Consider the following 72089-nt stretch of genomic DNA (forward strand, 5'->3'; position numbering starts at 1 on the left):
GCTTCTAAAATGTGAGATTTGGGTTTTCATAAGGTTAGGGCTATGCTCAATCAGTGGCCCGCCCCTGTGAAGGGACATGGGCTATAAAACTTTTCAAACATGCCCTCCTTTCCCTTCCTATATAAAGCCTTGACGACAATGTAACCTCCTGTTCCGAGGATGTGAGGACGACGGTCCAATGTCAGAATGGTTCAGATAATAACTACAGAACGAAGCCAACATCAGCGTGAGCTTTGGAAGCGAATGGTATGAACATTGAACTCTTATTACTACAGAAGTGATACCTCCTAGCCGTTGAGTTAGCAACAGCAGCTGCAAATGCAGGTTAGGAAGGAACAGACAGAGTATCCCATCTACCACACACGTTACTACAACGTATCCAATTTACCAGCAGAGACATTCTTCAAAGGACAAAGGACTCGGTTGGGCAACACGGCCTTCCATCTACCACCAACCTACCGAAGCGCAGCTCAGAGTAAATATTTATTGCATTTTCCTCTTCCAAATGGGCGGTAATTTAGAATGCATAAGATTCTGTATTCACAGCTTCGCCCTTTGTTCCTCAGTATTCCCGCTCTTTCACTCAAACTCAGCCCTTTTCTTTTGTGTAACCAGCTGTCATATCTGTTCTGCCCGCTAGGGACGTTTTCCTTTATGACGTAATTTGTAATCAAGTTATGATTGAATTATGTGTATGTGTAATTCTGTGTGATTAGTTAGGTATTTAGTAAATAAATAATTAAACCCAATTTTGTATTGCTGATTCAACTTGTTAGCCAGGGTTCGTGCAGATGAGACTGAATTAAGATGATGATTAGTATTGACTGCTATTGATGTAAAATATTACTAGTTCTTTAAGAGGTTATTCGGAAGATAACAGCTCTATAAATATTATTTTGTGGTGCCCCGACTCTCTAGTTAATTACATTTACATGATTAGCTCAATCAGGTAATATTAATTACGGAGAAATTGTCATATCACTTAATCCAGCATAGCCAAAGACACGGCAACGGAGTGTAAAAATCATTAGGAACACCTCCTCTTTCCATATCATATCACCAGGTTAATCCAGGTTAATCCAGGTGACAGCTATGATCCCTTTTTGATGTCACTTGTTAAATCCACTTAAAATCTGTGTAGATGAAGGGGAGGAGACAGGGTAAAAGAAGGATTTTACAATTGAGACATGGATTGTGTATGTGTGGTGAATGGGCAAGACAAAAGATTGAAGTGCCTTTGAACGAGGTATGGTAGTAGGTGCAGGGCACACCGGTTTGAGTGTCAAGAACTGCAACACTGCTGGTTTTTCATGCTCAACAGTTTCCCATGTGTTTCAATAATGGTCCACCGCCCAAAGGAAATCCAGCCAACTTGACACAGCTGTGGGAAGCATTGGAGTCAACATGGGCCAGCATCCCTGTGGGATGCTTTCGACACCTTGTAGAATCCATGCCTCAACTAATTGAGGCTGCTCTGAAAGCAAAAGGGGTGCAAGGAAAGTGGTCCTCGTGTTTTCTATAGTCAGTGTATAATATGCCTACCAAAGGAGGTTGGTGACACCTTAATTGGGGGGGATGGGCTCCTGGTAATGCCTGGACCAGAATCAGTGGAATGGTATCAAATAGCTGATGCCATTCAAATAGCTGATGCCATTCCAAACAGCTGATTCCATTCCAAACAGATGATGCCATTCCAAATAGCTGATGCCATTCCAAATAGCTGATTCCATTCCAAACAGATGATGCCATTCCAAATAGCTGATTCCATTCCAAATAGCTGATTCCATTCCAAATAGCTGATGCCATTCCATTCGCTCTGTTCTAGACATTATTATGAGCCATCCTGGTGTCCGCCCTCTCCAGGTAGCAGAAGAAGGTCAGCTTGGCTACGTTGTTCTGGCTTTCAGCAAGCTGGCAGACCCCAACTATGGTGGGCCCTCTCTGTCCTCCTCTGCAGAGGGACCTCTGGTGCCTGTCTCTCATGGCTGCTGGGCGTCTTGTCTGATCTGAAGAGAGGAAATACAGACTGTCAGACATGCATGCAGGCTATGTTACTCCTGGCAAGAGATGTTGATATACATTTGGATAATGGAGAAAATGAGAAATGATTTATTCCATCCGTCACCTGTTCCATGGCATCTATGTTTGTAAAACTGAAGTGGCTTAATTGATTTATCGACTGTAGCCCAGAAGCCCACTATCTACAGACCATAAACTACAAATCCCATAATGCTTCAAATAAATTCTGACCCCGTCCTAGGCAGACAGAAATGGCTCACATGCTGCAAGTGAACACAAATCTTAAGTGATCTTTTTTATTTTTTAAACTGCTATAATAAATGTAAAATATTATATTTTTATAAAGTGTCGGTGTTATGGTCACGTGGTGAGGTCAAGTTTAGCGGGAAAGAAAACATGGCGAGCGAAGTAGCAGGTAGCGTTGCGGAGCCAGTACAATGTCCCGTTTGTTTTAAGGAATTCGCGGCGTCAGAAATCAATTTCCATCTGGACAGATGTTTGTTAAACAATGACAGTTGTCCGACATCAACCAGTAAAGACATGAACGGACCACCTCTCAAGAAACCTCGCATTTCTAGCGAAGCGTCTAGTCCAACAGTCAGCACGACAGACTCGTCGGAGGCGAGGAAAAGTACCGCGCCGCCCTCTCCGATTTTCAGGATGTTTCAGACTAACATAAATAAGGGTCCAGTTCAAAGTGAACGAAATACATTTTTATCGAATAAACCGATTGCCAGCACTGCTGTCAGCAAAGGAACGAAACGTCATTCACCGGACGAGATGGGGGCAGGTAAAGCGATGGGACAGTTTTGCATCGACCACCCTGCATCGAACACACTGATAAAGACCCCGCGTGATACTACACCTGTGCGCGCACTGCTGAATATCGATAAGCCGCTGGCGGAGAAACTGCGACCAACCACGCTAGAGGAATATTTCGGCCAAAACAAAGTAGTAGGAGAACACACCCTTCTCAGGTCGCTGTTGGACTCTCAGGAGATACCGTCATTGATCCTATGGGGACCACCTGGATGTGGGAAGGTGTGGTTTTCTACTTTGTAAACATATACATATAATCTAGATTGTATTTCCATGTTGTAAACGAAAGTAACACGTGAGTGATGATGAAGTTTGTGACTGACGAGCAGAAGATATCAAATGCTGAGGCAGTGAAGAAAGTAAAGGAAGATGGGTCAAGGGGGAGGGATCCTGAGAGGTGTGGTGTGAGTAGTAGATCTGTACCAGTACGGAGGGATAACCAAGTGATATGTTTCAGTAAGACTGTAATTCTGGCATTTATAACAATGGTTATCAACTGTCCTGCAGGGATGGAACATAAATAGCAGAAAATAGAGGTTGTGGTGGCAGCTGCAGAGAGGTAATTGGGTGTGCAAGGTTTGATGTCAGAAGAGGTACAGGTTGTGTTAAGTGGTGGCTGTTGGCCTGAAGTAGGACTAAATAGATTTAACCCTTGTGTGGTGTTCATGTTTTTGTTATTCACCCAATGTTCACGGGTCTGATGGACCCAAAACATTATTGGGTTTTTAAACAATACAGCCATAACAATTTATGTAAAATTACTTAATACTTAGATGTTGACTTGCATCAATTACAAGCAATACACCTTCATTATAAATTAGAATTTGTTCTTAACTGACTTGCCTAGTTAAAGGTTAAATGTAAAAATATTGACAGCATAGTTAATATTTGCCATTTACCTCTGCTAGGTAAAATGTATCAATTAAAGCGCTATCATTATTTTAAAAATAAAATGTGATTTAAAAAAAACACAAATTAAGGCTGGTCTACACACCACATGAGGGACAGAGTTTTGCTGTGTGTGTGTGTGTGTTGCAAATGTATTTCTTGCACTTGATGCATGTGTACTGTGTCTTCCTGTCTTTGGGTCCACGCGCATCACAGCGCTTCTTCATGTTGCTACCGGCTGCAATCTAGAATGATGAAAACACTTAGTTCAGGAATTTTACTAACATCTCACTCGCATATATAGTTACAGCAGGCCAAGGTAGAAGAGTCAGACACACATCAAATCAAATTTTATTTGTCACATACACATGGTTAGCAGATGTTAATGCAAATGTAGCGAAATGCTTGTGCTTCTAGTTCTGACCATGCAGTAATATCTAACCTCTAACAATTTCACAACAACTACCTTATACACACAAGTGTAAAGGAATGTATAAGAATATGTACATAAAAAATATATTTGATTGCGTGATGGGCGAACGGCATAGGCAAGATGCAGTAGATGGTATAGAGTACAGTATATACATATGAGATGAGTAAAATAGGGTATGTAAACATTATATAAAGTGGCATTGTTTAAAGTGGCTAGTGATACATTTATTACATAAATTTTTCCATTATTATAGTGGCTAGAGTTGATGGCAGCAGTATGTTGGCAGCAGCCACTCAATGTTAGTGATGGCTGTTTAACAGTCTGATGGCCTTGAGATAGAAGCTGTTTTTCAGTCTCTTGGTCCCCGCTTTGATGCTCCTGTACTGACCTCGCCTTCTGGATGATAGCGGGGTGAACAGGCAGTGGCTTGGGTGGTTGTTGTCCTTGATCTTTTTGGCCTTCCTGTGACATCGGGTGGTGTAGGTGTCCTGGAGGGTAGGTAGTTTGCCCCCAGTGATGCGTTGTGCAGACCTCACTACCCTCTAGAGAGCCTTGCGGTTATGGGCGGAGCAGTTGTTGTACCAGGCGGTGACAAAGCCTGACAGGATGCTCTCGATTGTGCATCTGTAGAAGTTTGTGAGTGTTTTTGGTGACAAGCCAAATTTCTTCAGCCTCCTGAAGTTGAAGAGGCACCGCTGCGCCTTCTTCACCACGCTGTCTGTGTGGGTGGACCATTTCAGTTTGTCTGTGATGTGTACGCCGAGGAACTTAAAACTTTTCACCCTCTCCACTACTGTCCCGTCAATGTGAATAGGGGGCTGCTCCCTCTGCTGTTTCCTGAAGTCCACGATCATCTCCTTTGTTTTGTTGACGTTGTGTGAGGTTATTTTCCTGACACCACACTCCGAGGGCCCTCACCTCCTTCCTGTAGGCCGTTTCGTCGTTGTTGGTAATCAAGCCTACCATTAGTGTCGGCTGCAAACTTGATGATTGAGTTGGAGGCGTGCATGGCCACGCAGTCGTGGGTGAACAGGGAGTACAGGAGAGGGCTGAGAACGCACCCTTGTGGGGCCCCAGTGTTGAGGATCAGCGGGGTGGAGATGTTGTTACCTACCCTCACCACCTGGGGGCAGCCAGTCAGGAAGTACAGGTCCCAGTTGCACAGGGCGGGGTCGAGACCCAGGGTCTCGAGCTTAATGACAAGTTTGTAGGGTACTATGGCATTAAATGCTGAGCTGTAATCGATGAACAGCATTCTTACTAGAAGTCGACCAATTATGATTTTTCAACGCCGATACCGATTATTGGAGGACCAAAAAAACTATACCGATTAATCAGACATTTTTGATTTTTTAAAAATGTGTAATAATGACAATTACAACAATACTGAATGAACACTTATTTTAACTTAATATAATACATCAATCAAATCATTTTAGCTTCAAATAAATAATGAAACATGTTCAATTTGGTTTAAATAATTCAAAAACAAAGTGTTGGAGAAGAAAGTAAAAGTGCAATATGTGCCATGTAAAAAAGCTAACATTTAAGTTCCTTGCTCAGAACATGAGAACATATGAAAGCTGGTGGTTCCTTTTAACATGAGTCTTCAATATTCCCATGTAAGAAGTTTTAGGTTGTAGTTATTATAGAAATTATAAGACTATGTCTCTATACCATTTATATTTCATATACCTTTGACTATTGGATGTTCTTATAGGCACTTTAGTATTGCCAGTGTAACAGTATAGCTTCCGTCCCTCTCCTCGCCCCTACCTGGGCTCGAACAAGGAACACATCGACAACAGCCACCCTCGAAGTGTTACCCATCGCTCCACAAAAGCTGTGGCTCTTGCAGAGCAAGTGGAACAACTACTTCAAGGTCTCAGAGTGAGTGACATCAAATGTATTTATATAGCCCTTCTTTCATCAGCTGATATATCAAAGTGCTGTACAGAAACCCAGCCTAAATCCCCAAACAGCAAGCAATGCAGGTGTAGAAGCACGGTGGCTAGGAAAAACTCCCTAGAAAGGCCAAAACCTAGGAAGAAACCTAGAGAGGAACCAGGCTATGAGGGGTGGCCAGTCCTCTTCTGGCTGTGCCGGGTGGAGATTATAACAGAACATGGCCAAAATGTTCATAAATGACCAGCATGGTCAAATAATAATAATCACAGTAGTTGTCGAGGGTGCAGAAATACTCTAGATATCGACTCTTTTCTTTATATATATCAATTATGTTGCTCTTGCTGCGGGCGATTCGCTGATCCACCTCTACGCAGACGACACCATTCTGTATACTTCTGGCCCTTCCTTGGACACTGTGCTATCTAACCTCCAAACGAGCTTCAACACTCCTTCCGTGGCCTCTAACTGCTCTTAAACGCTAGTAAAACCAAATGCATGCTTTTCAACCGTTCACTGCCTGCACCCACACGCCCGACTAGCATCACCACCCTGGATGGTTCCGACCTAGAATATGTGGACATCTATAAGTACCTAGGCGTCTGGCTAGACTGTAAACTCTCCTTCCAGACTCATATCAAATCTCCAATCTAAAATCAAATCTAGAGTCGGCTTTCTATTCCGCAACAAAGCCTCCTTCACTCACGCCGCCAAACTTACCCTAGTAAAACTGACTATCCTACCAATCATCGACTTCGGCGATGTCATCTACAAAATAGCTTCCAATACTCTACTCCGCAAACTGGATGCAGTTTATCACAGTGCCATCCGTTTTGTTACTAAAGCACCTTATACCACCCACCACTGCGACCTGTATGCTCTAGTCGTCTGGTCCTCGCTACATATTAGTCGCCAGACCCACTGGCTCCAGGTCATCTACAAGTCCATGCTAGGTAAAGCTCTGCCTTTTCTCAGTTCACTGGTCACGATGGCAACACCCACCCGTAGCACGCGCTCCAGCAGGTGTATCTCACTGATCATCCCTAAAGCCAACACCTAATTTGGCCGCCTTTCCTTCCAGTTCTCTGCTGCCTGTGACTGGAACGATTTGCAAAAATATATATATATAACAGTCTGACCCTAGCCCCCCGACGCATAAATATTGGAGGCTGAGACAGGAGGGGTCAGGAGACACTGTGGCTCCATCTGATGATACCCCCGGACAGGGCCAAACAGGCAGGATTTAGCCCAACCTACTTTGCAAAAGCACAGCCCCCACACCACCAGAGGGAAAACTTCAACCACCAACTTACCATCCTGAGACAAGGCCGAGTATAGCCCACAAAGATCTCTGCCACGGCACAACCCAATTGGGGCGCCAACCCAGACAGGAAGGCCACGTCAGTGACTCAACCCACTCAAGTGACACACATACATGTATCTTAAACCATTTTAAAGGTAATCTTGTTGTTAATCCCACCAAAGTGTCTGATTTCAAATAGACTTTACAGCGAAAGCACCAGAAACAATTATGTTAGGTCAGAGCCAAGCCACAGAAAAACACAGCCATTTTTCCAGCCAACGATTAGAGTCACAAAAAGCAGAAGAGATACATTAGAGAGAAAATTAATCACTAACCTTTGATCTTCATCAGATGACACTCATAGGACTTCATGTTACACAATACATGTATGTTTTGTTCGATAAAGTGCATATTTATATAAAAAAATCTCAGTATACATTGGCGCGTTATGTTCACTAGTTCCAAAAACATCCGGTGATATTGCAGAGAGCCACATAATTTGACAGAAATACTCATTATAAATGTCGATAAATACAATTGTTAGACATGGAAATATAGATACACTTTTCCTTAATGCAACCGCTATGTCAGATTTCAAAAAAGCTTTACGGAAAAAGCAAACCATGCAATAATGTGAGAACGGCGCTCAGAAAACAAATAGAGATATCCGCCATGTTGGAGTCAACAGAAATCAGAAATAACATTATAAATATTCACTTACCTTTGATGATCTTCATAAGAATGCACTCCCAGGAATCCCAGTACCACACAAATGTTTGATTTGTTCGATAATGTCCATCATTTTTGTCCAAAGAGCTACTTTTGTTAGCATGTTTGGTAAACAAATCCAAAGTCATGAAGCGCGTTCCCTAGTTGCAGGCGAAATGTTAAAAAGTTCCGTAACTGTCCGTAGAAACATATCAAACGATGTATGGAATCAATCTTTAGGACGTTTTTAACATAAAACTTCAATAATATTCCAACCGGAGAATTCCTTTGTCTTCAGAAAAGCAAAGGAATGCAGCTACCTCTCAAGTGAAATGCGTGTGACCAGCGCGTGACTGCTGGCAGACCTCTGACTCATTCCTCTCTCATTCGGTCCCACTTGACAGTAGAATCCTCAAACAAGTTTATAAAGACAGTTGACATCTAGTTGAAGCCTTAGGAAGTGCAACAAGCAATATCCCACTGTGTATTCCATAGGGGCTGGGTTGAAAATCGACCAACCTCAGATTTCCCACTTCCTGTTTGAATTTCTGCTCAGGTTTTTGCCTGGCATATGAGTTCTGTTATACTCACAGACATCATTCTAACAGTTTTAGAAACTTCAGAGTGTTTTCTATCCAATACTACTAATAATATGCATATATTAGCAACTGGGACTGAGGAGCGGGCAGTTTACTCTAGGCACCTCTGGGCACCTTTCATCCAAGCTACTCAATACTGCCCCTGCAGCCATAAGAAGTTAACAGGAAGCCAGTGTAGGGAGGCTAGCACTGGAGTAATATGATCAAAGTTTTTGGTTCTAGTCAGGATTCTAGCAGCCGTATTTAGCACTAATTGGAGTTTATTTAATGCTTTATCCGGGTAGCCGGAAAGTAGAGCATTGCAGTAGTCTAACCTAGAAGTAACAAAAGCATGGATTCATTTTTCTGCATAATTTTTGGACAGAAAGTTTCTGATTTTTGCAATGTTACGTAGATGGGGAAAAAAGCTCTCCTTGAAACAGTCTTGATATGTTCAGAAGAGAGATCAGGGTCCAGAGTAACGCCAAGGTCCTTCACAGTTTTATTTGAGACGACTGTACAACCATTAAGATTAATTGTCAGATTCAACAGAATATCTCTTTGTTTCTTGGGACCTAGAACAAGCATCTCTGTTTTGTCCGAGTTTAAAAGTAGAAATTTTGCAGCCATCCACTTCCTTATGTCTGAAACACAGGCTTCTAGCGAGGGCAATTTTGGGGCTTCACCATGTTTCATTGAAATGTACAGCTGTGTGTCATCCGCATAGCAGTGAAAGTTAACATTATTTTTTCGAATGACATCCCCAAGAGGTAAAATATATATAGTGAAAACAATAGTGGTCCTAAAACTGAACCTTGAGGAACACCGAAATTTACAGTTGATTTGTCAGAGGACAAACCATTCACAGAGACAAACTGATATCTTTCCGGCAGATAAGCTCTAAACCAGGCCAGAACTTGTCCGTGTAGGCCAATTTGTGGTTCTAATCTCTCCAAAAGAATGGTGATCAATGGTATCAAAAGCAGCACTAAGGTCTAGGAGCACGAGGACAGATGCAGAGCCTTGGTCTGACGCCATTAAAAGGTCATTTATCACCTTCACAAGTGCAGTCTCAGTGCTATGAAGGGGTCTAAAACCAGACTGAAGCATTTCGTATACATTGTTTGTCTTCTGGAAGGCAGTGAGTTGCTGCGCAATAGATTTTCCAACATTTTTGGAGAGGAATGGTAGATGTGATATAGGCTGATAGTTTTTTATATTTTCTGGGTCAAGGTTTGGCTTTTTCAATAGAGGTTTTATTACTGCCACTTTTAGTGAGTTTGGTACACATCCGGTGGATAGAGAGCCGTTTATTATGTTCAACATAGGAGGGCTAAGCACAGGAAGCAGCTCTTTCAGTAGTTTAGTTGGAATAGGGTCCAGTATGCAGCTTGAAGGTTTAGAGGCCATGATGATTTTCAACATTGTGTCAAGAGATATAGTACTAAAACACTTTGAGTGTCTCCCTTGATCCTAGGTCCTAGTAGAGTTGTGCAGACTCAGGACAACTGAGCTTTGGAGGAATACGCAGAATTAAAGAGGAGTCTGTAATTTGCTTTCTAATGATCATGATCTTTTCCTCAAAGAAGTTGAATTTATTACTGCTGAAATGAAAGCCATCCTCTCTTGGGGAATGCTGCTTTTTAGTTAGCTTTTCGACAGTATCAAAAATACATTTCAGATTGTTCTTATTTTCCTCAATTAAGTTGGAAAAATAGGATGATCAAGCAGCAGTGAGGGCTCTTCGATACTGCACGGTACTGTCTAGCTTTCCAAGCTAGTCGGAAGACTTCCAGTTTAGTGTGGCGCCATTTCCGTTCCAATTTTCTGGAAGCTTGCTTTAGAGCTCAGGTGTTTTCTGTATACCAGGGAGCTAGTTTCTTATGACAAATGTTTTTAGGGGTGCAACTGCTTCTAGGGTATTGCGCAAGGTTAAATTGAGTTACTCAGTTAGGTGGTTAACTGATTTTTGTCCTCTGACGTCCTTGGGTAGGCAGAGGGAGTCTGGAAGGGCATCAAGGAATCTTTGGCTTGCCTGAGAATTTATAGCACGACTTTTGATGCTCCTTGGTTGGGGTCTGAGCAGATTATTTGTTGCGATTGCAAACGTAATACAATGGTGGTCCCGATAGTCCAGGATTATGAGGAAAAACATTAAGATCTACAACATTTATTCCATGGGACAAAACTAGGTCCAGAGTGTGACTTCGGCAGTGGGAAGGCAGAGACATGTTGGACAAAACCCACTGAGTCGATGATGGCTCCGAAAGCCTTTTGGAGTGGGTCTGTGGACTTTTCCATGTGAATATTAAAGTCACCAAAAATTAGAATATTATCTGCAATGACTACAAGGTCCGATAGGAATTCAGGGAACTCAGTGAGGAACGCTGTATATGGCCCAGGAGGCCTGTGAACCGTAGCTATAAAAAGTGATTGAGTAGGCTGCATAGATTTCATGACTAGAAGCTCAAAAGACGAACACTGTTTTTTTTTGTTTTGTAAATGGACATTTGCTATCGTAAATGTTAGTAATACCTCCGCCTTTGCGGGATGCATGGGGGATATGGTCACTAGTGTAACCAGGAGGTGAGACCTCATTTAACACAGTAAATTCATCAGGCTTAAGCCGTGTTTCAGTCAGGCCAATCACATCAACATTATGATCAGTCAGCATTATAGTTCATTGACTATAACTGCCTTTGAAGTGAGGGATCTAACACTAAGTAGCCCTATTTTGAGATGTGAGGTATCACACGCTCTTTCAATAATGGCAGGAATGGAGGAGGTCTTTATTTTAGTGAGGAGATTGCTAAGGCAAACACCGCCATGTTAAGTTTTGCCCAACCTAGGTCGAGGCACAGACACGGTCTCAATGGGGATAGCTGAGCTGACTACACTGACTGTGCTAGTGGCAGACTCCACTAAGCTAGCAGGCTGGCTAACAGCCTGCTGCCTGGCCTGCACCCTATTTCATTGTGGAGCTAGGGGAGTTAGAACCCTGTCTATGTTCGTAGATAAGATGAGAGCACCCCTCCAGCTAGGATGGAGTCTGTCACTACTCAACAGGCCAGGCTTGGTCCTGTTTGTGGGTGAGTCCCAGAAAGAGGGCCCATTATCTACAAATTCTATCTTTTGGCAGGGGCAGAAAACAGTTTTCAACCAGCGATTGAGTTGTGAGACTGCTGTAGAGCTCATCACTCCCCCTAACTGGGAAAGGGCCAGAGACAATTACTCAAGGCTCGGCCTCTGACTCGCTGCTTACTGGGGAGAACCGGTTGAAAGTTTCTGTCGGCTGAATGAGCGACACCGGTTGAGCATTCCTACAGCATTTCCCTCCAGAAGCTATGAGAAAGTTGTCCGGCTTCGGGGACCGTGCAAGGGGATTTATACTAACGTTACTATCTGTACTTACTGGTGGCACAGATGCTGTACTTACTGGTGGCACACTGAAATTACCCTTGCCTAACGATTGCATCTGAAGCTGGACTTGCAGCACAGCTATCCTCGCCATAAGGTGATCATTCTCCTGTTTATTATGAGTACAGCGACTGCAATTAGAAGGCATCATGTTAATGTTACTACTTAGCTTCGGCTGTTGGAAGTCCTGATGAACCATGTCCAGATAAAACGTCCGGAGTGAAAAAGTTGAACGGGAAAAAAGTTGAGTGAGGGAAAAATAAAAAATATAAACGTTAATTAAAAAGTAAAAACCGTAAAGTTCTCAGGTAGCAAAGTAAGGTTGGCAACAGACTGCATAGCAGCACGTAAACAAGTCTGCAAGTTGTGACCGGAAATGACGCTATGACGCTCCCTGTCTACAGCCACCTGTTTCCATCACCGATTGAAACGCTATCAGCGCGCACCCCACTAACTAGCTAGCCATTTCACATCGGTTACACCAGCCTAATCTTGGGAGTTGATAGGCTTGAAGTCATAAACAGCTCAATGCTTGAAGCACAGCAAAGAGCTGCTGGCAAACGCACGAAAGTGCTGTTTGACTGAATGCTTTCGAGCCTGCTGCTGCCTACCACCGTTCAGTCAGACAAATCATAGACTTAATTATAACATAATAACACACAGAAATACGAGACTTAGGTCATTAATATGGTCAAATCCGGAAACTATAATTTCGAAAACAAAACGTTTATTCTTTCAGTGAAATACGGAACCGTTCTGTATTTTATCTAATGGGTGGCATGCCTAAATCTAAATATTGCTGTAACATTGTACAACCTTCATGTTAATTCTGGCAAATTAATTACGGTCTTTGTTAGGAATAAATGGTCTTCACACAGTTAGCAACGAGCCAGGCGGCCCAAACTGCTGCATATACCCCGACTGCTTGCACGGAACGCAAGAGAAGTGACGATTTCCCAAGTTAAAATAAATTCATGTTAGCAGGCAATATTAACTAAATATGCAGGTTTAAAAATATATACACTTGTGTATTGATTTTAAGAAAGGCATTGATGTTTATGGTTAGGTACACATTGGTGCAAAGACAGTGCTTTGTTCACGAATGCGCTTGTTAAATCATCACCCGTTTGGCAAAGTAGGCCTCGATTCGATGAGAAATTAACAGGCACCGCATCGATTATATGCAACGCAGGACACGCTAGATAAACTAGTAATATCATCAACCATGTGTAGTTAACTAGTGATTATGTTAAGATTGATTGTTTTTTATAAGATAAGTTTAATGCTAGCTAGCATCTTACCTTGGCTTCTTGCTGCACTCTCGTAACAGGTAGTCAGCCTGCCACACAGGCTCCTCGTGGAGTGCAATGTAAGGCAGGTGGTTAGAGCGTTGGACTAGTAACTGGAAGGTTGCAAGATCAAATCCCCGAGCTGACAAGGAACAAATCTGTCGTTCTGCCCCTGAACAGGCAGTTAACCCACCATTCCTAGGCCGCCATTGAAAATAAGAATTTGTTCTTAACTGACTTGCCTAGTTAAATAAAGGTAAAAAAATTAAAATAAATTATGTTGAAGAATACCCGTAGGCGGCTACATTGCGCAAGTGTTCAACTGATGCTCCCAGAGAGATTCTCGCGTAAAATACAGAGGTAGCCATTACTCCAATCGGTCCTAATGAAAAATGAATTGTCCCGATGGATATATTATCGAATAGATTTTTGAAAAACACCTTGAGGATTGATTATAAACCATGTTTGCCATGTTTCTGTCGATATTATGGAGCAAATTTGGAATATTCTTCGCAGTTTTCGTGACTGCAATTTCCGGGCGATTTCTCAGCCAAACGTGAAGAACAAACAGAGCTATTTCGCCTACAAAAATAATATTTTTGGAAAAAAGGAACATTTGCTATCGAACTGGGAGTCTCGTGAGTGAAAACATCCGAAGCTCATCAAAGGTAAACGATTTAATTTGATTGCTTTTCTGATTTCCGTGACCAAGTTACCTGCTGCTAGCTGGACAAAATGCTATGCTAGGCTATCGATAAACTTACACAAATGCTTGTCTAGCTTTGGCTGTAAAGCATATTTTGAAAATCTGAGATGACAGGGTGATTAACAAAAGGCTAAGCTGTGTCTCAATATATTTCACTTGTGATTTTCATGAATAGGAATATTTTCTAGTAATATTTATGTCCGTTGCGTTATGCTAATTAGTGTCAGATGATGACAACGGTCCCGTTCACGGGATGGGGTGTCCCTAGAGGTTAAAATAAGTGTTAATTCAGTATTGTTGTAATTGTCATTATTACAAAAAATATATATATATCGGCCGATTAATCGGTATCGGCCTTTTTGGTCCTCCAATAATCGGTATCGGCGTTGAAAAATCATAATCGGTCGACCTCTAATCTATATCCACAGTAAAACGAGTCCTATATCGACATAACCTGAAAGGCCGCTCAGCAAGGAAGAAGCCACTGCTCCAAAACCGCCATAAAAAAGCCTACCGTTGCACATGGGGACAAAGATTATACTTTTTGGAGAAATGTCCTCTGGTCTGATGAAACAAAAATAGAACTGTTTGGCTATAATGACCATTGTTATGTTTGGAGGAAAACGGGGGAGACTTGCAAGCCAAAGAACACCATCCCAACCATGAAGCATGGGGGTGGCAGCATCATGTTGTGGGGGTGCTTTGCTGCAGGAGGGACTGGTGCACTTCACAAAATAGATGGCATCATGAGGCAAGAAAATTATGTGGATATATTGAAGCAACATCTCAAGACATCAGTCAGGAAGTTAAAGCTTGGAAGCAAATGGGTCTTCCAAATGGACAATTACCCCAAGCATATTTCCAAAGTTGTTGGCTTAAGGACAACAAAGTCAAGGTATTGGAGTGGCCATCACAACGCCCTGACCTCAAGCCTATAGAAAACTTGTGAGCAGAACTGAAAAAGCATGTGAGAGCAAGGAGGCCAACAAACCTGACTCACCAGCTCTGTCATGAGGAATTGGCCAAAATTCACCCAACTTGGAAGGCTACCCAAAACGTTTTACCCAAGTTAAACTATTTAAAGTCAATGCTAACAAATACTAATTGATTGTATGTAAACCTCTGACCCACTGGGAATGTGGGGGTGGCTTATTGTCAGTCTCATCCTCTTCATCCAACTCCCTGTCAGACTCCGAATTGACAGGGACAAAATTCATGATTTTCCAAAGTGGAAGATGCTTCTTTCACACTAGCTTCTCTCTCTGCTAAAAAATTTCTAAGGCCCTCTGAGCAGAGATAATTTTTGCCACACTGATTGATTGTGTTAAGTAGCCACATATGCAAAGCTATTTATTTGTTGTGTCCCTCCCCCAATTTGCACCTGGTTGGGGTAGAGTGTGGGGAAATAATATTTACAATGTATTAAAATTATATATTGTAATAACATTGTGCATGTTCTCACAAGACATTGTGTAGTTTCACACACTACAAAGGGTAAAGAGTGAGAAAAGAGGGCGACTGGCAGGGAAACAGACAGGTTCTTGGTGCTATGTTGAAACAGCAGGCCCAGGGAGGAGGAAAACAGATTGAAGGCACACAGCAAACATTTTTGTTTAATTTTTACTTGTTTTCACCCACACACACACTTTCCCACACTTTTATTACCCTCAGGTCCAGTGGACCTGAACACCACATATGTAATATTAATGTGTAGGGGAGTGCACAGTGTGAAAATGTGTTATTTTACATGTTCTTCACCGAAGATTTGCCAAGGTCAATGAGTCTCAGTTTGAAAAAAGTATTAATTGTATCATTTTTATTTTAGTAAACATTGAAAATGGGCCCACAGACCCAAACACCACACAGGGGTTAAATAGTGGAGTATGATATATATATATTTTTTTGTTTTTGTGAGTGTTGTGTTAGATGGTAGGGTATTTTAAAAATATGCTTTTTTCAGCAAAGTATTATGGAGTTGTATTCCAGTCTGGTAGGTGACGGGAATGCAACATTTATTGGATGCCAACCACAGGTGAAATTCATCGAAGAAGAAGTGGGACTGACAACAGCAGCAACAGCAACTTCTCATATCAGCATCAGTGCCATTTTTTTTTTTTTTAGACCAGACCAATTAGTGTTGCTCAGTTGCAGCTTGTTAGAAAAATAATCTATAAAGCAGACAAATATTGATTTCAACCAACCATCCCCCTGAGGTCGTCGTTGCTCAAGAACACGAGACCCCTGTGGGCAGGGAAGACCTTGCAGCAGCCTTGGAATGTAACAATAGGGCATATGCCCAGTGCCTACATAACGTTCAGCCTAAAGATAAGGCCATTTCTGCAGTTTTTTGATGATGATTGACTGAGTTCATGTGATTATTGCAATGCCCACGGATGGCAGTCACATAATTGGAACTGCTTGAAATTCTCCCATTAGGCCTAGATACTGTATAGTGACTGGCTGGAGTCTTGCGTTATCTGCACTGTTAACGCCATAATAGGCCAGCTACCTCTGACTTGACTGGCAACCATAACAGCATGCCTCTTAACACTTTCCCTTTCTCGCTGACTCTCTTTGTCAGCCCCCCTGGTGTCATGGGTCAGTTTTCATGAGATTTATGGAGCTGGACCCCAGGATTTACAGTGGAGGCTAGATTTATGAATCTGTCTTCAGGGTCTTCTAGGCAGGGACCAGGGGACTTGGTTCCATCTGTGGATTATAGGGACTGGAAAATGCATTATAGGCCTATAAAATACAGATGGAAATGCTGTGACAGTGGCACGCAGCGGGATCAGTAGATGCATGATTTTAGGTGCCTGCCTGCATTCCCAAGGATTTAATGAAGAAAAATAAGTTTCACATAGGGCCCCACACATAAGAGGGAATCATATTATGTATCTATCTTCATCATTAGTAGTAATCATATTTTGAACGAGACAAGTATTCACAGGTACTCGCTTTCTTCAGATGGATAAGAATTCTAAGAATTAGATATGGTGTCACTATGAACTCTTACGTTTATGTATCTCTGTCCTTCCTTCCAGACCACCCTGGCCCACATCATAGCCAGCGGCAATAAGAAGAGGGGCACGGCCCGCTTCGTTTCTCTCTCTGCCACCAGCACATCCACCAATGAGGTGCGAGAGGTCATTAAGCAGGCCCAGAATGAGTTAAAACTGATGAAGAGGAAGACCATCCTCTTTATAGATGAGATCCATCGCTTCAACAAGTCACAACAGGTAATAACCAAAGTGCTCCAGCCAATAAGAAGAATTGGGCTCAGGTTTCAGCCAATATTAATGACAAAGGGTGATGACATTTATTTTTATGAAAATGTGTAGGTCTAATTTCACTCATCTTATGTCTTATCACATTTTTCATAATGAGTAGTGTACTCCATGGAGTTGTAGGCCAAATTATTTAGTTGCCCTTGCCTACCTACAGCCACACATTTGTCAGAAATCTCTGTACACTTATGATTGGCTATCATGCTAGTCTGTCTGCGCGGTCTCAACCACACTAGTATAGGAATGTCCATCCCATGATCCCAAAATAAAGACTTAATTCCCTCAAACAATACCCATTATCCACCCTCTTTGTATCTACCACAGATTCTTGGAAAGATTCATAGATTTTTAGAGTAGCATCTCAATCAGATTCCCTGAAGCCATTTGAGAGAGAGGTTGTTTGCATAATTCTACTATTAGAATATGGTATCACATCACCTAACTAGCCAAGATAACGCCTCAGATTTATGTTGAATGTTAGTGGCCATTCTTTTCTTTCACAACTCCACACCATTGTGTAACAGTACCCACACACCATTGTAGTAACATGGTGTGTACTTAATCTGCATCTGTGGTCCACATCCCTGACCAGTACATATCGACTAAAACATATTTAGTTCTAAATGTAACATAATGGACTAGTGCTGAATGATTAACTGAAATTTCTGTTTTTTTGTTTGTTTTTTTGACAACTAATTTACCAACTTTGGTTCAAATATATGAATTCCATTTCGTTCTGTTTTTCAAGAGATAAATCAGATCCAGCCTGAACTGTCCGATGTAGTTGTAGTTTCCAACAGGCCAATATTCTACATAGTTTAGCACTGAAAACATGGTAATTAACTACAATGAGCATAATGCATTGAGCCAACTACTTGTCCGGTCTGTATGTGGCAGACACAGAGACGGAGAGAAGAGACATAAGAGCGCTCGATCAAGAGCGATTGAGAGTAGTTGCTTCGCAAGGTATCTCTACTTCTCAATATATGATCTAAGTGATTTATATTATTGGTATTTAGCAGTCAAAAGTATACCTTTAGTAAGAACTACTGAGATAGTGATTTTGTCAGACAGCGTAGGCATCAGCTCTGTAGAGATGAGATGATGACTTGGAATGAAAAAGTCATCAAATGTATTATACACAACTGAAATATTTTATTAAAGTAATGTGAGTAAATGATGGTTAGTAAGTGATAAGCAGTAAGAGCAGTGACTACCATCATGGGGCTTTTATTAATAATCTTATTCTTATTCTGTGTTACAGCATTCAACCCACATAATGCATGGTGCAGTTAATGTCTTTAAAAAAAAAGATATAATCGAACCGAAACCGAACCAACCTCATAAAGAACTAATCGCTCAGCACTATAATGGACAGATGGGTTTTGATAGAAAATCCGATCTGAAATAATTGCTTCGTACAGCATGCCACAATTGTTTTAATATACCTACAAAGTTTAACAAACTATAGTAACAATAACATAGTAAACAAGTATCACTCTGGAAATAGCAATAAATATCCTTATCAGTTACTGTCTTCATTTTGTGTAGTGTAATATGAAGGACTCACTGTGGCACAGGACGACCCTTTTATAGGGGAGGCAGGGTAGCCAGAGCGTTGGACTAGTAACCGGAAGGTTGCAAGTGCAAATCCCCGAGCTGACAAGGTACAAATCTGTCGCTCTGCCCCTGATCAGACAGTTAACCCACAATTCCTAGGCCGTCATTGAAAATAAGAATATGTTCTTAACTGACTTGCCTGGTTAAATAAAGGTAAAATAAATATTGTGTTTGTGTAAATTCTGATAACAATTAACAGGCAGTTAGAGCCAGGGCCGAATCTCTACACCATGCTCGGGCTAAAGCGGTGCTAAGAGGGAAAACTTAGCCATCATAGCGCATGCGTGAGATAGATTTGTATTTTAACCATGTACCCTATAATGCTTTTACACAGCTACCCTATTAAACCAATGTACAGTGAGGTATAGTGCAAATGGTATTTCATGCACAGGTAATCAAAGCCCTTGATTTTGAACCACTTTTGGGATGCTCAACACCTTCTCTTTTCTTCCCATGTCTCTCTTCACTCTCTTTCTATGTCTCTTGTTGTCTGCCTGTATGTAGGATACCTTCCTCCCTCATGTGGAGTGTGGGACAGTGACTCTGATCGGGGCAACCACGGAGAACCCTTCGTTCCAGGTGAACGCGGCTCTGCTTAGCAGGTGCAGGGTCCTGGTTCTGGACAAGCTGTCTGTGGAGGCAATGGGGTTGATCCTGCTCAGGGCCGTCGCTACGCTGGGGATCAGTGTACTGGGAGAAGATCTCAGCGACCGCATAGATCAAAACGAGTTAGACCCAACCGAGCTCAGATCAGAGTAAGTAGCTGATACCCCTTCCTCTCGGAATGAGCGCCTTGTTATCACGGAACGTGCCGTGTAGACACGTCATCCTTAAGTCTGGGATTCCTGAACCCTGATTGGTCGAGGGGGATGTCCTCTCTACTCTGCCCACCTTAAAATGTTTTCCTTTAGGTCATTTATAGCCTGGCAGGCCTGACTATAGGCAGACAGCCCTGGCAGTTGTGTTCTCTCTCTCTCTCTCCTTATTCTCCTCCCTCTCTCTCTCCTCCCTCTTTCTCTTTTTCTCTCTCCTTTCTCTCCTCTCTCTCACTCACTCGCTCGCTATCCTTTCTCTCTCTTTCTCTCTTGGAGAAAATATCCTTTCTATTTTATTCAGCTTTGTTCAATTGTATTCTTCATATTCTAAAATAATATTGTCACGCCCTGGTCTTAGTATTTTGTGTTTTCTATTTATTTGGTCAGGCCAGGGTGTGACATGGGTTTATTTTGTGTTGTGTTTTTGTATTGGGGTTTTAGTAGGTATTGGGATTGTGGCTGAGTAGGGGTGTCTAGCATAGTCTATGGCTGCCTGAGGCGGTTCTCAATCAGTCAGGTGATTCTCGTTGTCTCTGATTGGGAACCATATTTAGGTAGCCTGGGTTTCACTGTGGGTTTTGTGGGTGATTGTTCCTGTCTCTGTGTTAGTTGTCACCAGACAGGCTGTATTAGGTTTTCACGTCCCGTTTCTTGTTTTTGTATTGATCGTGTTTTGTCTTTTTTAAACATGTATCGAACTAACCACGCTGCGTTTTGGTCCGACTCTCCTTCGACGGAAGAAAGCCGTAACAAATATACTATAATGCCATGGAATTCTAAGCAAATCTTGTCTGCTAAATTAACTAGTAACCTCTCGCTCGCGCTCTCCCTTTTCTCTTTTTCTCTCTCTCCTTTCTCTCCTCTATCTATTTCTCTCTCTGTTGACAGAGGTGGAGGGGAGTGTGTCGGTATAGCCTAGCCTGTTTAAGTGAGACAGCTGTTAACTGCTGGCAGCAGATGAGGGCTCAGTTTTAACAGTGTACCAGATTCATGGCAGAAAGCCTTCATGGTCAACATGGGTGTGATTGAGTGGTGGTGGTGATTGAGCTAACATTAGATGTTATATTTGTGTTTAAAGATCTTGGTACAGATGCAAGCCATGGAGTGAGATGCTCTTCGGTTGTGTACAGATCTTTACGCTCAGGTGGACCAACCCTTTCTATTACATCACATCTTTACATCCTATCTTGTTCTGTCAAATTTATCAACCTATACATTTGTTCCAAGGAACCTTTTAAACCAGACATTTTCCACACTGCATCAGCAAAAAATGGTCTCAGCCCTCTCTCACCCCTATCAAATTAAAAAGGGGCTATCATCTTGTCTGGAGTCCAAGCGAAGGGAGGAGACAGGCATGTTTGGCTGTATGTTTCACAGGAAGGTCCCACTGGGACAGCTAGATGAGACTAGTTTAGTATGTGCCCTCCCTTATCACCCTCCTCACATCATTTAATTGTATGCCAAAAGTCATGAATAGAATTGAAAGGTTTGTAGGATATCCAATGAGCTGTTGGTGTCACATAGCTATGGCATGCGGTTCAGATGTCACACTTAGTGGCTTAAATGTCAACATTTAAACAGTATATTTTATTAATCTACCCGCAGGTATTTACTATATAGATCTATTGTTTCATTTAGGCTCATGGATCAGAATCAGCACACTGGTACCTAGGGCTGTGGCGGTCACAACATTTTGTCAGTCTGTGATTGTCAAGCAAATAACTGCCAGGTACCAGTATGGATTCCACATGTAGCCTACAAGCCGCTGATGCAGAACTTTGAAACCTCTACATTTTTAAAAGTCTAATAAATCCATGCCTACACCTTTACAATATAACCATTTTTTATTTTATTTTAGACAGGTCTAAAGAAACATGTAGTCTATTTCAGAAGAACGGAATAAGATACTCAGAGATGTCCTTATGTTAGGTCCTGATCTGGCCATGCCATATGGCTGTGGGCTACACTAGTTCATTTAGCAGACAATATTTGCTTTGAATTTCGTGGCATTATTTTAGATTTTATAGTATGATGAATGCAATTGAACAAAGCTGTATAAAATAGAAACGATTTGAGGGAGTGCACACATACGGCTATTCTGTGTTGTGGTTATCAAAGAAATAGGTTCTCCTATATGCTTAATTTAGAGGTATTAATGTAACTTTAGTTGTTCTACAAACATTGGGTTATATGTTTAGATTTGCAATACATTCTAAGACTGCATGATGTGACTAATGATGATATGAAAAAAGTTGCTTGAAAGGCTTGAGCTCTGCTTAGTTTTTTGCACCGGCTGTACACTTCATCAGTCTCTCATTCACAATTTGACAAGCACTTGATAATGCCTCAAATTTCCTGGCGGCATCCCCTTTGTGTGGATGTAAAAAATCCCATGGCTTTTGCGGCCAGTGGCTGTTGTGCCTTTGGGCTGAATATAATACTTATAATTCCCTTCTCCCTGAGTGCTGTGTGCTCCGAAGCACCTCACTCACATGGCTCTCCATCACCTGATCGGGTCTTTCCCACAAGCTAAAAGTGAAGACCGACACATCGGGACGCAACTGCGCGTGTCCTTATCCAATTCCGAGGTGTCCACATTTACTGTCCACATTTACTTTTCGTCAGCCAACAAGATGAGTATGCCTAACGAACAGAAAAAGCACTAGCCTATGTCAATCTACTATCCCCCATAGTCCTAAAGTTGATCTATTCTGTGCAATAAATAATTATTCCAAACATAGTCTGGGACAGTTGTGGGACGTGATTGATCCCAAATTAATACAACCATTAGCATTAAAAAAAAAAAAATTACGCAATGAGGCTGATGCCACAGATCAGAACATTTAGCTTAAAATGTTGATAAACTATTAGGCTATTTCTTCACATTCTAATCGCAGCAATGTGCACACGGCAGTAGGCTGTAAGAGCGAATGTTCTATTAGCGGGAAAACACCATTGTCAAAAGTGACCGCAAATGCAATTATGCATGTTTCTTGCCTCACGCTAGGCATCATTCAAAAGTGATAATATGTCATTCACAAGTGATTGGCTAATATTGTCACCCATCAGACAATACTTTATTTAATCTTGTCTTTACATAAACCAAATAATATATGTGTGATATTTGTTTTGATTTAGAATGGACCATTATCATGTCTCGAGATAGATGCACTTAATAATACGGTCACCGTAACGGTAACCCTACCGGTACCTCAAATGATTAGAAAGATGAACTTCATAAATCAACTTGATAGATGATTACACATGTCGACTAGAATATATGCCAAATTAAATGGATACATTTAGTTACGATTAGGTTTCTGGAGGCCACTCAATAAACTGAAATTCTAGTCAAGAATGATGCGTTTTTCAGGTGGCAAGTCCCTGGCATGGTGGGTTAGGTTTGAGTTATGTGGATCAGTATTAAGGGGGTCGGTATCGGTAACAAGAGACGTTTACATGTCCTGACCCACTTGGAGCTGGTGGAGGGTGTTTGCATCGCCCCGGGGACCAGGGACCACGTTCCACTCTCCCCGTTAGTTCTCATGTTGTCACAGGACTGTCGGCTCAACACTGTCCTGACTGTCTAACCTGACACCCAGACCAGAAGAACACTCAGGCTAACTTCTCTCCAGCTCCTGCAATAACATTATCACCCAGGCCAAATCCAATAAAGATGCTCCCCTGCTGACTCCATAATGTGGTTTTTGGTAAGGGGTTGTTTATTTGTCACCTTAGTGGCCAATAGGGCTGTGAATTGCCAGAGCTCTCACGTTACGATATTATCACAATACCTAGGTGCCGAAGCAATATGTATTATGATTCTATATGTATTGCGATTCAGTACTGTCATTTTATTTTGGTGCCGGTTCAGCCAACTAGCGCAAAAATAATATTGTGATATTGTCAAAACAATACGATATATCTGCTTGGCTAAATTGAAGAGTGCCCTCGTGTGGGTCTGGTTAATGTCACCATACATCAGGGGGGGCCTGCCGCTGTGAGAGGGTCTCGAAGTGTGGCGTCGTACCGGTTGCTTTTCATCAGGGTCAACCGTTTGGATCTGGGGATGAACGATTAGGTAGTTGGCTGGGGGATCTGGAGGATCATCCAAAAACCATAGCACCCTGTTTGCAGGAGTCAAATTCTGAGCAGCAAGGTCTCTATTTGATGTTGGATGAAAACGCTTCTATGTGCAGTATAGCAAAAAGACACAGTTATTGTCACTTTTCTCTGTGCCATTTAGGCCTAATATAATCGGAGCTAAACATTTCTTATTTGTTATTATTGAATGCGTTTCTGTTTTCATGTTTTGTAGACCAAAGGTCTATATTGAGCAGAAGGCTCTGGACACCATAGCCCACCTGTGTGACGGCGACGCCCGAGCAGGGCTCAACGGACTCCAACTGGCTGTCCAGGCCCGGGTGGGTGCAGCCCATCCTGGCCAATCAGGATCTGGCAGTACCCCACATGACATTGTGGTGCAGGAGGAGCATGTGAAGGAGGGCCTTCAGAGGTCCCATATCCTCTACGACAAAGCAGGTGAGTCCAATGGTTCAATAGAAAAGAGTATAGGAGTCGCACACCTATCATACTAACAGGTGCATGGAGAAAAACTGTACACTAAATTGAAACTCCAGCATACTGATGATCTTGATGCTCCTCAATGGTTCAACCATAACATTAGAGTACATTATTTTCAATTGATTCAGCTGTAGTCAGTGGACATTTGACATTTTTCTAGGATGTTCTTTTACACTGCCCCTCACTGGACTGACAGACATTTAAAAATTTAGATGACAAATGATGTTACTTGTCATGATTCAATTTGATAATTACAGAGTGGTGACATCCTGTCTGGTTGGCTCCACAGCAGCAGCCCAGAGATAATAACCCAAGCAGCCTGTCTGTCAGCTCATGGGAATGGACCTGTGAATAGTTTAGGTGTATTTCAGAGGTCTCTTGTGAAATGGTGAATGTGATGGTCCTATTGGTAGAGCTAACTTCCCCTTTGCTCTGAGTCTGAGATATGCAGCCAGATCCAGTCAAAGAACACTTTTCCTTCTAATACGTACAGTAGACTCTTTCAATATGCCCTACATTAGCTGACTCAGGCCAGACGGCTAGCGCTAATTAGGTTAAAACCCTCAGACAGTGACTGTACAAGTGATGTCACCGTGGTGCCAGCCTGCCAAGTGCTATTGTGGCTCACTGCACTTGATTGATGCTTTAGAAGCATGGACTGGTTGTTGTCAGCGTCATCTTACTGGAATCAATGAATATCCAGAATATGTTAGTCAGAGGACACTTAGGAGATTCATAGACTCCTTGGTGTGGTCGTAGAGTATGTAGTACCCGTCAAAACTCTTATTATGTGCATTAGTGTCTGAAAAGTCAAGGTGAAGGGACTTGATCCCAGTCTCTTTTAACCTCTGGTTCTCAGCTTTACTTTTTCTGTCAACCTCAGTGGAGGATGGGTAGAGGAGTCTTCTCAAAATTCCTGGTATTTTCCCTCTCAACACTTGCCTGTCAAACTTCTCAGGATTTTACTAGTAAATGGATCAACCACTTATGGAGGGTTGAGGTAGGGGAGTTATCCATTGTGGAGAGAGGTGAAAGAGGGACTACCTGAGTGACAAATGAGACATAGGTTCGAATTAGGACGGCTGTCTCATAATGGGACATTGCCCATTGCCCACTGGAAGCAAGGGATAGACCCTCACTAGCCAGGTCCCAGACCTGTTTAGTGCTGTCTTGTCAACTCATATGGTCATTGTCACGCCTTACAATGATGCTAAGACAGGTCAAACAGACAGGACCAGGCTAGAACATCACCGCAATGGTGGGTTAATTGGTCTGGGGAGACTGAGGCCTCCAGAGAGAATCCAAAACCTAATTAAACCTATGGGGTTAAAGGAGATAGCCAAATTTAAAATCTAACCAGAATTTCCTCTGAAGATGCCCCAGAAATGATTAATGTAAATCAACTATACAGCAGGAACACAAATATAGCCTAGACCCAGCCCAGCAGCCTCTTAACTGTTATGTCAACTAGCTAGACATCCAGGATAGATGGTTTTACCAGCTATAGGCCTAACTCTACATTTACTCTATTTAATGTTTTGTCCTAAAAAAAACAGTGATGAAATTCATTCACATCATTGCATGTAGACTAATCTCAGTTACCCGGAAGTAAAATTATTTCACGAAAGTTTGTCATTTCCTGTTTTACATCTGGAAGGGAATGCCGATAACAATTGTGATTACCTTTTGTGTAAAGGAAGGAAGCAAAGTCTCCTCACTCGCAAACGAAAACCATTATCCTCACACAGGCTTGACAACCCACGCACCAGTTTAAGCTCACCGCCTTTGCCCAATCCTGATTTCTCCAAATAATCCATGCCAAAAACCCCAAACCAGGAACAACTGCTGCTTGTGGTCACATTCTACGTGAGCCTTGACAGATTCTCGTTGTTTCATGTTCATGAGAATCTGTCCACAAGAGAAGACATGTAGACCTCCATCACTATTCTGTTGTGTGAACTGAATCTGATGCTGCTCTATTAAGTTTTGTTAGTGTGAAAGATATTTTGATGAAGCAATTTTTTTATCTATGAAACTAAAACCAAATGACTTGTGTCAAGCAGGCATTGGTCTGGATTTGTTTCTAAGCCCTCTACAGTTAACCAGTAACTTTTGTTTATTATTCTTTGCCTTGGAAAGCCGCCAGTGAAGCTCTGGCCAATTTAGGCCTCATGTCACTTTGAGTAGCAACTATCTCTGCTTGATGGATGGAAAGTGGGTGTGGACTGGAGGGAGATGGATGGAAAACCGTAGGGGCAGCTTGGCAACACACACCCCCCTCCCATGGATCACTAGGGATCAGAAGAAGAAAATACTTTCTTTTTTTCTCTTACAAATAGGCTACTTTGATCATTTGATTGAATTTTGCCAGGAGAGCCAGATGGGGCAAGGGGTTTGTACTTTTAGGACTATTTCATTGTTTACATTGTGCCCCGAAAAATCATAATAGTATTTGAACCCAGGTCTGCCAGTCCAGGGAGAAACATTATAAGAAACATATGGCCTTATGTGTAACTAAAACAAGACAATCATTTGTGTTATTTATATATTTTTGGATCCCTTATTTTTCTTCATCCCCGCCCCACCTTAACCCCTTCCCTCCCCTCCTTTTGTCCACTACATTATATGTACACTACATGACCAAAAGTATGTGGACACCAACTCCTCGAAACGTCTCATTCCAAAAATCATGGGCATTAATATATGAGGGTGCCAAGTTGAAAGTCACTGAGTTCTTCAGTAATTCTACAGCCATTCTACTGCCAATTTTTGTCTATGGGGATTGCATGTGTTTGTGCTTGATTTTTATACACCTGTCAGCAACGGGTGTGGCTGAAATGACCTAATCCACTAATTTGAAGGGGCGTCCACATACTTTTGTATATTGTGTATTTCTATGCATTTCTATTTCTCTCTAGATCTATGTGGTCATTTTCCCACCCATCCAACCCTACTTTGTTGTTTGTTACATAAAGGTGAGGAGCACTATAACTGCATCTCAGCGCTGCACAAATCAATGAGGGGCTCCCACGAGAACGCTTCCCTCTACTGGCTGGGCCGCATGCTGGAGGGAGGAGAGGACCCCTTGTACGTGGCTCGCAGACTAGTCCGCTTCTCTAGTGAAGACGTGGGTGTGTGATGCGTCTAGGTTTACATCAAACCATTGTTTTAATCAGTTATTGACCCAATTACATTAACCATTGCATTGGCGCAACCTCAGAAAACACTGTAAGGAGGAGAATGTGCTTTTTATAAAAACATTTTGGTCAAGCACTAATTACCTGTACCAAACTATTGTCAACAAACAACACGATCTAGCGTCTTTGGTATCATCCCAGACTAATCTTATTTTTGCCCTGACATTTGTATGCAGAGTCTATTTTCTGTTGGTCTGCACCTGTCAGAGCCATGGAAGGAGTCTTCCCTTACAACTCAAAGGCCTAGACAAGGTTATGGTGTGTTCTGACTGGATGTCCTGTCGCTTTTGTTCAGGTATGGCAGATCCCTCCGCCCTTCCTCAGGCTGTATCTGCCTTCCAGGCCTGCCACTTCATTGGGATGCCAGAGTGTGAGGTGAGACTTAAATCTTGTCACCAAGGGCAACCAAGAGTTGTCCTTACATCTGCCTCTGTTAAATATCAGCTCTTTGTTATGTTGTGGATACAATAAAGAGAGACATTGGAGTTTACCTGAGGAACTCCTTATTTTCTGACCATGGTATCCGGTATGCCTTTTGATATTTGGCCATATCAAAACGCTAATAAAGATAATTCTCCCTCTACTCCCATTCCTCCCCTCGCTCCTTCCTTCCCTCCCACCCTCAGGTGATCTTGGCTCAGTGTGTGGTGTACCTGGCCAGGGCTCCTAAGTCGGTAGAAATCTACAAGGCGTACGGTAACGTGAAGGCCAGTCTGAGGAACCATAAGGGCCCCCTACCCTCTGTTCCCCTGCACCTTCGCAACGCCCCCACCAAGCTCATGAAGGACCTGGGCTACGCTGAGGGCTACAAGTACAACCCTGCCTTCAGTGCCCCTGTGGAGCAGGACTACCTGCCTGAGGAGCTCCGGGGAATGGACTTCTTCACCTGGAACCCTTCTGACCTATAACCTTTGAGGTTGACCCATGACCTCTGGCATCTGAGGTGAAGGTTACTGTGAGGGTTATAATGCTAAAGATCCATTTTTGTGCTATGAGGACCTCTGAAAATGCTGCTGGATCTAACACGAATAGAACACTTAAGTATAAGACCAATTTTGAGTTCAATGATATCACTTTGTTAAATAAATGTAATCTTGTATTGTAGATTGTTACCATTATGTTGATATATTTTGTTCAATAGACTTAGAAATAAACAGAGGGACAGTAATTAGTACCTTTTCTATTATAATACATTTTATCATCTAGGACTTACTGAGTGTACATAGCATTAGGAACACCTTCCTAATATTGAGTTGCACCCCCTTTTGCCCTCAGAACAGCCTCAATTCATAAGGGCATGGACTCTACAAGGTGTTGAAAGCATTCCACAGGGATGCTGGCCCTGTGATGTTGACTTCAATGCTTCCCACAGTTGTGTCAAGTTGTCTGGATTTCCTTTGGGTGCTGGACCATTCTTGATACACACAGGAAACTGTTGAGTGTGAATAACACCGCAGCGGTGCAGTTGTTGACAGACTCAAACTGGTGTGCCCTGCACCTACTACCATACCCCGTTCAAAGACACTTCAATTGTTTCTTGCCCAAATGTCCCTCTGAATAGCGTACCCAATCTATCAGTCTCAATTGTCTCAAGGTTTAAAAATCTTTATTTAACTTGTTTCCTCCCCTTCATCTACACTGATTGAAGTGGATTTAACAAGTGACATAAATAAGGGATTATAGCTTTCACCTGGTCTCACCTGGTCAGTCTGTCATGGAAAGAGCATGTTCCTAATGTTTTGTACACTCAGTGTATATGGGAGGTTTATTCCGTTTTGAGCCATTGTCTGCAAATGAAAGAAATTACATTAAAGGTAATCTCATGCAGTACCACTTGTTTTACACCAACTCACTTAACCATCCATGTGTTGCACCAGTTCTGCTGCACCATGGTACAGTCAGTTAATCCCTACAAGGTCTCAGGTGCCATTATTTCAACTATGTGATCTTATTCAGCAGCTACACAGCCTAGGCCTGAGGCCTCATAAATGATGAGTCCTAACTCACCTGACTGATCCAGGGAATTAAAGAACCACCGTGGGTGAAGACAGTAGGTTTTTGGGTGGTGTTGCAGCCTTTACCATTCACAAAGCTGGTAACCCCCCTGGATGTACCACCTACCATCTCTACCCTGACAGTTCAGGTTCCCACCTGAGTAACCCTGGGGAGACACAAGAAGACCAGGGTGGAGGAGATAGAAAGATGCATGTAGCCACATTGAAAATAATCTGAAGTATGTCTGATGCTACTGCATACATAAATCACACAAAAATGTACTGTACATTGTTAATAGTTGAGATAATAACATCTAGAATGTTTGACTAAAACAATTTCAAACTTTGCTTACATTTGTATATGATCGTGTGTGTCTCTAATATGTTAACACTGTCTGCCATTCCTTATTCAGCTGCATGTCTATGAAAGTGACTCAGGTTAGTCACTCTTCCCAATGACACAGTGGTGATATATCTAAAAAAGTTTACAGACCTATTTTTATTAGAAACAGTTTGCACTATACTGTATGTCTGAGCAAATCATGAGGTCCTTGTATGGCTCTTTCTTACCCACAGAAGACGATTATAATTTCAGTCAGGATGGCAGATCATCTTTTCCACTGATGGACTGCTCATAGCCTTCCTTTGTCTTCATGTCATGCTCTACCAGGATCAGTCTGTACATGTGCAACCTGGATTTTTTTATTTTTTTTTATTTTACCTTTTATTTAACCAGGTAGGCAAGTTGAGAACAAGTTCTCATTTACAATTGCGACCTGGCCAAGATAAAGCAAAGCAGTTCGACAGATACGACACAGAGTTACACATGGAGTAAAACAAACATACAGTCAATAATACAGTATAAACAAGTCTATATACAATGTGAGCAAATGAGGTGAGAAGGGAGGTAAAGGCAAAAAAGGCCATGGTGGCAAAGTAAATACAATATAGCAAGTAAAACACTGGAATGGTAGTTTTGCAATTGTAGAATGTGCAAAGTAGAAATAAAAATAATGGGGTGCAAAGGAGCTAAATAAATTAATTAAATACAGTTGGGAAAGAGGTAGTTGTTTGGGCTAAATTATAGGTGGGCTATGTACAGGTGCAGTAATCTGTGAGCTGCTCTGACAGTTGGTGCTTAAAGCTAGTGAGGATCAGAACAGATGGAAGCACACAGATGAGAAAGACATCCAGAAATCATATTGTATTTTGAATTAAAGTTCATGTTTCTACACTGAACATAAATGTAAAGTGTTGGTCCCATATTTCTTGAGCTGAAATGAAAGATCCCAGAAAAGTTCCATATGTACAAAAAGCTTATTTCTATGAAATGTGCACAAATGTGTCTACATCCCTGTTAGTGAGCATTTCTCCTTTGCCAAGATAATCCATCCAGGTGTGGCATATCAAGAAGTTGATTGAACAACATGATCAGTACACAGGTGCACCTGGTGCTGGGGACAATAAAAGGCCACTCTAAAATGTGCAGTTTTGTCATACAACACAATGCCACAGATGTTTTGAGGGAGTGTGCAATTGACATGCTGAATGCAGGAATGTCCATCAGAGCTGTTGCCAGAGAAATTAATGTACATTTTTCTACTATAATCTGCCCTCCAATGTCATTTTAGAGAATTTGGCAGTACGTCCAATCAGCCTCATAACCGCAGACCATGTGTAACCACGTCAGGCCAGGATCTCCACATCCCACTTCTTCACCTGCGGAATCGTCTGAGACCAGCCACCTGGACAGTTGATGAAACTGGGGGTTTGCACAACCAAACAATTTCTGCACAAACTTCCAGAAACCGTCTCAGGGAAGCTCATCTGCCTGCTCGTCATCCTCAACAGGGTCTTGACCTAACTGCAGTTTGACGTTGTAGCTGACTTCTGTGGGCAAATGCTCACCTTCGATGGCTGCTGGAGAAGTGTGCTCTTCACAGATTAATCCCCATTTCAACTGTACCGGGCAGAGAGCGTGTATGACGTTGTGTGGGCGAGTGGTTTGATGATGTCAATGTTGTGAACAGTGTCCCATCGTGGCCGTGGGGTTATGTTATGTGCAGGCATAAGCTACAGACAATGAACACAATTGCATTTTATCGATGGCAATTTGAATGCACAGGGATACCGTGACGAGATCCTGAGGCCCATTGTTGTGCCATTCATCCACCGCCATCACCTCATGTTAGCATGATAATGCAGAGGCCCATGTCGCAAGGATCTGTTCACAATTCCTGGAAGCTGAACATGTCCCAGTTCTCCCAAGCCCTGCATATTCACCAGACATGTCACCGATTGAGCATATTTGGGATGCTCTGGATCGACTTGTACGGCAGCGTGTTCCAGTTCCTGCCAATATCCAGCAACTTTGTACTGCCATTGAAGAGGAGTGGGACAACATTCCACAGTCCACAGTCAATACCCTGATCAACTCTATGCGAAGGAGATGTCGCACTGTATGAGGCAATAGTAACACCAGATACTGACTGGTTTCTTGATCCAGGACCCTACCTTTTTTTTAAATGTATCTGCGACCAACAGATGCATATCTGTATTCCCAGTCATGTGAAAACCATAGATAGGACCTAATGAATTTATTTCAATTGACTGATTTCCTTATATAAAATCTTTGAAATTGTTGGATTTACATTTGTTACATTTATATTTTTGTTCAGTGTAGCTAACTGTCTTGTTGCTTTTCCCCCTTTGACGTGCGAGCCTATAGCCTTACAGTGCCACATCCTGGCTGAGCTACAGAAAGAGTATCAGTGTTAGTGTTTCTTGTGCTGTGGCCTTGAGATTGGTGGGTATGCAAGAGTGTTCCTTCGGTAACATTAGGAGAACAATATGAAAACAGTCTTTGGAAGGGTTTCATATACCACAAGGATATATATGGGTGTTCAATCTGTTTGGGTTTACTCCTCGGATGCCTAGTATGTTATTATATTTGATATAAATCCTACAGCTAATTTAATGGCATGTTGCATGCTGGACTCACGTAATGCAGTGTGCATCTGTCATGACCCAGTTATCTGTGATGAGCCTAAGTCCGCAGGTGGGGAACAACGACTCAAGAGAAACTTAAGAATAAGTGGCAAACCCAAACATGGCTGTAAACAGTAACATGCTTTCGTCATCGGCAGATCTATTGTAAGAAATATCTTGGTTTCCGAGGCAAAAACCCTGTGCTATCCTGGAGCACGAGTACAGGACATTACAAGGCTGTTTCCGATCATTCTTTGACAAATGCCGGGACCTGATGCTGTCGTGGTCCATGTGGGGTCAAACGGCATCAGGAGGGCTTGCTCAAAACTTCTGAAAATTGATTTTAAATAACTGATTTTAGCACTGAAGGATTCCAGAAGCTGCCAGTTATTTCAAGTCCTATACCATCATTGGGCTGCAGGTGTGAAATATCCAGCAGGCTACTGGCAATACACACCTGGCTAAAAGATTACTGTAGCTCTATTGGAATTACTTTTATAGATAACTTTGACAGCTTTTGGAAACAGAAGATGGTCTACAGGAATGACGGAGTCCATCCAAATCATCTTAACTCCTGGACTCGTCACACATTTCAAGGCTGCATTGAGATAATGACTTATCAAACTCAAAACAAGCTCAATTAATCCCTACCAATGTGTCGCTGAGTTGTCATAATGCTGGAGCATATGTACATTATCCCAGGAGCGTTGGCAGACACATTGTAAGTAACTTAATTTACAATGTCCCCCTAACTGCCCTGAATGCATCTGTTGATCCTACAGTTATTGTATGCAGTAATAATGTGCCTATGAACCAGAGTTATACTGTTGGCACTGAGGCGGTGTGCCCTAGTAGGAAGTCCACTGTGCAGCTCACCCTGCACAATCAACTCAAATATACAGTTGTAGTCAGAAGTTTACATACAGTTAGGTTGGAGTCATTAAAACTCATTTTTCAACCACTCCACAAATGTATTGTAAACAAACTATAGTTTTGGCAAGTCGGTTAGGACATCTACTTTGTGCATGAGACAAGTAATTTTTGTTTACAGACAGATTATTTTACTTATAATGTACCACAATTCCAGTGGGTCAGAAGTTTACATACACTAAGTTGACTGTGCCTTTAAACAGCTTGGAAAATTCCAGAAAATGATGTCATGGCTTTAGAATAGCCTAATTTACATAATTTCAGTCAATTGGAGGTGTAACTGTGCCTCTTTGCTTGACATCATGGGAAAATCAAAAGAAATCAGCCAAGACCTCAGAAATAAAATTGTAGACCTCCACAAGTCTGGTTCATCCTCTGGAGAAATTTCCATACACCTGAAGGTACCACATTCATCTGTACAAACAACAGTACGCAAGTATAAACACCATGGGACCACGCAGCCGGTCATACCGCTCAGGAAGGAGACGCGTTCTGTCTCCTAGGATTAACGTATTTTGGTGTGTAAAATGCAAATCAATCCCAGAACAACAGCAAAGGACCTTGTGAAGATGCTGGAGGAAACAGGTACAAAAGTATCTATATCCACAGGTAAACGAGTCCTATATCGACACAACCTGAAAGGCCGCTCAGCAAGGAAGAAGCCACTGCTCCAAAACCACCATAAAAAAAAGCCAGACTACAGTTTGCAACTGCACATGTGGACAAAGATCGTACTTTTTGGAGAAAAGCCAAAGAACACAATCCCAACTGTGAAGCACGGGGGTGACAGCATCATGTTGTGGGGGTCTAACCCTGCTTTGCTGCAGGAGGGACTGGTGCACTTCACAAAATAGATGGCTTCATGAGGAAGGGAAATTATGTGGATATATTGAAGCAACATCTCAAGACATCAGTCAGGAAGTTAAAGCTTGGTCATCCAAATGGACAATGACCCCAAGCATACTTCCAAAGTTGTGGCAAAATGGCTTAAGGACAACAAAGTCCAGGTATTGGAGTGGCCATCACAATGCCCTGACCTCAATCCTACAGAATGTTTGTGAGCCGAACTGAAAATGTGTGTGCGAGCAAGGAGGCCTACAAACCTGATTCAGTTACACCAGATCTGTCACGAGGAATGGGCCAAAATTCACCCAACTTATGGTGGGAAGCTTGTGGAATGCTACCCGAAACGTTTGACCCAACTTAAACAATTTAAAGGCAATGCTACCAAATACTAATTGATTGTATGTAAACTTCTGACCCACTGGGAATGTGATGAAAGAAATAAAAGCTGAAACTAATAATTATCTCTTTTATTATTCTGACATTTCACATTCTTAAAATAAAGTGGTGATCCTAACTGACCTAAAACAGGGAATTGTTACTAGGATTAAATGTCAGGAATTGTGAAAAACTGAGTTTAAATGTAGTTGGCTAAGGTGTATGTAAACTTCTGACGTCAACTGTACATAAGATGAGTAATGTAGGGTATGTAAACATTATATGAAGTGGCATTGTTTAAAGTGACTAGTGATACATTTATTACATCCAATGTTTAATTATTAAAGTGGCTAGAGATTTGAGTCAGTATGTAGGCAGCAGCCAATCAATGTTAGTGATGGCTGTTTAACAGTCTGATGGCCTTGAGATAGAAACTGTTTTTCAGTCTCTCAGTCCCAGCTTTGATGCTCCTGTACTGACCTCGACCTTCTGGATGATATCGGGGTGAACAGGCAGTGGCTTGGGTGGTTGTTGTTCATCCTTGATGATCTTTTTGGCCATCCTGTGACATCGGGTGGTGTATTTGACCTGGAGGGAAGGTAGTTTGCCCCCCCGGTGATGCGTTGTGCAGACCTCACTACCATCTAGAGAGCCTTACAGTTGTGGGTGGAGTCGTTGCCGTACCAGGTGGTAATACAGCCCGACAGGATGCTCTCGATTGTGCATCTGTAAAAGTTTGTCAGTGTTTTTGGTGACAAGCCAAATTTCTTCAGCCTCCTGAGGTTGAAGAGGCACTGTTGCGCCTTCTTCACCACACTGTCTGTGTGGGTGGACCATTTCAGTTTGTCTGTTATGTGTACGCCAAGGAACTTAAAACTTTCCACCTTCTCCACTACTGTCCCGTCGATGTGGATAGGGGGCTGCTCCCTCTGCTGTTTCCGGAAGTCCATGATCATCTCCTTTATTTTGTTGACATTGAGTGTGAGGTTATTTTCCTGACACCACACTCTGAGGGCCCTCACCTCCTCCCAGTAGGCCGTCTCATCGTTGTTTGTAATCAAGCCTACCACTGCAGTGTTGTCTGCAAACTTGATGATTGAGTTGGAGGAGTGCATGGCCACGCAGTCATAAGGTGAACAGGGAGTACAGGAGAAGGCTGAGAACGCACCATTGTGGGGCTCCAGTGCTGAGGATCAGCGGGGTGGAGATGTTGTTTCCTACCCTCACCACCTGGGGGCGGCCCGTCAAAAAGTACAGGACCCAGTTGCACAGGGCGGGGTCGAGACCCAGGGTCTCGAGCTTAATAACGAGTTTGGAGGGTACTATGGTGTTAAATGCTGAGCTGTAATCGATGAACAGCATTCTTACATAGGTATTTCTCTTGTCCAGATGGGTTAGGGCAGTGTGCAGTGTGATTGCCTCGTCTGTGGACCTTTTGGAGCGGTAAGCAAATTGGAGTGGGTCTAGGGTGTCAGGTAGGGTGGAGGTGATATGATCCTTAACTGGTCTCTCAAAGCACTTCATGATGACGGAATTGAGTGCTACAGGGCGAAAGTCATTTAGCTCAGTTACCTTAGCTTTCTTTGGAACAGGAACAATGGTGGCCCTCTTGAATCATGTTGGAACAGCAGACTGGGATAGGGATTGATTGAATATGTCCGTAAACACACCAGCCAGCTGGTCTGCGCATGCTTTGAGGACGCGGCCGGGGATGCCGTCTGGGTCGGCAGCCTTGCGAGGGTTTACACGTTTAAATGTTTTACTCATGTTGACTTCGGTGAAGGAGAGCCGCAGCCAACGGGGGGTTTTGGTAGCGGGCCGTGTCAGTGGCACTGTATTGTCCTCGAAGCGAGCAGAAGTTGTTTAGTTTGTCTGGGAGCAAGACATCGGTGTCCGCGACAGGGCTGGTTTTCTTTTTGTAATCCGTGATTGACTGTAGACCCTGCCACATACGTCTCGTGTCTGAGCCGTAGAATTGCAACTCCACTTTGACTCTATACTGACGCTTAGCTTGTTTGATTGCCTTGCGGAAGGAATAGCTACACTGTTTTGTATTCAGTCATGTTTCCGGTAGCCTTGCCATGATTAAAAGCAGTGGTACGCACTTTCAGTTTTGCGCGAATGCTGCCATCAATCCACGGTTTCTTGTTGGGGAAGGTTTTAATTGTCACCGTGGGTACAAAATCACTGATGCACTTGCTAATAAACTTGCTTACTGCTTGCCGGAACATATCCCAGTCCACGTGATCGAAGCAATCTTGAAGCGTGGAATCAGATTGATCGGACCAGCGTTGAACAGATCTGAGCACGGGCGTTTTCTATTTTAGTTTCTGTCTATAGGCTGGGAGCAACAAAATGGAGTTGTGGTCAGATTTGCTGAAAGGAGGGCGAGGGAGGGCTTTGTATGCGTCGCGGAAGTTAGAGTAGCAATGATCCAGAATTTTGCCAGCCTGGGTTGCGCTTTCGATATGCTGATAAAATTTAGGGAGCCTTGTTTTCAGATTAGCCTTGTTAAAATCCCCAGCTACAATAAATGCAGCCTCAGGATACGTGGTTTCCAGTTTACATAGAGTCCAATAAAGTTTTTTCAGGGCCATCGAGGTGTCTGCTTGGGGGGGATATACAAAGCTGTGATTATAATCTAATAGAATTTTCTTGGTAGATAATGCGGTCGGCATTTGATTGTAAGGAATTCTAGGTCAGGTGAACAAAATTACTTGAGTTCCTGTATGTTGCTATGATCACACCACGACTCGTTAATCATAAGGCATACACCCCTGCCCTTCTTCTTACCAGAGAGACGTTTGTTTCTGTCTGCGCAATGTGCGAAGAAACCGGGTGGCTGTACTGATTCTGATACCATAGCCCGAGTGAGCCATGTTTTTGTGAAACAGAGAATGTTATAATCTCGGATGTCTCTCTGGAAGGCAACCCTTGCTCGAATTGCGTCTACCTTATTGTCAAGAGACTGGATATTGGCGAGTAGTATACTCGGGAGCGGTGAGCGATGTGCCCGTCTACGGAGCCTGACCAGAAGACCGATCCATCTGCCCCTTCTGCAGCGCGTTGTTTTGGGTCGCCTACTGGGATCCGATCCATTGTCCTGGGTGGTGGTCCAAACAGAGGATCCGCTTCGGGAAAGTCGTAAAGTTGGTTAGTTGACCTTGCTCTTATATCCAGTAGCTCTTCCCAGCTGTATGTAATAAGACTTAAGATTTCCTGGGGTAACAGTGTAAGAAATAGAGCAAGGTCAATTGATGATAAAAATATTGTGGGGGCGGTTTTGTTAGACTTCAGTGTGGCTTTTAAAAAACGTTCATAGTCTGCTGCTGAAATAACATATGAGCTATGTCTTTACTCCCCCTGTTATATTGTGGATAAAGAGTTAGTTGTCTAACAGAACACAGAGGGTGTTCTTTAATGGAAGCCTCTCCAACATAATCCAGGTAGAATCAGGAATTCCCCAGGGCAGCTGTCTAGGCCTCTTACTTTTTTTTCAATCTTTACTAACGACATGCCACTGGCTTTGGGTAAAGCCAGAGTTTTTATGTATGCAGATGACTCAATTGCTATACACGTCAGCTACTACAGCAACTGAAATGACTGCAACATTTAGCAAAGAGCTCCAGTTAGTTTCAGAATGGGTGGCACGAAATAAGTTAGTCCAACATATTTCAAAACTTAAAGTATTGTATTTGGATTAAATCATTCACTATACCCTAAACCTCAACTTAATCTTGCAATGAATATTGTGGAAATTGAGCAAGTTGAGGTGACTAAACTGCTTGGAGTAACCCTGGATTGTAAACAGTCATAGTCAAAACTTGTTAATACAACAGTAGCTAAAATGGGGAGAAGTCTGTCCATAATAAAGCATTGCCCTGCCTTTTTAACAATACTATCAACAAGGCAGGTCCTACTGATATAGAATTTTGTAATCAATGTTCATAAATATCAATTATCCTTATGTCTGCAACCCAGAGTGTGTAAAGTTCTGATTTAAATGAAACAGACAGAATTCCCAGCTCACAATTAGTCTAATCCAAGTTAATTAGCGAGAGTTCTGCTGTACATATACAAAGACGTTCCTTTTATACATTCTTCCTTATCTACACACACACTTGCATACTAACATTAGGATTCTATCTTTTTCTCCTGAAGTCTCACCACAGTTTAGTACCACTCAGCTGACAGTTCCAGTCCCCCCCCAGATAAGGGAAACCTGGAGGGGCTCTCCCTGTCCTATCTCCCCAGAGTTATAGCCGGGTCGGTTCAAACATAGGTTAAGGAACCTCTTTGTTTTCTTTCGGCACACATATACATTTCTCTCTTCCCAGTCCAGCCTAGTTGGACATATGTTTATCAGCTTTAATTACTCATTGTCTATGCGACATAACCTCTAATCCCTAATGGTTAAGTTTCTGGGTAGAATTATTTAATCATTTATCTTCATCCTTTATAAATTATTTTAACACCTACAGGCCCTAGTTTTGTCGCACCTGGACTACTGTTCAGTTGTCTGGTCAAGTGCCACAAAGAGGGACTTAGGAAAATTACAATTGTCTCAGAACAGGGCAGCACGGCTGGCCCTTGAATGTGCACGTAGAGGTAACATTAATAATATCCATGTAAATCTCTCATGGCTCAAAGTGGAGGACAGATTGACTTCATCGCTACTTGTTTTTGTAAGAAGTGTTGACAAGCTGAATGCATCGAGCTGTGTTTAAACTACTAGCACACAGCCCGGACAGCCATTGATACTCCACAAGACATGCCACCAGAGGTCTCTTAAACAATCCCTAAGTCCAGAACAGACTATGGAAGGTGCACAGTGCTACATAGAGCCATGACGACATGGAACTCTATTCCACATCAGATAACTGATGCAATCAGATTTAAACAGACAAAAATACACCTTATGGAGCAGCGGGTACTGAGGATTGACACACACAGGCACCGACACACGCATATGCACACAAAGGCTAGCACACGCACTCTACACGCACGTACATTGTAATATTGTTGTATGGTGGTATTACACATTTTGTATTGTAGATATGTAGTGGTGTAATAATGTTATATGATGTAATGTTTTATATTTTGTTTTATGTGTGCTGTAAGTGCCTTAATGTGTTTGGACCCCAGGAAGACTAGCTGCTGCTGCTGCCAAATACAAACATCATTTTTAATACCAAGATAATCTACAAACCAGATGGTTACTGGGTCCAAACATGTTAATAAACCAAGATGGAATGGAAACTATGAATCATGTCTATTACCACCCGCTGTGCTCTCATCTGAGAAGTTACAAATCGAAAAACAGGCAGGTCACTAACCAGCCATTCAGGTCATTAAGGTACTTATAGGTCAGAAGGTCAATATCTGTTATAATTAGTTCATGACTGGGGACAGTCTGTTTACAGTGCCATCCTTTTTATTGTAAAACAGTTGTAATCATTTCTAAATACCACAATCAATTAAAGTTTATCATTATGCGGTAATGTTATTACTAAGACAGACTGGAATTCCCAGTCTTAACTGCCATGAGTAGCAGGTCAAATCAAATGAAATTGTAACGGCAGAGCTCCTCTTCATCTGAAGAGGAGTAAGGATCAGACCAAGATGCAGCGTGGTAAGTGTCCATAATGTTTTTAATGAAGACAAATGAACACTCGAACAAAAACGATAACGTGAAATCTACAAAAAAATGAAACAGTACCGTGTGGCGACAAACACACACATGGAAACAAACACCCACAAACCAACAGTGAAACCCAGGCTACCTAAGTATGATTCTCAATCAGAGACAACTAACGACACCTGCCTCTGATTGAGAACCATACTAGCCCAAACAGTAACCAAACATAGAAAAACAAACATAGACTGCCCACCCCAACTCACGCCCTGACCATACTAAATAAAGACAAAACAAAGGAAATATAGATCAGAACGTGACCAAAATTTTATTGGTCACATACAAATGGTTAGCAGATGTTATTGTGAGTGTAGCAAAATGCTTGTGCTTCTAGTTCCGACAGTACAGGAATATCTAACAAGTAATCTAAGAATTCCACACCAACTACCTAATACACACAAATCTAAGTAAAGGGATGGAATAAGAATATGTACATATAAATACATGGATGGGCCATGACCGACAGGCATAGACAAGATGCAATAGGTGGTATAAAATACAGTATATACATCTGAGATGAGTAGTGCAAGATATGTAAACATCATTATTAAAGTGGAATTAATATAGTGACTAGTGATCCAATGATTTCAAGTCTGTATGTTGGCAGCAGCCTCTTTGTGTTAGTGATGGCTGTTTAACAGTCTGATGGCCTTGAGATAGAAGCTGTTTTTCAGTCTCTCGGTCCCAGCTTTCATGCACCTGTACTGACCTCGCCTTCTGGATGATAGCAGGGTGAACAAGCAGTGGCTCGGGTGGTTGTTGTCCTTGATGATCTTCTTGGCCTTCCTGTCCCATCGGGTGGTGTAGGTGTCCTGGAGGGCAGGTAGTTTGCCCCCGGTGAAGCAGTGTGCAGACCGCTCCACCCTCTGGAGAGCCTTACGGTTGTGGGCGGTGCAGTTGCTGTACCAGGCGGTGATACAGCCCGACAAGTTGCTCTCAATTGTGCATCTGTAGAAGTTTGTGGGGTTTTGGTGACTAGCCAAATTTCTTCAGCCTCCTGAGGTTTCAGTTTCAGTTACAATACAGACTGGCAGTAAGTGGTCTTTCAAAAAGAGCATCACAAAAATAGATTTTGCTTTAGGTAATGAGACACTCCACTATTCCGTATTTTATTAGCTAAAAATCCATGTTTTGTAAATCACATAGGATTCTAACATTTTCAGTTAGTCTTTTTTTTCACTTTTTAAAAAATGTGTATTTTTATTTAACTAGGCAAGTCAGTTAAGAACAAATTCTTATTTTCAATGACGGCCTAGAAACAGTGGGTTAACTGCCTTGTTCAGGGGCAGAACGACAGATTTTTACCTTGTCAGCTCGCGGATTCTGTTACATTTTCTGTTACATCTTTTTGAATGAACAGTTTAAAAATATAGTTCTAATGCCTAATCACCTAAAACAAGAGTCAGTTCCATCAGTCAAGGGTATATTGTCTGAGCTCATAGACCATTATATACCCACAACAACCTCTAATCAGTAGTGGAGAGGGTAGTAAGTTTTAAGTTCCTCGGCGTACACATCACAGACAAACTGAATTGGTCCACCCACACAGACAGCATCGTGAAGAAGGCGCAGCAGTGCCTCTTCAACCTCAGGTGGCTGAAGAAATTCGGCTTGTCACCAAAAGCACTCACAAACTTCTACAGATGCACAATCGAGAGCATCCTGTCGGGCTGTATCACCGCCTGGTATGGCAACTGCTCCTCCCACAACCGTAAGGCTCTCCAGAGGGTAGTGAGGTCTGCACAACGCATGACCGGGGGCAAACTACCTGCCCTCCAGGACACCTACACCACCCGATGTCACAGGAAGGCCATAAAGATCATCAAGGACAACAACCACCCGAGCCACTGCCTGTTCACCCCGCTATCATCCAGAAGGCGAGGTCAGTACAGGTGCATCAAAGCTGGGACCGAGAGACTGAAAAACAGCTTCTATCTCAAGGCCATCAGACTGTTAAACAGCCACCACTAACATTGAGTGGCTGCTGCCAACACACTGACTTAACTCCAGCCACTTTAATAATGGGAATTGATGGGAAATGATGTAAAATATATCACTAGCCACTTTAAACAATGCTACCTAATATAATGTTTACATACCCTACATTATTCATCTCATATGTATACGTATATACTGTACTCTATATCATCTACTGCATCCTTATGTAATACATGTATCACTAGCCACTTTAACTATGCCACTTTGTTTTCATACTCATCTCATATGTATATACTGCACTCAATACCATCTACTGTATCTTGCCTATGCCGCTCTGTACCATCACTCATTCATATATCTTTATGTACATATTCTTTATCCCCTTACACTTGTGTCTATAAGGTAGTAGTTTTGGAATTGTTAGCTAGATTACTTGTTGGTTATTACTGCATTGTCGGAACTAGAAGCACAAGCATTTCGCTACACTCGCACTAACATCTGCTAACCATGTGTATGTGACAAATAAAATTTGATTTGATTTAATCACCAGGCCTTTTTATTTATATTTAACCTTTATTTAACTAGGCAAGTCAGTTAAGAATAAATTATTATTTACAATGATGGCCTAGGAACAGTGGGTTGTCTGGGAACTGCCTTGTTCAGGGGCAGAATGACAGATTTTTACCTTGGCAGCTCAGGAATTCAATCTAGCAACCTTTCGGTTACTGGCCCAATGCGTTAACCACTAGGCTACCTGCCACCCCTGGCTGGGATGAGTCCATCCACTCTCCAGCTGCTTATCAGTTTCTGACAGGTGGCATCACATTGACGACTGATTGGCATCATACAGTAATTTTCTAACTGTAATAATAATTGCCATGTGGGCATTTCAGACAATGGTCATTTAAGGTCCATTGGCATTGCCTTATGGGCAATTTTAAGGGGGTCTTCTAAGAACTTGTCTGGTTAAATAAATAAATGAGTTAATGAATGAATAGAAACTAACTGTACTTTCTTAATGGTCATTTTTTGTTTGTAAAATGCCACTTTACAGCAGTAACGTATTGTGGAGTGGCACCTTTCCACTCCACGCCAGATGGTGGCAGTGTATGCACGTGTCATTACCTATTTCGTGTTGTCACTAAGGAAGTGCGAAGCAGCCGGCGTTTGTATTTCAAACATGGCGCTGCCCGGTTCAGTACTCGTGCGACTCAGAGCGTTGTGTAACCTTGGAAAATCTTTGGATACAGGGAACACAATTGGACACAATTACAATCGGGTCCGGTGGTACAAGACAAAAGCCAAGAGCAATCAGGACACTGCAGCGTCAGCGGGCCAGACAAGACGGGGTGAGTGAGAAATGCTGTTGAATTGAGTTGACTGGTGCTAAGCCGGAAAAAGCACCTTGAGACATACGTTCAGAAGTAATCGTCATTAAAAGCTAGCTAGCTTACTGACCGAAAAGTTGCTTACATTGTCATTAGCTAGTTATCTACATGTCTCTATTTCAAGTTGTATGACAATGATATCTTGCTAAGTTGTCAAGATAGCTAGCTGAGTAATTGACCTCCGTCTTTCATCATTCATATCAGGTAGTGAGCTGCTGAAAGAGTTCCCAGAACCGAAGAGCCTGCTGTTTACCACCATATCCCGGTCGCTTGGGGTGTCTGACCTCTCCCAACACATCCAGTACCATTGCACAGAGGATGGGGGTCTCAAGGTCAGAGAGACAAGGCATTAGGTGGACTATTGCAACCACAGGAGGCTGGTGAGGGGAGGATGGCTCATAATAATGGCTGGAATGGAGTGAATGGAACATGAAAATTCTGATTGCCGCAGTGGTCTAAGGCACTGCGTCTCAATGTTAAAGGCGTCAGTAAAGACATCCTGTTTTGAATCCAGGCTGTATCACAACTGGCTGTGATTTGGAGTCCCATAGGGTGGCACACAATTGGCCCAGTGTTGTCTGGGTTTGGCCTGTGTAGGCCATCATTGTAAATAAGAATTTGTTCTTAACTGACTTGCCCAGTTAAATAAAGGTTACATTTAAAAATATATATATTTTTAAGTGTTTGATGTGATTGATACCGTTCTAGCTGTTACCATGAGCGGGTCCTCCGCAATTAAGGTGCCACCTGTGATTGCAACACATCTTGTTTGACAGATGATGCCTTTTCCCAAACAAAGTCCATTGTCTAAGAATTGTTTCACTGTTGCTATACGTGTCTGTTTTCAGAGAGCCACTGTCACACTCCTCTGGCCCAGCAAGATGGAGGTGGAGGGCTTTGCTCGCAAGAAGATTGATGCTGAACGATACGCTGCTGCTGCTGCCTGTCACAAGCTGAGGGTAAGAGAAAAGCCCTGCCCTTAAATACTTACAGCAGGACCTGTCTCACTTTGTACCAGGAGTACTGTGCATTGCTTTCGTCAGTGTCTCTCACTTCTTTCTCTCCCTCTCATCTCTGCAGGAGATGGGTGTGCTGGGTCCAGACAATCAGGTGGCCAGGAGGAGTGTGGGACGAGGGCGAGGACCACCACTGTCAGCCTTACAGGACCTGGAGGAGTGTCGGTGGACAGATGTCCATGTGCCTAGAAGAGACCTCCAGAATGGATCCTTGGAACCTTGCATACAATCAAGGTATTACAATCCTCCTGTTACTATGGATCCTACTCATTACCAATGTATTATGGCTTATACTTTGCTGATTTTGCAGGGGACCCGATTCACTTTTTAGTTGATGGTTTGGTTTATTGTGCTGCACATGTCAGTGTATACAGGGCACCTGAGGAGAATTCTGAGCTCTCCCAGGCTCTTTCCATGTTCGTAAATCCTAAAGCTCTGCTGACCAGGGTCATCCAGGTGGCCACATCCTCCAACAGATTCAGGGTCAGTAACTGTCTCTGTCTCCTATATGTCCAACATGTGCCATAATGCAGCCTGTCATAACACTTGTTATAAGCTATCATACAGCCTGTCTAAAGCTAAGTCACTCATCTCTGAACTCACTCACTCTCCCGTTCTCCTCTACAGGAGCTGGTACAGTACAAGACGGTGGGCGGTAAGATGAAGAGGTGTGAGCTGACCATGCGATGGCCAGAGGAGATTACGTTTGTGGCCTCGGCTCTTCGCAGAGTCGAGGCAGAGAGGAGAGCTGCTGCACTGGCCTGTCTCAAACTGAAGGTGAGGACCACAGATGAAAGAGCACAGAGAATGAATCATGCATTTGTTTATAATATGTCTGTTAGATTCTGTTTTCACACATGCATTCCCATACCAGGGTTGTGTTCATTAAGGCATGGAAGGGAACGTTTATGTTAAAACATATTTTGCAAAGGAATACAACTATAGGTGTCTTATTGCATCCATTTTGTTCCGTTTGGTGCTCAATGCTCAACTTTGTCTATACTCTCTCCAGGAAATGGAGCTGCTAGATGAGGACAACCAACCTCTGACCCATGCTAAGTACCACAAGGAGGAGATGCGTGAGGCGGGGCAGAGAGACAGACAGCCCTGCCATCTGGAGATACCCGAGTACTTGGAGCATAGCACCAGAGAATACCTCACACAGGTTGGTTATCCTTCATCATCAACACTGGAAAATCAGGCTGTGTAGCTAATGACATTGGCCAGGAATTTACTTCATTGCCTCTGTGTTTGTGCTTATGTCTTGAATTGTCCAGTATCCAGTGGCGACAGAGATGCAGAAGCTGTGGGAGGAGGAGGAGGAGAGAAGCCAGCAAAGGTTGAACCAGCAGGACGAAGAGGAGGAAGAGGACCTCGTCACAGACGCCATCACAGGCAGGCCATACCGGCCCCTCTCTACCCAGGAGGCCGAGCAGCTGAGCTCCGACCTACAGGAGGAGTGGGAGAGGGCAGGGCCTGGCCTGGGGGTGGAGCTCCCGGTCGACGCCCACCGGGAACGCGTTGTGTCAGCGGTGGAGTCCTCCAGGGTCATCGTGGTTGCTGGGGAGACGGGATGTGGCAAGACAACGCGTATCCCGCGCTTCCTTCTGGAGGGGCGTGTGCGGGGCGGGGATGGAGCGGAGTGTAACATCTTGGTCACCCAACCTCGGAGGATTAGCGCTGTGTCAGTGGCTCACCGTGTTGCCCACGAGATGGGCCCCGCCCTCAAACGCTCTGTAGGGTATCAGGTGAGTTACAGGGAGCATGCTGTTTATAGTTAGATCAAATGCTGTTGTCACCAGCATCACTCACTAACTAACCATTAGGGCCGGTACAATACCATTATTGCAATACTCGTTAGTATCCTGGCAAGGAAACAAAACATGAATTGGATTTAACCTCTAGGAAAATGGCCCTGATGTTAGAAACGCAACATTATGTTGTCATTCACTCGCATGTATTTATTTTCCAATCTGTAGCACACAATATTTTACAGACAGCAAGATTTTAAAAGACCGAAGAGTTCGGTCTGCTTCGTGTTTACTTTTTTGCCATTTTTTTTGCAATACTGGTATTGTCCCGCCCTACTAACATTTGAGCTGTGACTCCCTCTACTGTAGGTCAGCTTCTCTCGTTCATTGGACATTCGCGCTGTCACTCACTCTCCCATGACCCCCCCACCCTCTAGGTGCGTCTGGAGAGCCGTCCCCCGGAGCACAGCGGTGGGGCCCTTCTCTTCCTGACGGTGGGGGTGTTACTGAGGAAGCTGCAGGGTAACGCCTCCCTGAGGGGGGTTAGCCATGTGGTGGTAGATGAGGTCCACGAGAGGGACGTCAATACGGACCTGCTGCTGGCCCTGCTGCGACCCGCCTTAAGGGACAACCCCAACCTCCGCGTCGTGCTGATGAGCGCCACAGGGGATAACCAGAGGCTGGCCCAGTACTTCGGGGACTGCCCCGTGGTCAGTGTTCCCGGGTTCATGCACCCTGTCAGGGATCGGTACCTGGAGGAGGTCCTTAGGGAGATGGGGAGACCACCGCTACCCCCGGCAAGGACAGACCTGCAGGGACGGGTGAGTAAGGTGATAACTGCTGAGGGGTGGACGTTAGTAGTTTTTCAATAATTGACGGCTCTTGTACATTCCTGCCTGTTTTCTTTCATATGTACACTACCGTTCAATATTTTGGGGTCACTTAGAAATGTCATTTTTTTTGTCCATTGAAATAACATCAAATTGATCATAAATACAGTGTAGACATTGTTAATTTTGTAAATGACTATTGTAGCTGGAAATGGCTGATTTTTAATGGGATATCTACATAGGCGTGCAGAAGCCCATTATCAGCAACCATCACTCCTGTGTTCCAATGGCACGTTGTGTTAGCTAATCCAAGTTTATTATTTTAGAAGGCTAATTGATCATTAGAAAACCCTTTTGCAATTATGTTAGCACAGCTGACAACTGTTGTTCTGATTTAACGAAGCAATAAAACTAGCCTCCTTTAGACTAGTTGAGTATCTGGAGCATCAGCGTTTGTGGGTTCGATTACAGGCTCAAAACGGCCAGAAACAAAGAACTTCCTCTGAAACTCGTCAATCTATTCCATGCGAGAAATTGCAAAGAAACTGAAGATCTCGTACAACGCTGTGTACTACTCCCTTCACAGAACAGCGCAAACTGGCTCTAACCAGAATAGAAAGAGGAGTGGGAGGCCCCGGGGTACAACTGAGTAAGAGGACAAGTATATTAGTGTCTAATTTGAGAAACAGACATCTCAAGTCCTCAGAAGGGCAGCTTAATTAAATAGTACCCGCAAAACACCAGTCTCAACGTCAACAGTGAAAAGGTGACTCCGGCATGCTGGCCTTCTAGACAGAGTTGCAAAGAAAAAGCCATATCTCAGACTGGCCAATAAAAATAAAATATTAAGATGGGCAAAATAACAGACACTGGACAGAGGAACTCTGCCTAGAAGGCCAGCATCCCAGAATCGCCTCTTCACTTTGAGACTGGTGTTTTGTGGGTACTATTTAATGAAGCTGCCAGGTGAGGACTTGTGTCCCCTTACTCAGTTGTGCACCGGGGACTCCCACTTTCTATTCTGGTTAGCGCCAGCTTGTGCTGTTCTGTGAGTAGTACACAGCGTTGTACGAGATCTTCAGTTTCTTGGCAATTTCTCGCATGGAATAGATTGACGAGTTTCAGAAGGAAGTTCTTTGTTTCTGGCCGTTTTGAGCCTGTAATCGAACCCACAAATGCTGATGCTCCAGATACTCAACTAGTCTAAAGAAGGCTAGTTTTATTGCTTCGTTAAATCAGAACAACAGTTGTCAGCTGTGCTAACATAATTGCAAAAAGGTTTTCTAATGATCAATTAGCCTTTTAAAATAATAAACTTGGATTAGCTAACACAACGTGCCATTGGAACACAGGAGTGATGGTTGCTGATAATGGGCGTCTGTACACCTATGTAAATATTCCATAAAAAATCTGCCGTTTCCTTTCAATAACGAGGACATTTCTAAGTGACCCCAAACTTTTGAACGGTAGTGTATATGTTTGTTCATAAATTGACTGTGTTTCTATGTTTTTTAGGAGAAGGATGATGCCACGCCAGACCTGGACTTAGTAGCTAATGTGATAGAGCACATCCACAGACAGGGAGAGCCAGGTACCCAACAGTTCAACACTCCCCTAGTTTTACTCTTTGTTCCCCTTGTCTCTCCATGTCTGTTAAGCTACGGTCTGATCCAACTGATGGTTGATTAATTCATTGATGATTTCTCTTACAGGTGCAGTGTTGTGTTTCCTACCAGGTTGGCAGGACATTAAGGCCGTCCAGAAGAGACTAGAGGAGAAGCCAACCTTCCAGTCTGGCTCTCAAATGATCCTACCATGTAAGGACTGGATAAGGGGTCTGTCTTTTGGTTTCTGTCCTGCTGCCCATTCACAACATGCTACCTGTATTATTCCTGGTCAGATCACAATGTTACATAGTAAGGAAAGAATTCTGAACCTAATTAAAATGTAGTGCACAAGGAACGGTCTTGAGACTGGATTATAATAAAGTAATGTCTCTGCTCCTCCTCTGTCTGTCCAGTACACTCAAGTATGTCAGTGTTAGCAATTTGTTATTCTTCAATAAACAAACTGCAAAGCAAATCAGGGGGAGAAAAATAGGTTTATTTAGAGAGGATAAATCAAGATGTAATGCTGGGAGGTAGATGTTCAGTCTCCCCTGTTCTCAGCTTTTCCCCACTGAACGAAGGAACATGATGCCATTTAAAAAACCCCACCCTAGCCTGGGGTTGACCAATCAGAAGTCCTTGCACTACAACTTGGCCAAGTAACAAGTATCCTGCCCCCGACTCAATGTAGAGGACATAGTACACGCAGCTCTGAGTTCAGGAGTGACATTCCAGAGATTCTAAACTGTTGAACTGAGACCCAACTCCTATTTACAATTCCCTATTAACCATTAGTACTATATTTAGTTTGGTCCTCGCATCCTCTCAAACTCTATCTTCAAAATATTCTTATATTAGTGACTCCATGTTCTCTCTGTCCAGTACACTCAAGTATGTCGGTGGGTGACCAGCAGACCGTGTTCCAGCGCCCTCCTGAGGGCCGGAGGAAGATCGTCCTGGCCACCAACATCGCTGAGACCTCGATCACCATCGATGACATTGTTCACGTAGTAAACGCGGGCTCTCAGAAGGAGCAGAACTACGACACAAGGACCAAGGTAGGTGACGGTCACTTCTGGCACTGTCACAGTGAATAGATAATATAGCCATTAATGCAGAAACGGTATCTTAAAGCACCTCCATAGAGGACAATAGTGCTCTCCTAAAAAATCCCTGGTCCCAATTTTTTAAGATTGTGTATGGAAAACATTCCGAGTACTTACAGGAGCCGCCAAGCTGGGGTTCGCAAATCCAACTGGTGATTGACTATAATATACTAGTGTGGTGTTGCAAACCTCTGTCTTGCTGGTCCCCAGGTGTCATGTCTAGACACAGTCTGGATCTCGCGCTCCAATGTCACTCAGCGTAGAGGGAGGGCGGGGCGATGCCAGCCCGGACATGCCTACCACCTGTTCCCACGGCAACGCCTGGAATCAATGACGACCTTCCCTGTGCCTGAGATCCTACGCACCCCTCTGGAGAGCCTGGTGGTACAGGCCAAGATCCACAGCCCCCACTGCAAGGTGAAGGGATTTGACGGATGAACGATGTAGGGGTGTGTAAGAGCTAGTCAATGTAATTGTGAGGTCTCTGCATGTAGTCACACATTGATGTTCCCTTGGTGGGTCTCTCCAGGCAGTGGATTTCTTATCGCAGGTGTTGGACAGCCCAGAGCGAGAGGCTGTGACCGATGCTGTTCGCAACCTGCAAGAGATTGGTGAGACTCTCTAATGATCTGTCTTCACATGATGAAAAACATTTTCATCCAGATTGTTTCAGTTGGGATTTACAAATCATTCAAAAGGCCAAGTATAAGTGTGTGTGTTACTGGTGTTTTTACTGGTGTTTTGTTCTTAGTACTCCTCTCCCCTCCCTCTCCCTAGGTGTTCTGGACAAGACAGAGGCCCTGACTCCCCTGGGGGAGAGAGTAGCCTGTCTGTCCTGTGACCCGCGCCTGGGGAAGGTGCTGGTGCTTGCTGCTCTGTTCCGCTGTGTCCTGCCCCTGCTGTCAGTCACAGCCTGTCTCACCAGAGACCCTTTCCACAACAGCATGCAGAACAGAGCCCTGGTCGCTAAGGTCAGACACTGACTCAGTCCACGTCCACTTGGGCAGTTTTAATTATAGATCCATAACAACCTGCAAAGTTCACATTTCTATTGCAGTGTAAATGTCTGCTGGTCATTTCAGCATTTACCTGTTATTTATGATCTAAGTTAGTCTTTTATTTTGAATTTCACTAGTTGATTTTCTGTCACATTTTATCAATATTTTCTTCCCCTCCATCTCTCTTTCTACTTCCTTCCCTCCAGGCTAAGGAAGACCTGGGAGGTTCAAGCTACAGTGATTACCTGGTGTTCAGTCGAGCCGTGTTGGGCTGGAGGAGTGTTCAGCAAGAGAGGGACAGAGAGACCAGACAGGACTACTTGAACAGATACACACTGTCTGGAGCCGGCCTGCGCTTCATCAATGGTGAGAGAGACAGAGACATTGGGTAAACTCCTGGCTGTCGGGTTTTTCCTTACCTTGTGACCTGACCAGGTAAAACTCTGTGCCCTCGTCATTGGTTCAGTCAGTTCTCCGGCTGACCCAGGTTGTTGAGTGTCTCCCATAGATATTCATATTCCATATATTTTCATACGTTTTTATAAATCATTGATGTCTTGTGTGTTCCAGGTCTGACTTCCCAGTTCAGTGAGAACCTCCTTGAGGCTGGGCTGGTGGAGCGTTCAGCTGACTGCCAGAGATCCTCCTCCCTCTACAACCAACACAGCCACCAGGACGAGCTGGTCAAGGCTGTGCTGCTGGCCGGACTCTACCCCAACCTCATACAGGTACACATCTAAATCTCAAACAGAAGAATGACTGTTTGCGGGTTCCTATAGCTTAAACGATGCACTCAGCATCCTGACTCACTTGTTATGTTTCTGTGCCTCAGGTGAAAAGGGGAGCAGTGACCAAAGGTCGCTTCCGCCCCAACAGCCTGTCCTTCCGTACGCAGAGTGGCCCAGTGCTCATACACCGCTCCTCCGTCAACAGGTGTGTGTATGTGTGTTAAGCGCTGCATGGTCAATCTGACGTCTGCATTGGCCGTGCAACTTTTACGGTGTTACGGCCTCTGCAGAAGTCAGGGCATTCATACTTCTTGCTCTTTGTGGAGCAGAGCTGTTGTGAAGGAAGTTGTCAAGGAAGTGAGTTTGTGTTTATACAGGACCTCCCGCCCCCACCTACCGTCAACCAAACATGTTAATGCGGAGCTATATCAAATCAAGTTTTCAAGGTCACATTCACATGGTTAGCAGATGTTAATGCAAGTGTAGCGAAATGCTTGTGCTTCTAGTTCCGACAATGCAGTAGTAACCAACGAGTAATCTAACCTAACAATTTCACAACAACTACCTTATACACACAAGTGTAAAGGGTGGAAGAATATGTACATAAAGATATATGAATGAGTGATGGTACAGAACGGCATCGGCAAGATGCAGTAGATGGTATCGAGTATAGTATATGAGATGAGTAATGTAGGGTATGTAAACATTATATTAAGTGGCATTGTTTAAAGTGACGAGTGATACATTTTTTCCATGTATGTCAGCAGCCACTCAATGTTAGTGGTGGCTGTTTAACAGTCTGATGGCCTTGAGATAAAAGCTGTTTTTCAGTCTCTCGGTCCCAGCTTTGATGCACCTGTACTGACCTCGCCTTCTGGATGATAGCGGGGTGAACAGGCAGTGGCTCGGGTGGTTGTTGTCCTTGATGATCTTTATGGCCTTCCTGTGACATCGGGTGGTGTAGGTGTTCTGGAGGGCAGGTAGTTACGGAGCCCTCTGCATTGTTATAAAATTTGAGTGGCACTCGGCGATGCAGTACGGAGCTCATTTTGACCTCTGCATGCCTCCGGAGCCTCCGCAATTGCATCACACCCTCCATATGGAGTCTCCTACCACATTTTCGCATCAAGCATAAATTGGCTCTTAGTGTGTGTTACGATTAGAGGTCGACCGATTAATCGGAATGGCCGATTTAATTAGGGCCGATTTCAAGTTTTCATAACAATCAGAAATCTGTATTTTTGGGCGCCAATTTGCTGATTTTCTTTATTTTACATTTTTTAAAATTTTATTTATACCTTTTTTTTTTTAACTAGGCAAGTCAGTTAAGAACACATTCTTATTTTCAATGATGGTCTAGGAACGGTGGGTTAACTGCCTCGTTCAGGGGCAGAACGACAGATTTTCACGTCAGCTCGGGGGATACAATCTTGCAACCTTACAGTTAAATAGGCCAACGCAATAAAGACCTACCTCTCTCGTTGCACTCCACAAGGAGACGCGAATGCAGTAAGCCAAGGTAAGTTGCTAGCTAGCATTAAACTTATCTTATAAAAAACAATCAATCATAATCACTAGTTAACTACACATGGTTGATGATATTACTAGATATTATCTAGCGTGTCCTGTATTGCATATAATCTGACTGAACGGTGAGAGGCAGACGCGTAAACATTAATTCAAACAGCACTTTAGTGCCTTTTGCCAGCAGCTCTTCGTTGTGCGTCAAGCATTGCACTGTTTATGACTTCAAGCCTATCAACTCCCGAGATGAGGCTGGTGTAACCGAAGTGAAATGGCTAGCTAGTTAGCGCGCGCTCTGGGCCTTCTAGTAGTTGTTCCCCTTGCTCTGCATGGGTAACGCTGCTTTGATGGTGGCTGTTGTCGTTGTGTTGCTGGTTTGAGCCCAGGTAGGAGCGAGGAGAGGGACGGAAGCTATACTGTTGCACTGGCAATACTAAAGTGCCTATAAGAACATCTAATAGTCAAAGGTTAATGAAATACAAATGGTGTAGAGGGGAATAGTCCTATAATTCCTATTAATAAATACAACCTAAAACTTCTTACCTGGGAATATTGAAGACTCAAGTTAAAAGGAACCACCAGCTTTCATATGTTCTCATGTTCTGAGCAAGGAACTGAAACGTTAGCTTTCTTACATAGCACATATTGCACTTTCTTCTCCAACACTTTGTTTTTGCATTTTTTAAACCAAATCAAATTTATTTATATAGCCCTTCGTACATCAGCTGGTATCTCAAAGTGCTGTACAGAAATCCAAGCCTAAAACCCAAACAGCAAGTAATGCAGGTGTTGAAGATGTTTCAGCGATGAACATGTTTCACTATTTACTTGAGGCTACATTGATTTTATTGATGTATTATATTAAAATAAGTGTTCATTCAGTATTGTTGTAATTGTCATTATTGCAAATAATTTTTAAAAATTGGCCGATTTAATCGGTATCAGCTTTTTTTGGTCCTCCAATTATCGGTATTGGCGTTGAAAAATCATAATCGGTCGACCTCTAGTTACGATGTGATTGCTCTGTGTCTGGGCACGTACACTACATGACCAAAAGTATGTGGACACCCACCCTTTGCTGCTATAACAGCCTCCACTCTTCTGGGAAGGCTTTCCACTAGATGTTGGAACATTTCTGCAGGGATTTGCTTCCATTCAGTCTCAAGACCATTAGTTAGGTCAGCACTGATGTTTTGTGGTTAGGCCTGGCTCGCAGTCGGTTTTCCATTTCATCCCAAAAGGTGTTCGTTGAGGTCAGGGCTCTGTGCAGGCCAGTCAAGTTCTTCCACACCAATCTCGACAAATCATTTCTGTATGGAGCTCGCTTTGTGCACAGGGGCATTGTCATGCTAAAACAGAAAAGGGCCTTCCCCAAACTGTTGCCACAAAGTTGGATTCACAGAGTCGCCTAGAATGTCATTGTATGCTGTAACGTTAAGTTTTCCCTTCACTGGAACTAAGAGGCCAAGCCCGAACCATGACAACAGCGCCAGACCATTATTCCTCCTCCACCAAACTTTACAGTTGGCACCATGCATTCGGGTAGGTAGCGTTCTCCTGGCATCCCCCAAACGTAGTCGTCTGTCGGACTGCCAGATGCTGAAGCGTGATTCATTACTCCAGAGAACGCGTGTCCAATGGTGGCGAGCTTTACACCACTCCAGCCGACGCTTGGCATTGCTCATAGTGATCTTAGCCTTGTGTGCGGCTGCTCGGCCATGGAAACTCATTTCACGAAGCTCCCAACGAACAGTTATTGTACTGACATTGCATCCAGAGGCAGTTTGGAACTCGGTAGTGGGTGTTGCAACCGAGGACAGACCATTTTTACGCACTTCAGCACTCGGCAGTCCGGTTCTGTTAGCGGCTGAGCCGTTGTTGCTCCTAGACATTTCCACTTCACAATAACAGCAGTTACAGTTGAGCGGGGCTGATCTAGAAGGGCAGACATTTGACCAACGGACTTGTTATAAAGATGCCATTCTTCTGCCAATTGCATGGCTGTGTGCTCGATTTTATACACCTGTCAGCAATGGGTGTGGCTGAAATAGCTGAATCCACTAATTTGAAGGCTGTCTACATACTTTTGTGTGTGTGTGTGTTCTCATATATTTGCCTATATTTTATGGTGTTTGTGTGTGCTTATTAAGAACCCAATCTTGTCTTATTCCAGGGGAGAGGAGCAGTTCCCCAGTCGCTGGCTGACCTTCTTCAGTGCAATCAAGTCCAACGGTAACGTCTTCATCAGAGACTCCTCAGCAGCCCACCCCCTCGCCCTACTGCTGCTCACCGACTGTGACATCACTGAGAGAGGTATAATTCAATTCAGTACCATTTTATGAATCCTAGAGTGGCATTAAACTGCTGGTACTGTAGAGATATCACTATTCACCAACTACTGCACGTAGACTTGCGCTGACGCTACAGATATGTCATTGAGGGCCTCGCTAGCTTTATCGATACCAATGACTATTGAGTGGAATTGTTATAAAGGATGTTAGAATCCAGTCAAATAGTGGAAAAGGGATGTTTCCTCTCTTTAACACTCTCCTGCCTCTCTCAGTGAATGGTGACCGTGTGGAGGTGGCGTTCCCGGGGCGGTCGCTGGTACGCTGTGAGCTGTCTGTCCAGACATGGGAGCTGCTGTGGGAGCTACGCTCCTCCATCCAGACCATGCTGTACCGCAACCTCCGCCCACACAGCTCAGCCAATTACATCACACAGGATGGCAAGCTCATCTCGCTATTGGTGGAGCTGCTGAACAATACTGAACAGTCCAATACAGACCCCCAGCCAAACGGTGGCCACAGTGACTCTGAGATAGACTGATTCACTCGCATTGGAATAAAGGAATGTCAAAGCACTGTGGATGGAGTACTGCTTTGTGACCTGAAAAACCTCTGGCCGTAGCAAGAGTCCATAGATTTTTCTGGTCAGGAAAAAAGTACCAAAGCAAAATGCTCGGGGCACGGTCTGCTGACAAATCTGAGAAGACATGTAATCTCGGTTAACTGTACAATACTATCCATAGTTCACTACCCATTCTAAATGTCCTCTATCTCCTCACCTGAGATATACAGAGAAATAATGAGAAAATGTTTGAAAATATAGATGAATGAGAACACCGAGTTTACAATGGAGTTCAGGAAAATACATCATGCCCTGAAGGTTTGACTCTTAAACTATATTTCAAGAGCCCCATTTAAATAGGAGTAAACTCATGGTACTGTAAATACTATTGTGATTGCTCTCTATATGGGAGGAAATCCATTTGTTTGACTAGATTATGGACTCAAGTATATTTTGTTTTTTGAAAAGCTGAAGTTGAATGAATCTGACTGTTAATGAGTGTCTAGTGACCTGTGCACTACAGCGAGACGGTGTCAAGATGACAAAATAATGATTACATGAATGTATTGTTAACCATTATTTTTTATTTAAATATGGTCTGTTGAAAGATAAAGATGTTAAACAATGTTACTGGTTGCAATTTTCTTCTCTGTACTGTGATTGTGTCTGAAGTTAAATGTATTATTCATCTTTGGGCTGTAAGGTGAAGCCAGTTTTCAGGAGAACTCCTTGAGGAAGTGCAGGTGGAAGTTCTTCAGGCGTTTCAGTACCTCTTCCATGGTCTCCACTGGGGTCATGACACACAGTCTACAGAGAGAGATGAGAACAAATCAGTGGGGAAGTATAACCATTTAAATAGAATGATGAGGCTAATGCTATGCTTCCCTGTTCATTTGCATAGGATGAGTAGTGGATATGGAGCCATTGACTACTGGAGTGTTTTATGGTGACATTTCTATGTCCAGAAGCTGTTGACAGAGAGAGGATTGTACCTGATGTGGTGGGTGCCTTCCTTCTGTCCATGCTCACACCCCGGTCCCACACATACTCCTGCCTCTAGTAACCGTTTACAGTACCACAGGTCAGGCTGCATCCCCACCACCTGCAATGGAAAACAGAAAACTCACATATATAAGAGATCAAATCATTAACTCCAGAGTATTTAGAATTAATCAGATGTTGAATCACATGTTTTGTCTCTTGAAATGCCCATATGACAAACTGCAGTAGTCATTCTAGTGCTCTACCTGACCATACAGTGTACTATTTGCCCCATGACTAACCTTGGCCTTCTCAATGGCTGCTTGGGGTAGATACAGCCGGGGGAATACGAAAGCTCCTCCCATCATCGGCTGACAGCTGATCCCTGGGATATTGTTCAGAAACTCTGGGACCCAGTTCATGTTATGGACCAGCATGGCCCGGATAGACTGGGTCTCCTGGCGGAGATGGGAGAGAAGGACACGGGGAGAGCATATTGTATGGGACACTGAGGTGCCATTGTGAATAGGGGAAGGAATACATTTGTTTGATTTTGATGAACTATTTCTTATTTTAGAGACATCAATGATTGTAGAGCACTATCATTAAACTACTTATGACTAAATGTTACATGGCATATGCAATCTATTAAGCCTAACGTCATACTGTAGTTTGATCTATTTTGATGGGTCTCACCTGGGTGTAGACCGGGTATGAGGGGTCCCCTGGCCTGGGAGGGTTAGCCATGAGCTCCAGGGCTAGCTGACCAGTCACAGGGGCACAGATGTCAGTGGAAAAGATGGTGTAGGCGTACTTCATGATGGCGGGGTCAAGGTTCACCAGCTCCACGTACCCTCCGCGTAGCCCACACCTGTTCAGGGAGGAGAGACACATACAGAGTAGTGGTCAAACACTGGCCTGCTGGTTTCAGTACAGGCTTTTACACCATAGGAAGCCTGAAGTGGATCTCTTAGGGAACTGCCAGCTATTTTATTTACTTTTGTCACTATTGAGTTTGTGTTGGCAGCTCATACATTGTCTACGAAGGCACTAATCCATGTTTGCTGTAACGCTCATGCTGAAGGAATTTGACCATTCTAAAGAAGTAGTAGGCTAGTAGCTAATTACTTAATTAAGTAGCTAATGGGGTAATACGATCCAGATCATTGTAGAGTACAGTAGGCTATAGTATGTACGTATTGAAGACCACTAGTCTGTTGATGTGACTAATTGCTCTAATTGGGCCATGCCCCACCCCTTCCCACTACAGCTGTTCCCACAACTGTTCTCACTGCCAAATCACCACTCCTCAAATCACCACTCCTCAAGCTTTTTTTCACTCCTAACCTTACCATTTAACCCCTTCTCCCCTTCTGAAACTGGCAAATCCTTTCATGGTGATGCCAGGGGGTGGCATATTCTGTTTGCCTTCCATTTGTGCATGAAAGAATCAACCAACACAACCCTACCTAACAGCCTTTACAAGCCAATAAAATCCTCACCCCTCTGCTGTGTGTGTTTAATACAACAGATAATTGAATCCTTCCTCATCTCATTCATCTAGCAGCATTCTAATAGATGCGTCATGGTGGCATTCTGAACTTTGGACCAGTCAATTACAAAACCTCCTAATACAGTTCACCTTCAGTTGAATGCATGAATCCGTTAGTCTATTGCCTTAGAAGACAGACAGTTCTGCTGTACAGTACTCACTCTCCCATGAAGCCTTTGGATGCTGAGTGGAAAGAGGCCAGCTCCACTGTGTGAGAGAGAGGAGGCCCCATCTCAGACAGAACCTTCTTATAGGAGACAAACTCACTGCCCTCCCCGAACACACTTTCCTGATACACCTGTGGATCGAATGAAACAGCGAGGGGTGCGTGGAAGACAGAACAACTCACTACATAGTCAATATAGAGGGAAGTGAAATATTTGTGATTAAAAATAAGTGATTTGCCAGGAGAAAGTATAGACAGGAAGTCACCTCATCAGCCATGAGGAAGAGCCTCTCCTCAGCAGCGAATCGGATCACCTTTTCAATACACTTCCTGCTCTGAACATGACCTAGCAACAACAAAACAAATGAGACTATCCATAAATACTGCTGAGGTAACTTGGCTGCAAAAAGGTTTACTTTACATTCTTCATAGGGACAAATAGTGGGGTACTACTGTATCGACCATCATGGAACCGGAACAACTTGTTACCTGTAGGATTCCCTGGGTTGATGACATACAGGGCAACTGTGTTGCAGACACCCTTAGAGGCCTGTAGTGCTCTGCGTAGCTCCTCCACCTCCATTGCCCAACCCTGCTCCTCATCTAGGTAGTAGGGAACAACGGCTGCCCCGAGCCTTTGCAAGATCTTTTTGAAGGAAGGGTAGGTGGGCACAGCGGTCAGCACACCTGTCGGAAGTGAGGCCTGATTGTGGAAGTCAGCCAGCATCTTCAACACTTGCTAAAAACAGAAAATAGAGAGGGAAAGATGAATGAGAGACATGGTGATGATGATAATGATGATGATGGTGGTGAAGATGATTCTCACCATTATTGACCTTTGAGAGCCAGATGTCATGAAGATATTCTCGGGGGACGATGGTACACCACCATCTCGTCGAGAGATGAAGTTGGACACACTGCACTGTATATAAGAGATACCACCAGTGGGCGTGTATGAGCCTGATAAGATAGAGAAGAAGAACAAACACAGGTAAACACACATCACATATACCAGCCAGGTTCCCCATGATACAAGTCAGTATTCAACGTCCATCCATGTCTGAGGATGTCGGGAGATGATGTGGAAATTGTCCAGTAGAGGCAACAGTGAGCACTTGCCTTCAAGTAGTTTTCATTTTGCTAAGGTGATGGCTGTGAGCAACTGCCTCTGGTGCCAAATTTTTTATTTTTAAGCCTATCCTAACCTTAACCATTCAGAGTTAATGCCTAACATTAAAAAGTCAGAGTTAATGCCTAAACTTAACCCTAAGAATTCACAGTTAATGCTTGTAGCATATACTGGATTTAACAGCTAACAGGACCCAATTGCAGTCCACCTTACCTACACTCCCTCCATCACATGCTCCCAGCAGGCTTTGGACCCTCTGTCTAACGTCCCCTGGCAGTTTGTAACTGTGGATCAACTGAGGGTAGAGGCAGGCTGCAAGAACCTGGCACACGCACGCACGCACGCACGCACACGCACGCACGCACGCACGCACACACACACACACACACACACACACACACACACACACACACACACACACACACACACACACACACACACACACACACACACACACACACACACACACACACACACACACACACACACACACACACACACACACACACACACACACACACACACACACACACACACACACACACACACACACACACACACACACACACACACACACACACACACACACACACACACAGGTTTAAAGCAAAACAGCAAATACACCATATTTAGACAGGCAGGGTTATCAGTGGACACTCAGACAGAAAGGTCGAATGTCAGGAGGACATTACCTGTCGAACGAAGGTCAAGGGTTGGACCCCTCCTCTGTGTTTGTCTCCCCAGCTGACATCTATCACATCCTTACAGGGCTTCCTCCCTCCCTATCAGAAACAGATGACATACTGCAGTGTAAGTCCATGTATATATATTAGCTGTATACTATATTGTGTTTTACGTGAATATGCAATGAACTGCATGCACAAGTCAACATATATCTAGCTATTCTATGTCTGAAATAGTAGGTATACATGTGACTTGAGAATCAAGGTCACTAACATCAGATCAGGGTCCGGTTTCCCAAAACCTAAGGCTAAGTTCATCTTTAGAACCTTCGTAGGAGCATTATAAAATATCAGAGCTGTTTCCTAAAACCATTGTTACTAAAGTTGCACTGGAAGACGCTCGTTATTTACCGACTGACAGCCTCAAACCACTAGTAGAACAACTAAATGCGTTGTCAGAGGCTTTTTTGCCCTTCAGCATCACTTTATACACAGACGATCTAAACTTAGAATCAAGATGTTTATCTGTCGCAGAACAAAGTTGACTACAAACACAAAGTTGCCATTGTCTTGGGTAATTGTTACAAACAAACACAGGTTAAAAAGATGATTCAAATGAAAACTCAATGGCCAGTTTATTAGATACACCCATCTAGGGTGTACACTGTGGCGGGGACACTGCAAATAGTCTGGGTAGCCATTTGACTAGATGTTCAGGAGTCTTATGGCTTGGAGGTAGAAGCTGTTTTAAAGCCTCTTGGACCTAGACTTGGCACTCTGGTACCACTTGCCGTGCGGTTGCAGAGAGAATGGTCTATGACTAGAGTGGCTGGAGTCTTTGACAATTTTTAGGGCCTTCCTCTGACTCCACCTGGTATAGAGGTCCTGGATGGCAGGAAGCTTGGCCCAATGTTGTACTGGGTCGTTCGCACTACCCTCTGTAGTGCTTTGCGGTTGCAGGCAGAGCATTTGCCATACCAGGCAGTGATGCAACCAGTCAGGATACTCTCGATAGTGCAGCTGTAGAACCTTTTGAGGATTTGAGGACCCATGCCAAATCTTTTCAGTCTCCTGAGGGGGAATAGGTTTTGTCGTGCCCGCTTCACAACTGTCATGGTGTGCTTGGACCATGTTAGTTTGTTGGTGATGTGGACACCAAGGAACTTGAAGCTCTCAACCTGCTCCATTGCAGCCCCTTTGATGAGAATGGGGGCATGCTCGGTCCTCTTTTTGCTGTAGTCCACAATCATCTCTATGTAGCAAGTCACAAGCTTGTGACTCAGAGGTTGAAGGAGTCATCCATTTTTGTGAATGGGTTGATATACCTAAGTGTGGGCATAGGCTTATACACTGCTCAAAAAAATAAAGGGAAGACTTAAACAACACAATGTAACTCCAAGTCAATCACACTTCTGTGAAATCAAACTGTGCCTTCCTTACAAAGGAATTCACGCTCAGAGTATACGTAACAGGCATAATTAAAAAACTCGACTTCAAATCTGTGTGTGGTTCGTTCACCGTTTTCTTTAAAAAAAACTCAGTTCGAGATGTGGAATCCACTCGGCTCGCTTCCTCTTAGATCAAAGGTTGGTCCATCTGCTTCCTTCCCGAAGTGTGGTTCTCCCTAAGATCCCAAGTTTAGGGGATCCCTCGTGCACGATTTATTTACCTAGATCGTAGGAACGGTCACCGAGTGGAGATTCACATCCCCTCCTCGTCGCCAAATGTCGTGGAAATTTCCTCTATTTACCAAATCATGAGCGCAAACCACACACACAAGTCAGAGTTAGTTGTCAAAGTCCATCTTTAATTATATCAGCTCTATCACAATCCTGTGACTCTCAGGTAAGTCAGTGTCTCTCAATGAATTCTCTGAGAGCCCCCTCCACATTGCAATAGCCTTTTGACTTTCAACAGTTCAGTATCTCTAATGAAAAGTTGAGAGTCCCAACATAATGGCAAATGGGATCATTTATAGCAAAGATACACAGGATACGACAGCATCGGCAAAATTCATTGTTCAGCTTTGTCTCCTTTCTCAAACTCAGAACCATAAACTAATCCTCCATATCAACAGGCATAAATCAAATCCATCCTATCTTGACAAGATCACAGAGACACACTGACTGGCACACAGACATTGTGGAGCCAAGAGATACACACTTGATGATCCCTTGACCTCTCCCCTCTCTGCGGCCCATGCAACTTAGTCTTGACATAGAACAGATACTGCAACCCTGCCACAGTATTATACAAAAATAACATTCTTGATGAGAAGTAACTTACAAACATATGATGAATATAAAACATCTTACCTATGTTACCCACCAATTCTGATTATTCCCTAACACCACTTAGGAAGCAACACTGCAAATGGAATAGACAACAGGTGGAAATTATAGGCAATTAGCAAGACACCCCCAATAAAGGAGTGGTTCTGCAGGTGATAACCACAGATCACTTCTCAGTTCCTATGCTTCCTGGCTGATGTTTTGGTCACTTTTGAATGCTGGCAGTGCTTTCACTCTAGTGGTAGCATGAGACGGAGTCTACAACCCATACAAGTGGCTCAGGTAGTGCAGCTCATCCAGGATGGCACATCAATGCGAGCTGTGGCAAGAAGGTTTGCTGTGTCGGTCAGCGTACTGTCCAGAGCATGGAGGCGCTACCAGGAGACAGGCCAGTACATCAGGAGACATGGAGGAGGCCGTAGGAGGGCAACAACCCAGCAGCAGGACCGCTACCTCTGCCTTTGTGCAAGGAGGAGCAGGAGGAGCACTGCCAGAGCCCTGCAAAATTACCTCCAGCAGGCCACAAATGTGTATGTGTCTGCTCAAATGGTCAGAAACAGACTCCATGAGGGTGGTATGGGGGCCCGACGTCCACAGGTGGGGGTTGTGCTTACAGCCCAACTCCGTGCAGGACGTTTGGCATTTGCCAGAGAACACCAAGATTGGCAAATTCGCCACTGGCGCCCTGTCCTCTTCACAGATGAAACCAGGTTCACACTGAGCACATGTGACAGACGTGACAGAGTCTGGAGACGCCGTGGAGAACGTTCTGCTGCCTGCAACATCCTCCAGCATGACCGGTTTGGCGGTGGGTCAGTCATGGTGTGGGGTGGCATTTCTTTGGGGGGCCGCACAGCCCTCCATGTGCTCGCCAGAGGTATCCTGACTGCCATTAGGTACCGAGATGAGGTACTCAGACCCCTTGTGAGACCATATGCTGGTGCGGTTGGCCCTGGGTTCCTCCTAATGCAAGACAATGCTAGACCTCATGTGGCTGGAGTGTGTCAGCAGTTCCTGCAAGAGGAAGGCATTGATGCTATGGACTGGCCCGCCCGTTCCCCAGACCTGAATCCAATTGAGCACATCTGGCACATCATGTCTCGCTCCATCCACCAACGCCACGTTGCACCACAGACTGTCCAGGAGTTGGCGGATGCTTTAGTCCAGGTCTGGGAGGAGATCCCTCAGGAGACCATCCGCCACCTCATCAGGAGCATGCCCAGGCGTTGTAGGGAGGTCATACAGGCATGTGGAGGCCACACACACTACTGAGCCTCATTTTGACTTGTTTTAAGGACATTACATCAAAGTTGGATCAGCCTGTAGTGTGGTTTTCCACTTTAATTTTGAGTGTGACTCCAAATCCAGACCTCCATGGGTTGATAAATATGATTTCCATTGATAATTTGTATGTGATTTTGTTGTCAGCACATTCAACTATGTAAAGAAAAAAGTATTTAATAAGAATATTTCATTCATTCAGATCTAGGATGTGTTATTTTAGTGTTCCCTTTTTTTGAGCAGTGTATATTTGAAGTCATATTTAAATACATTTAATGTTCAATCAATTATGCTTAATTGTGGTAATTGTAGGCTACCGTCTGTAGTTTTTGCCTCAATATATTTCATGCTGTGGAACATTTTAGCCAGGGTTACCAACAGCCCCAAGAGCACTATTCATTGTTTTCTCCTCTGACTTCCTAAAGTGATCTGCCCAGCAGGTGAAACACTTGTGTCAGTTTCCTCCTTAAAGGGAGAGTCCACCCAAATTACATATTGGTTTCCTTCCCCTATAAGTAGTCTTTGGACATGATTTGACAGTTATCAATGCTTTGGTTTTGTTTTAGCATTTGTGGCACAAATCCTAGTCTTAGTACCAATATTAGCATTTTTCACACATCATGTCCAAATCATTCGAAAGTATAATTGATTGTGAAGCTCAACAAAGTCACTTGCAGATGATTTGAACATGATATGTGAAAAATGCTAATATTGGCACCATGACTTGAATGGGATTTGTACCACAAATGCCACAAAGTCATAGTACCAACAGCCTATTAGTATTTTCTGTGCGTCATGTTCAAATCCCTCTGGTGGCCCTTGGGGCTGATTTAGCAATAGACTAAGCCTCCTCTATTTGCAAACATATACACTAGGTGGTCATAGCTCTCTAAGAGCTGACTCGTAGTCAGTATTGTGGAATAATTATAATGTTAAGGTAAGATTTGAATGGAGAAAGCTGATCCGAGAGCAGCGCTGACTTTCTTTTAAACTATCATAAGCCTACAGATACATGCTCCAACAACGCACTTAGTGAACGTTCTCTTAATATAAAAAGGGCAATCAGCAGTTGCTACATTGCCTACATTTTTGGATGTATAAATAGAATATGACTTATAAATGCCTCATGAGCTTAGTTCAACTGTCGTACCCCATCAGAACCTAAAATATAAGCTTGTTTTACTCCAATGTTTGTAAACAAAGTAAATGTGAACAAACACTATAGAGTCCTGCATTGGGTCGGATATTCATAGTTCTTCCCTCTGGCAGGTGGCAGGTGGAATGAAAGCATTATTTCAAACTTAGGGTCAGCTTGCGTTTCAGAACAATTATATTGCAGTTCGAAACGTTCAAATCATGAACATGTTTTGTTTTACAAACCAATGAGCTTGTTGTGTATAGGCCTAGGCTGTACACTGAGTGCACAAAACATTAGGAACACCTGTTGAATCTGACAATTCATCTTAATGGTTGTACAGTCGTCTCAAATAAAACTGTGAAGGACCGTGGCGTTACTCTGGACCCTGATCTCTCTTTTGAAGAACATATCAAGACTGTTTCAAGGACAGCTTTTATCCATCTACGTAACATTGCAAAAATCAGAAACTTTCTGTCCAAAAATGATGCAGAAAAATGTATCCATGCTTTTGTCACTTCTAGGTTAGACTACTGCATTGCTCTACTTTCCAGCTACCCGGATAAAGCACTAAATAAACTTCAGTTAGTGCTAAATATGGCTGCTAGAATCATGACTAGAACTAGTTTGTTATATCTGGAGTACTTCTCCTGTCCTATCCGGTGTCCTGTGTGAATTTAAGTATGCTCTCTCTAATTCTCTCTTTCTCTCTTTCTTTCTCTCTCTCGGAGGACCTGAGTCCTAGGACCATGCCTCAGGACTACCTGACATGATGACTCCTTGCTGTCCCCAGTCCACCTGGCCGTGCTGCTGCTCCAGTTTCAACTGTTCTGCCTGTGATTATTATTATTTGACCATGAAGGTAATTTATGAACATTTGAACATCTTGGCCATGTTCTGTTATAATCTCCACCTGGCACAGCCAGAAGAGGACTGGCCACCCCACATAGCCTGGTTCCTCTCTAGGTTTCTACATAGGTTTTGGCCTTTCTAGGGAGTTTTTCCTAGCCACCGTGCTTCTACACCTGCATTGCTTGCTGTTTGGGGTTTTTAGGGTGGCTTTCTGTACAGCACTTTGAGATATCCGCTGATGTACGAAGGGCTATATAAATACATTTGATTTGATTTGATTTGCAACAAATATAGCCAGTTGACAAGGCACGCCTCAAAATATGTTAATGTGTCACTGATTCTTTCTCCTTCCACAAAATGTTTCCACAATGCACTATAATTTACAGAATGATGCAGTAAATATATAGCAAATAAACAATACAGCACTTTATTGTTAAGTTGTATTGTAATAATATTACACCAATTGCTAACAGTGAATATGTATTTATATATTACAGCATACCAATAAATATTTGGGGTTTTATATCACTTGTTCTTGTAGAGGCCTTAACAAAGGCTTCTAAACTGTCATGACTATTAGCAGGGCCGGATTAAGGGCAAAACAGAGCAAAAGGACCTGGCTAAACTCTCAATCATTAAAGGTTTGAGACTTGCTTCCACTCTGATGTGTTCCCTATGTACATTTAATTGTTAGGGAACTGCTACCGCATATCACTTAAATTGGTACAGCACTCTCATTAACAGGTGCAATGAGTATAGCCTCTTACAAGGCATGCCTCAAATGTGTTAATAAGCCACAACAATAGCATGCAGCCACCAAAGGTTTTTGGCACTCCATAGTTACAATATGGTATTGTTTTCTTTGGGGTGGTACTAAATTACTGGCAGCACAGTAGCCAGTAAATTACTGTAGATTTACAGGACAAATATATATATATTTATTAAAAAAATATGGTACTGTATTTTCTGTGGGGTACAACATTCTCACTAATGGGTGCAACAAAATACAAGGCATGCCTCAAAGATTCTTTGACCGCCCACAACATTTTCCCACAATGCACCATAATTCACAGTATGCTACAGTAAATTACTGGCAGCACATTAGCCAATAAATTACTGTAGATTTACAGGACAAATATTTTTTTTAAATGTCATGGTACTGTATATTCTGTGGGGTACCGTATTCTCACTAATGGGTTCAACAAAATACAAGGTATGCCTCAAAATATGATCATGAGCAAGAGATTATTTCGCCGCCCACAATATTTTTATAAATTTTTATTTTATTTAACTTTTATTTAACCAGGTAGGCCAGTTGAGAACAAGTTCTCATTTACAACATTGCACCATCATTCATAGTATGCTGCTATAAATATACAGCAAAACAGGTGATACAGTACTTTTACAGCAGTGCAGTGCAACACCATTGAACCCCTATAATGCATTGCTTTTTACAGTACAGTACTGTAAAATAGAATTACAGTAGCTAACTGTGAAAGTTTTGCAGTAAATTTATAGCAATCTGTTAACGTGTGTCGCTGGGATACTGTTAACTCTATTTACAGCATTCTATGTTCTATATAGGGCTAGGATAGGCCACTGTGATGTCTTACCTGTGTGACTTCAGTTCTAATCTGATTGGCTCGTCTCACCAAGGGCTCCAGCTCTGTCTGTTTGATGCTCCTCATCTTGCGGCAGATCTCTCTCAGGCAGAGGAGTGACATTCTACTATCACACCTGCTGGTCCTCTCAGATAAATAGAATAGAATCTGATGAGATGCCTATTGACTTGTCCACTTCTATGGTTCCTTGATCTTTTCTCATGCTGATGGTGAGGAAGTGAGTAGGGTTAAAGTTCCCTCCCAAAGTTATTTTTTGTATAGGAACCAGTAAACGGATCAGTTTTGCAAGTTGAGCCTGTTTTAAAGTTGCCCCAGGCAAATTCCAGTAGGCCTGGCCTAAAACGGCTTCATGTTTCAAAATGAAAAGCCACTCCACTGGAATGTCATCATTTGAACATTACACAGCACATGCTGTGAAGAAATGGGTTAAACAGCTACCAGTTACAGTAGTTTATTGATTAAGAGCCTACCTAGTGCATCCCTCTGCTATTTCTCTTTCACCCTTGTTGTGGTAGCTTTGGAATATTTCGATAATAGGCTATAGGTTTGAGATATCTCACTGGGCACACACTGGTTGAATTAACGTTGTTTCCACGTCATTGCATGCATGTCAACAAACACTTACCATACAATAAAAGTGTATTTATTAAGATAAAGGCAGACTTCTATTTCCCTGGTTCGACCAGGCGAGACTTTAATTACCTTAGCTATGATTTCACAACTCCAAAGACAAGAATGTCTATGGAGTTATGAACGTATGGTTTCCAGGAAAATGCAGCACCAACTACGAATGTCCACTATCACTCAATATTTGTAAAAGTGTCCACTGTATACTATTACTACTATATCCTTATCATAAATTATAATTTACATACTCAATAGGCAGTCCGCGGTACGAATCCAGACTGAGTATGGGATCAATACGGACCAGGGGTCCAACTAACTCAGAAACTCAGTTGGGCTTTCAGTTTACTACTGTAGAGAGTTGTAATAGTGTAATGCAAAATGTGCCATTTTGAATTAGGTTAGTGCATGGGCAGTGTTCCTCTTGTTGTGTCATTCACTGACAGACCTGTCAGAAAAACCCATGGCAACATGTGTAAAACTGCAGAAAATTTGATTTTAAAGTGTAAACTTTTCTCTCCACCCCATGCCAAAATGTGTAGAGTTGCAGGAAATTAGCTTTACAACTGAAAATGTTCTCTCAGCCAAAAAAGAAGGGTGTAAACAGTTTGGGTTCGCATTGGTGACGAGGTGGGGGTTTGTTACTACACAGATAAATGGCAATATCCATACAGCCACCAAGGAAATGTGTGTGACCAACTCGACGTCCACTCAGATTCCTCTAAACAAGAAGTGTCAAACTCATTCCATGGAAGGGCCTAATGTCTGCTGGCTTTTAGTTTTTCCATTCAATTAAGACCTAGACAACCAGCTGAGGGGTTCCCTACTAATTAGTGACCTTAATTTATCAATCAAGTACAAGGAAGGACCGAAAACCTGCAGACACTCAAACATTTTTTTATTTGATTTTACTGCTTACCTGATCTGGAAGAGAGTTCTACGTGGCCGTGGATCGATTTAGTACCGTGAGTTTCCCAGCCTCTGTTCTGGACTTGAGAATGTGAAGAGACCCCTGGAGACCCCTGGTCTCTTTGGGTATGGATGTTTGAGCTGTGTGTTAGCTGTTTGAAGTGACAGTTTGGTGCTTTCAACACACGTCAATATCAATTCAAGGGCTTTATTGGCATGGGAGACATGTGTTAACATTGCCAAAGCAAGTGAGGTAGAAAACATACAAAGTTAATATGTAAAGTGAAAAACAACAAAAATTAACAGTAAACATTACACATACAGAAGTTTCAAAACAATAAAGACATTACAAATGTCATTATATATATATATATACAGTGTTTTAACAATATACAAATGGTTAAAGGACACAAGATAAAATAAATAAGCATAAATATGGGTTGTATTTACAATGGTTGCCATTTTCTCATGGCAACAGGTCACAAATCTTGCTGCTGTGATGGCACACTGTGGAATTTCACCCAGTAGATATGGGAGTTTTTCAAAATTGGATTTGTTTTTGAATTCTTTGTGGATCTGTGTAATCTGAGGGAAATATGTCTCTCTAATATGGTCATACATTGGGCAGGAGGTTAGGAAGTGCAGCTCAGTTTCCACCTCATTTTGTGGGCAGTGAGCACATAGCCTGTCCCTCTTGAGAGCCATGTCTGCCTACGGCGGCCTTTCTCAATAGCAAGGCTATGCTCACTGAGTCTGTACATAGTCAAAGCTTTCCTTAATTTTGGGTCAGTCACAGTGGTCAGGTATTCTGCCGCTGTGTACTCTCTGTGTAGGGCCAAATAGCATTCTAGTTTGCTCTGTTTTTTTGTTAATTCTTTCCAATGTGTCAAGTAATTATCTTTTTGTTTTCTCATGATTTGGTTGGGTCTAATTGTGCTGTTGTCCTGGGGCTCTGTAGGGTGTGTTTGTGTTTGTGAACTGAGCCCCAGGACCAGCTTGCTTAGGGGACTCTTCTCCAGGTTCATCTCTCTGTAGGTGATGGCTTTGTTATGGAAGGTTTGGGAATCGCTTCCTTTTAGGTGGTTGTAGAATTTAACGGCTCTTTTCTGGATTTTGATAATTAGTGGGTATCGGCCTAATTCTGCTCTGCATGCATTATTTGGTGTTCTACGTTGTACGTGGGGGATATTTTTGCAGAATTCTGCGTGCAGAGTCTCAATTTGGTGTTTGTCCCATTTTGTGAAGTCTTGGTTGGTGAGCGGACCCCAGACCTCACCACCATAAAGGGCAATGGGCTCTGACTGATTCAAGTATTTTTAGCCAAATCCTAATTGGTATGTTGAAATTTATGTTCCTTTTGATGGCATAGAATGCCCTTCTTGCCTTGTCTCTCAGATCGTTCACAGCTTTGTGGAAGTTACCTGTGGCGCTGATGTTTAGGCCAAGGTATGTATAGTTTTTTGTGTGCTCTAGGGCAACAGTGTCTAGATGGAATTTGTATTTGTGGTCCTGGTGACTGGACCTTTTTGGAACACCATTATTTTGGTCTTACTGAGATTTACTGTCAGGGCCCAGGTCTGACAGAATCTGTGCATAAGATCTAGGTGCTGCTGTAGGCCCTGCTTGGTTGGTGACAGAAGCACCAGATCATCAGCAAACAGCAGACATTTGACTTCGGATTCTAGCAGGGGGAGGCCGGGTGCTGCAGACTTTTCTAGTGCCCGCGCCAATTCGTTGATATATATGTTGAAGAGGGCGGGGCTTAAGCTGCATCCCTGTCTAACCCCACGACCCTGTGTGAAGAAATGTGTGTTTTTTGCCAATTTTAACCGCACACTTGTTGTTTGTGTACATGGATTTCATAATGTCGTATGTTTTACCCCCAACACCACTTTCCATCCGTTTGTATAGCAGACCCTCATGCCATTTGAGTCGAAGGCTTTTTTGAAATCAACAAAGCATGAGAAGACTTTGCCTTTGTTTTGGTTTGTTTGGTTGTCAATTAGGGTGTGCAGGGTGAATGCATGGTCTGTTGTACGGTAATTTGGTAAAAAGCCAGTTTGACATTTGCTCAGTACATTGTTTTCATTGAGGAAATGTACGAGTCTGCTGTTAATGATAATGCAGAGGATTTTCCCAAGGTTACTGTTGACACATATTCCACGGTAGTTATTGGGGTCAAATTTGTCTCCACTTTTGTGGATTGGGGTGATCAGTCCTTGGTTCCAAATATTGGGGAAGATGCCGGAGCTAAGTATGATGTTAAAGAGTTTTAGTATAGCCAATTGGAATTTGTTGTCTGTATATTTGATAATTTCATTGAGAATACCATCAACACCACAGGCCTTTTGGGGTTGTAGGGTTTTTATTTTGTCCTGTAACTCATTGAATGTAATTGGAGAATCCAGTGGGTTCTGGTAGTCTTTAATAGTTGATTCTAAGATCTGTATTTGATCATGTATATGTTTTTGCTCTTTATTCTTTGTTATAGAGCCAAAAGGATTGGAGAAGTGGTTTACCCATACATCTCCATTTTGGATAGATAATTCTTCGTGTTGTTGTTTATTTAGTGTTTTCCAATTTTCCCAGAAGTGGTTAGAGTCTATGGATTCTTCAATTGCATTGAGCTGATTTCTGACATGCTGTTCCTTCTTTTTCCGTAGTGTATTTCTGTATTGTTTTAGTGATTCACCATAGTGAAGGCGTAGACTCAGGTTTTCCAGGTCTCTATG

General features: G+C 43.1%; 3 protein-coding genes across 4 annotated transcripts; 2 read left to right on the forward strand and 1 right to left on the reverse strand.

The window, feature by feature from the left end:
* The first annotated feature begins 2270 nt into the window (after positions 1–2270).
* Positions 2271–30316, forward strand: wrnip1 (WRN helicase interacting protein 1). The gene is made up of 7 exons (XM_024435886.2): positions 2271–3060; positions 17110–17304; positions 19477–19727; positions 24106–24329; positions 27347–27502; positions 27864–27943; positions 28195–30316. Exons 1-7 carry the CDS (start codon positions 2416–2418, stop codon positions 28474–28476), a joined length of 1833 nt encoding a protein of 610 aa, XP_024291654.1. The 5' UTR covers positions 2271–2415; the 3' UTR covers positions 28477–30316.
* A 13178-nt stretch (positions 30317–43494) lies between these two features.
* dhx30 (DEAH (Asp-Glu-Ala-His) box helicase 30) lies at positions 43495–56762 on the forward strand. 2 transcript variants are annotated; one of them, XM_024435878.2, is made up of 20 exons: positions 43495–43683; positions 43927–44054; positions 44571–44681; positions 44803–44972; positions 45104–45221; positions 45366–45515; positions 45751–45903; positions 46016–46486; positions 46927–47310; positions 48835–48910; positions 49032–49136; positions 49809–49984; positions 50243–50449; positions 50562–50643; positions 50810–51003; positions 51237–51396; positions 51601–51758; positions 51863–51963; positions 55456–55595; positions 55846–56762. In XM_024435878.2, the coding sequence occupies exons 1-20, from the start codon at positions 43515–43517 to the stop codon at positions 56109–56111; spliced, it is 3519 nt and encodes a 1172-aa protein (XP_024291646.1). In that variant the 5' UTR covers positions 43495–43514; the 3' UTR covers positions 56112–56762. The 2 variants fall into 2 exon arrangements, with proteins under 2 accessions (XP_024291646.1, XP_024291647.1); XM_024435879.2 differs by lacking the exon at positions 43495–43683 and having other exon boundaries at positions 43991–44102.
* Positions 56697–68054, reverse strand: LOC112260623 (alanine aminotransferase 2). The gene is made up of 11 exons (XM_042328828.1): positions 67816–68054; positions 60653–60742; positions 60174–60282; positions 59658–59791; positions 59321–59570; positions 59098–59177; positions 58827–58963; positions 57810–57984; positions 57416–57571; positions 57125–57234; positions 56697–56939 (listed from the first exon to the last, which is right to left on the reverse strand). Exons 1-11 carry the CDS (start codon positions 67924–67926, stop codon positions 56849–56851), a joined length of 1443 nt encoding a protein of 480 aa, XP_042184762.1. The 5' UTR covers positions 67927–68054; the 3' UTR covers positions 56697–56848.
* Positions 68055–72089: the final 4035 nt, after the last annotated feature.

Source organism: Oncorhynchus tshawytscha, linkage group LG10 (genome assembly GCF_018296145.1).
Source record: "Oncorhynchus tshawytscha isolate Ot180627B linkage group LG10, Otsh_v2.0, whole genome shotgun sequence".
NCBI lineage: Eukaryota > Metazoa > Chordata > Actinopteri > Salmoniformes > Salmonidae > Oncorhynchus > Oncorhynchus tshawytscha.

Excerpts from the sequence above, each read along its gene's own strand:
- wrnip1 (XM_024435886.2), top strand. The coding sequence starts at position 2,416 with ATGGCGAGCGAAGTAGCAGGTAGCGTTGCGGAGCCAGTACAATGTCCC. Across the intron at positions 3,061-17,109 it reads GACCACCTGGATGTGGGAAG|ACCACCCTGGCCCACATCAT; the intron begins GTGTGGTTTTCT and ends CCTTCCTTCCAG. Across the intron at positions 27,503-27,863 it reads CTTCTCTAGTGAAGACGTGG|GTATGGCAGATCCCTCCGCC; the intron begins GTGTGTGATGCG and ends GCTTTTGTTCAG.
- dhx30 (XM_024435878.2), top strand. The coding sequence starts at position 43,515 with ATGGCGCTGCCCGGTTCAGTACTCGTGCGACTCAGAGCGTTGTGTAAC. Across the intron at positions 49,985-50,242 it reads ACTACGACACAAGGACCAAG|GTGTCATGTCTAGACACAGT; the intron begins GTAGGTGACGGT and ends GCTGGTCCCCAG. Across the intron at positions 51,004-51,236 it reads ACAGAGCCCTGGTCGCTAAG|GCTAAGGAAGACCTGGGAGG; the intron begins GTCAGACACTGA and ends CCTTCCCTCCAG.
- LOC112260623 (XM_042328828.1), bottom strand. The coding sequence starts at position 67,926 with ATGTCACTCCTCTGCCTGAGAGAGATCTGCCGCAAGATGAGGAGCATC. Across the intron at positions 59,571-59,657 it reads GCTCTCAAAGGTCAATAATG|CAAGTGTTGAAGATGCTGGC; the intron begins GTGAGAATCATC and ends TTCTGTTTTTAG. Across the intron at positions 57,985-58,826 it reads TCCAAAGGCTTCATGGGAGA|GTGTGGGCTACGCGGAGGGT; the intron begins GTGAGTACTGTA and ends CTCCCTGAACAG.